This window comes from Dreissena polymorpha, chromosome 7, assembly GCF_020536995.1.
Source record: "Dreissena polymorpha isolate Duluth1 chromosome 7, UMN_Dpol_1.0, whole genome shotgun sequence".
NCBI classification, from domain to species: domain Eukaryota; kingdom Metazoa; phylum Mollusca; class Bivalvia; order Myida; family Dreissenidae; genus Dreissena; species Dreissena polymorpha.
In genome coordinates this window covers 87,517,704-87,589,792 of record NC_068361.1, presented here as the reverse complement: position 1 = coordinate 87,589,792, position 72,089 = coordinate 87,517,704, and the positions used below count along the sequence as shown (strand labels likewise).

General features: G+C 34.3%; 3 protein-coding genes across 4 annotated transcripts in view; 1 reads left to right on the top strand and 2 right to left on the bottom strand.

The window, feature by feature from the left end:
- LOC127838926 (putative helicase MOV-10) overlaps positions 1–13,655 on the bottom strand; it is a 21,140-nt gene extending 7,485 nt beyond the window's left edge. The window contains exons 1-11 of one of the 2 annotated variants that reach the window (XM_052367067.1): positions 13,535–13,655; positions 11,111–11,250; positions 5,909–6,382; positions 5,328–5,599; positions 4,616–4,795; positions 4,009–4,111; positions 2,249–2,374; positions 1,901–2,054; positions 1,020–1,261; positions 675–842; positions 1–103 (exon numbers count right to left, since the gene is read on the bottom strand). The exon at positions 1–103 is cut by the window's left edge and continues 39 nt beyond it. In XM_052367067.1, the coding sequence (XP_052223027.1) occupies positions 1–103; positions 675–842; positions 1,020–1,261; positions 1,901–2,054; positions 2,249–2,374; positions 4,009–4,111; positions 4,616–4,795; positions 5,328–5,599; positions 5,909–6,342 (1,782 nt within the window). In that variant the 5' untranslated portion in view covers positions 6,343–6,382; positions 11,111–11,250; positions 13,535–13,655. Of the gene's footprint in view, positions 104–674; positions 843–1,019; positions 1,262–1,900; positions 2,055–2,248; positions 2,375–4,008; positions 4,112–4,615; positions 4,796–5,327; positions 5,600–5,908; positions 6,383–11,110; positions 11,251–11,359; positions 11,421–13,534 lie in introns of those variants that run through there. The other variant, XM_052367066.1, reaches the window with a different exon arrangement.
- A 28,059-nt stretch (positions 13,656–41,714) lies between these two features.
- LOC127839901 (putative nuclease HARBI1) lies at positions 41,715–43,145 on the top strand. Its single transcript, XM_052368294.1, has 3 exons — positions 41,715–41,847; positions 42,447–42,554; positions 42,986–43,145. The coding sequence occupies exons 1-3, from the start codon at positions 41,723–41,725 to the stop codon at positions 43,143–43,145; spliced, it is 393 nt and encodes a 130-aa protein (XP_052224254.1). The 5' UTR covers positions 41,715–41,722.
- A 477-nt stretch (positions 43,146–43,622) lies between these two features.
- LOC127839900 (uncharacterized) lies at positions 43,623–48,062 on the bottom strand. The gene is made up of 7 exons (XM_052368293.1): positions 47,936–48,062; positions 46,392–46,562; positions 45,491–45,626; positions 44,864–44,914; positions 44,307–44,348; positions 43,966–44,040; positions 43,623–43,728 (listed from the first exon to the last, which is right to left on the bottom strand). The coding sequence occupies exons 1-7, from the start codon at positions 48,060–48,062 to the stop codon at positions 43,623–43,625; spliced, it is 708 nt and encodes a 235-aa protein (XP_052224253.1).
- Positions 48,063–72,089: the final 24,027 nt, after the last annotated feature.

The following is a 72,089-nucleotide window of genomic DNA, read 5'->3' as shown; positions in this document are numbered from 1 at the left end:
TCCCGGCGGACCAAAGATGATGTACGGAGCAGGACGACTGGTTCCTCGTACTATGTTCTCCACTGCCTTTTGTTGTTCGGGATTTAGACCATTAATCGATTCTCTGAAAATGTTTAAAGCAAGTATGGGTATATTAGTTTATTTTCCTATTTAATTTTCATAAAAAAATCTAACAATTATGGCATGACTAGATTATCTTAGAAATACCACACAAAATACTATAATTTTAAGTCTGCTGAACAAGAAATCTTTACCATTCAAATGTGCGTAACGTTTTCTTCAACATAAACCGAGCGAAATAATAAGGTCATGTATTGAATTGTTGTGGTATCAATGACCGGTAATCGTAATCAGTGTTATTTCCCACACCGATGCAGGGAGGTATATTTGGTACATCGTGCATGCCCACCCGTCAGTCGATCTCTCCGTAGACACATACTTATCCAAGACTATTCAACATTAAAACCTTAAAACGTGCAGTCATAGTTTCTTATCATACAAATGTGTGTATTCATTTACAAGTTATTTTAGCCTATTCTTTATTTATCAAGGTTATGCCCCATTTGTATAATAAGATTATTTTGAGCTGCATTATATTATGCAATGCGGCGTCCTGAAGAGCAGTTTTGTGAAAAGAAAAAGTTCAACTTTAATTTGAAAATCCATCACATAACCTTTGAGCAATGGTCGGATGTTCAGTCAGTGGACCCACTGTGTCTGGAAACAAAATATCCATGTATGAGACTGCAAGCTTGACTGCTCGATGTTGGACCGACATGTTATGCGGTGAAAATCGGAATTCCACATCGTATCGTTTTCCTATTGACCATGAACTTCTTAACCTGTTAAAACGAGACAAAATACCAGTAGTATGCAGTTTGAATACAACTTGCCTTTTAAACGTTTGTAAAGACAGATATATGTCCGCATTAACATTTCCTATTACTATCAACGCGATATTTATTACGTATTACCGTGCGTTTATATGTGCATTTTTATTTTCAATTCGTTACACTTGCCTTGGTGAAACACCAAGAAGAACATGTTCTAATTCAACCTTGTGAACCACCCCTTCATAGCGAACGTTACGTCTATCCCGCTGTTCATCCTCCTCGCATTCCATGTTGAGCACAATGTTTCCAATGGCAACATTCAACTGATCCTCAGGGTAACCTGTCCGTTGTGACAGCCTGTCAGAAATGTAGATGTAGAATCGGTCCCCTCGCAAAATCGATGGTCTTTTCTCAACAAGACCTGGGACCTAATATGAAGATATTTTCAAAACTTTACATTTAAGTTAAATTAACAATAAACACACGAACTCTTTGGCGTATATGCTGGTATAGCATGAAACGTTGAATTACATTTAATAATATAACATACAAATTGTTTATTTTGTACTTGTAACTGTTCACTTACATTTTTAAACATTACAAAGATAAGAATCCTTGGTAAATTAATATGTTTATACCACTTAAATTTCTAAATAAACAATACCGTTTTGATATTTCCAATAGAATAGTACATCGGAAGGTTCATACATAGTCCTGTCATGATATGTTTCAAATGTGCAATTTTAATGCACGACTTTACATAAACAAAAACAATTATATTATTGTGCAGAGATTACTGCGTTTAAGGTGATATAATTTGTATAACGTTTGTTAAAATAGAACTTAATGCTAAGAAAATGTGATAAAATTTCAAAGAGAAATCGTGTTCAAAGATGAATATCGTATTGAATCCATAAAATCATTCTTATTTGCACGAGTCGCTAAAAAAGGTGTGGTTATAACATGTAACGTACCGCAAAGGTCAAGCATGTATATGTATATACATTTGAATTCATTACATCTGAAAAATATATAAAATAGCTGAATGCTCATCTAAATGGTCTTACCGCAAGACGCATCTTGTTTTGAAGTCGCTCTAATGTCACGCCTGCCCTGTTATACTGTTGGATATCAATGTGCAATTGTATCTCTTCAATCCATAATAAATGTTGAAACTTCGTTACATAATTTTCTTCTGTTGTGCGACAATCTAGTATGTCTCTAAATGCAAATAAAACTATAAATTATTTGTATATGACTTAAAACAACAAAACAACAATGATTCGATTTTCAGAACAATTTATCTTATTGTTTACATTATGTGATCGGAATAATGAAACAACTAGTTTGAAGACGGTTGAGTTACAGTAAATAAGGCAGCATAATAAGGATACAAATGGGCAGCAGTGTCGTACTTGAGATATCGTGATTTTAATTTCATCCTTTCATTGACGATTGCAAACCCTTTCCTTATCTGATTATACAGATATGGCGGAATAGGGACGCGTTTCAACCTGCCAGCTAAACCGTTCCTCGAGTGCCTATAACAATCGTATTCATTGTATATTATATGGTCTGTTGTTTATTCTGGTTTTCAATATTGTACATCAAATAGCAAATTCAAAAGATCAGTGAGCTATTTAATGTGTTTTCACTTATTTAAGTATATGCTAAAAACGCAATTTTCAATGCTTACAATTTAAGTTGATTCTAATGACTACAAGTCAGTGAGTTTAAGAGTAAGTAGCATATAATAATTAATTAATTATACTATTGAAAATACATTTGATACTGTCTTAAATTCACACATCTGCAAATGAAGGTCGTTATATAGAACATGTTGTCTTATCGCATTATAGGCGGAATACTATAAACGAAATCTTATAAAAATACACACTAATGCTTAAAATTAAAATATTGAACAATCCTGGAGTTACCGTATTGGGATTAATGAAGCGTTAGAATTTAACAAATCGTCTTGGACTGGCCATTGTAAAAGCACATTTGGGGCTCAATGATGGTCTTAACGTCTTCTACTGGCCAGTGTAAAAGCACAACGTCTTCTACTGGCCAGTGTAAAAGCACAAAGTCTTCTACTGGCCAGTGTAAAAGCACAACGTCTTCTACTGGCCAGTGTAAAAGCACAACGTCTTCTACTGGCCAGTGTAAAAGCACAACGTCTTCTACTGGCCAGTGTAAAAGCACATTTGGGGCTCAATGATGGTTTAAAGAGCTCCAAACCTTACACTTTGCCCAAACCGATTGGATTAAGCTGATTTAACATATTTTAATTTTATCGTGCATCTAAGCGTGGCAAAATATAGCTAAAGCAAATAGAGCACCATGAACTAATACAGTTATACAAGGAATTCACACGCATTAACATTCCCTTAAGGTAATAATTAACTATATATGACACTTTTATTAGATTATTGTTGAGTTACTTAAGTGTGCTAAGATATTAATTATGGGTTAATTGTATTTCTCGGCTTGCATTAAAACCGTCTCAGCCCCCAAACAAATCTCGTCCACTGGTTTAAGTGACACAAATCTTTACTATTTTATGTTTTGTGTTTATACATAACTCGCAAATTAAAACGGCAATTACCACTGGTTTTAAACAGCTAGATTATGGGAACACAATAAGTCTCTACCCTGATTATGTTTCCTTAATTTAGTTATTCAGTACAGTAACATGTATTTTATTTATAAAGCTTTGTCAATTATGAATAAACGATAAGAGGCGTATCTTTTTCATTTTAAAGTAAAGGTGAACTAAAGACGAAATGTATTTGTACATACACCCGCATTTACTTTATTTAATTGACATATCCATTTAATGAAATGCGTTTTGGGCTAGTGCATATTTAGAAAGGTATTCAGTTTTTAGCAAATTCAAATTTTGCATTGACCGTTCAAATGAAATGACCCCGGTTTGTTTAATTGTAATGTTAAGTTTAAAGCTTGTGTCATATGGTGTATTGGTAATTGTTCTCTTGAAATAAATACAAAAGAGTCGGATGTCGAGAAGAATTTCTCTCTTAATACTGTTTTTGTAATAGTTCATGACTGTATAGATTATGATGTCGAAAATGAATATACAAAAGATCTTGGTAAACTAATACAATAAGTATTTATAATGGCGACACTACCAGTATCACGTTATTACACCTACTCAGGAAGTGGTTCTCCAGGAACTGTCACTTGATAACTATATTCTTGAACATTATCGCGTCTTTCATATACGGACGTCGGGGCTAATTCATCGTGCAATTCCCCTGTGATATCGAAAGACGAGAGTCATGAATTCATTTTACTGATGCTTGATATGTCCATTTGAAATAGTTAGCTGTTAAATGTCATTGATTAACACAACTACTATAAATAAGAAAATACATGTCCATTCAATGCACATTATTTACTATTACGAATCGTCGAGCACTTCACACCAAACTATAGAAAAATCTATTGTGTGTTTTTGTTATGTTCATTATGAGTTTCAAATGAGTAAAATAGTTAATTGGATATTTTCTTTGTTAATAACTAAACTATCAAAAATAAATCAAAACAACGTGACACAATTCAAATTCTTACAATAGCAATAAAAGTTGTAAGTACATGAATCCACTACTGAATGAGAGCTCGTATGTGTAATGTACTTAGTATTTCTGCAATCGATTTTCTACTTGCTTATTGCATTAACCTCCATTTTTTGTTTTTATTTATTAAATTATTTTTTTTTAATTACAAAAAATAAACAAAATACTTTTATAGCCACATACCAAGTACATGCAGGGACACATATATTAAAAATTTATATTGTGTCGAATCCATTTCTTCCCGACTCATTGCGCCCTGTTGTGTTGTAGATTTCTTAACAAAAAATAATGCCAAAGGAACATAGTGATGGCCAAAGTCTTCTAATGGAGCTTTGCCTTTGATTTCAAAACACCTTGTTTCACCTAAACAAACGAAAACAGAACGTCTTGCAAAATTATAATAATAATGATAATGTATTGTTTTGGAGTGAATATCTTTACTTAGTTTCTTTGAACATTTTAACTAGATATACTAAAACACAAGATATTGTTCGTGTTTTTTAATCAGAAATTGCAATTAAACTTTTTTATTCATATTTAAAGACAAACTAACAATTACAACGTTCATATATTTTTGTCAGTTGTTGCTATTGACATTATAACCAGTCCAAGTATAAAATGTATGCAATATTTGACAAACGTTATAAACAGTCTAGATTGTCTAAATAATCTAAGTATTCATATTACTAAGTGTATTAATACATTAACTACACAATTATGACAATGACAAAATTACACTTTAATTAATTTAAATCTCTAACAGTAGGAAAACTGAGATATTAATCTTAGCAGATTAAATATATCCATGAATCAGTTGCTCAAATATTTCTCGTTCTTTGTATGCTTCGTTATTTCAGTGGAATGTTAATGTAAAAATATATCTTCTAGCACATACCTGGCGTAATATGCAAGTTTGTTCGATTGTAAACACTCCATTGGTTTTGTCCCCCTCGACCAGACCTCATGTACAGCGTGAACATACCCGTGTCCCACAGAAATATGTGTCTTTGCAAGACAACATCAACACCTTGCTCAGTAACGCAATTCTGTATGTTGATGGTCATTGTCTTAATCTCTCCAGGTTTGCATTTCATTTCCATTCTTCCATTTTGAATGGTTGGATTGCACTCGAGGCGCAGACCTTCAGGAACCCGACTCAGCTCAGTCCTGCATGTAAAGACGGTATAAAAGATAATCAATAGCCGATGTTACAAAAATACGTTTTTTTTTCTTTGAATTTAACTTTGAATTTGTTCCAGTTCTAAAGTTTAATATCTAAAATATATACGAAAATTATGAGAAAATGACAGAATTTTAAATGGAATTATTTATCTAGTTAGAGCATCAAAATACCTTTTTTAATAGGAAACGATACAAAGTAAAACAGTAGAATCTGCAGTAGATACCTAAACATGACACGTCAAACTATATACAATTGTGCTCAAATACAACTTGCTATGTTAAACATAATGGTACCTCCTTTGATAAATGTCCACATGCAGTTTGCGAATGCGGTGTCTGCTGCCTAATTGGTGTTCAACAAGCGATCTCTCAGACGTACAAACGATCCCACAAATCTCACAAAACAACGGATTATTCCTAGCAGTTTTTCTCCAATCTTCTAACGTATTCGTAAACTCCGAATTGTTCGCAATTCTTTCAAATAGAACTTGTACTTCGTTACCGAAGATATAATAGTCGCCTAATTCATGTGCTATTCTGGACTGTGTCATCTGTCTCATCATTTGACCGAATGAATATCTATTTCCTGTTGAGCGTTCGTTTTGAAATCGTGTTTTGAATAAAATGCGCACCTTATCTCTCTTGAAGATATTGCCATCAACATTTTCTGCTCGGATGAAATTCAAAAATCGTTCTACTTCTCGAGTTGGCACTGAACCTCGAGCCATTTTGGAGAATGCAGACGATTAATGCTCAAAGGAAAACCTGCTGTAAGAACAATTATAAATAAATAAATAAATATAAATATATTTACGAGCTTCTCTTTTTGTATTTTAAAAGATCATAAAATTGTTATTAAACAATTCGGTTGAATTCGGTACTTTCAGTGTATCGTTAAGCATATATACTTTACATGGAAAAAAACGTGAGCGATATTATGATACGGCTAGCTCTTTTTGAAAATCGATGGACAACAAATCCGATAATAGTGTGGTTAGACACCTGAACCGTTAACATTACTTAGTCGGGGATTTGTTTTGACTGCTATTTAGCCCATACCGTTAATTCAAAAATGGTAATTTTCAGTTACTATCGTAAGCATGAGCCATTAAAATTCGTAAACCTGCTGAAGTACGAAATGTGTGAGGAGAAGAAAACTGCCATCGCCGTGATATGATTGAAATGCTTAACGCCTCAAATAGCCTAGCCCCTCTCGCCCCCAAACACGCACAAACCACGCACACACTCAAAACACATCTGTTAGCAGGATGATGCGAGGTCTGATATATTCGTTACATTTCAAGGAAAATGATGGAGTGTAAAAATAGTTAAAATGCATCCAGCAGTTGATTATGAAACATTCACAAAGGACAATTACCATGCAAATATGGTATAAATAGTTATAGATCGTGCACAATGCACCGCCATCGAATGCAATATAATTACAAATATAATTTCATGTTTATGGCTCTGACCGATTTCGAGCTATGTACAGGACAAAATGAACGTCATTTTGAAAACATTATTGCAGCATAAACCCCTCTTTATTCCAGCATAAACCTCTGTTAAATGACTTGTGCTTGCGTTTATTAATAAGATGATGTTTATCTAGTCAACAACCAATTGTTGTGAACCTAATATGGTTATTTTACTAAATCGTTCACAGATGTTCGTATTAAAAACAGTTATAACATACATTAACTTTTAAAACTGTAATATGTCGAATAGTTAGGAATAATTTTAATAACAAGAAACAATGTATACGATAAAAAAGTGCCACTTTAACACTCATGCTTTTAATTATCTTGTTAGATTGAACCATATATCGAATATATGTAATATAAAAATTATCGCTGATAAGCATAAGAAATGACTGAAGAATAAATTATCAAACTCGTAAAATGTTCATTGTCGCTGTTGCATCGATATGCAAAGGACGAGGTATGAAAAGTAACTAGCTAACGATAAGACCCTAATGCATCAGTTCTATCCTGAAATTTTCGAAATACATGTGTAATGTAACGCATATTTGGAGCTTTATTGAATTAATATATTAATCGAAATTTGTATCAACGCATTAAACCAAATTTCATACACTCTTCTATAGGCAGCCACGCCTAGATCAACATAATTGCCCTCGGGTATGAACTGTCAATAATCTTGTTCACCAGGTTTGCCAAAACATCGGTAAAATCCGTATGTATTCGTGTGTGTCTGTCGTGTGTGTCTGTTGCATACGTGATATTTGACTTGCAGTTGTTAAGCACGTGATTGTTTCATTTTGTTTATATCTGTATTTTGACCAAGGTAACAGGACAGTTTCAGACACACCACTGGGCAGATCGGGCATACAACTTTGTTGTTTTCATGGGGCAATAGACGGTCGCATATATCATGTCGTTTGGAATATTATAATAACATATGAAAGCGTTTATGTCAGAATATAATTAACAAAAATAAATCACTATACACACAGAAATGGACGTGTATGGTGTAACTGTTTCCCACATACTACGTTACACATGCATAGTATGTTCAATAGATAGACAATACATAATGTGACAAGCCAAATGAATTGTTTGTTTGCCTGTAAGGTGCTGAAACAAGACATTATCAACGCGTTCAAAAGGTTGTGGCCTCAGTTAGATCCTGGTTGCGTAATTCGTCGCCAGAATAACTCTGCCGTACACGCCACGCTTCCTGAGTATTGACCATCTTAGATTAAAATGACCCCCCCCCCCCTCCCACACTACCACCACCGAATAGTCCTGGTTGGGCGTTAATAGAGTTCAAAGAGTTTTCCTCGTTGTGAACTTTTTCAATTCGTATACGATCTTATATTTGCAAGCGTCGAGTTCTGTCGCCAATGGACAAAAACTGGTTCATGGTGACATACTTTTTAGCGATATCGGTCAGCAGACACACACACACACACACGTTGGAAGATTTTGATTCATTGCATTCTTTAAAAAATTTGTCAACACAGCGATCACTTAAAAAAAGTTTAATAGCAATACTGCAATATCACTACGGCTAATGCAGAAGAATTATGGCAAAAGCCGACACCGTTTAATATCACGTTGAGGCTAATATTTTAAAAAAAGGAACAACTATTAACGCGGTATCTACTATTTTGTTAACTATGGACATGTGTGAAATTTTACCATCTAGAAACCTCTCATATATGTATTAAAGTGGCCGTCAACTGCGATTGACGAAAAAGACAAGTTCTAAAATACCGTTTTTTTAATTATTAGTTTTATTCATTAAAATATCACGACTGGTATGTTACATTACTTGAAAAAAGTTGTTAAGTTTTCATATTTTTAGTATATTCGGTAATAAATTGTATGGGTACATGTACCAGGTTTTTACCCAGTTAAATATAAATAACGCAAGTAGATTGATCATCATCGGATTGATCATCATCGTCACGTGGTAAACCCAGTAATGTAAATTATGCATGCGCATTGAATTATATATATATTATATATATATATATAACATTATCAATCGTCTTGCGTTATTTGTAGTGCGTAGTTATGTCACCTATTTTCACGATGTATTTTCGATTTCACATCGCGAAATTTTATTACCGATTATACTGAACATATGAACTTTTTCAAGTAAAAATAAAATAATTATTGTAAAAAAATACGGTATTTTATAACTTTTTTTTGTCAATCGCGGTTGACAGTCCCTTTAAAGAAGCAAACATAGTTAATTACAATTATAACTATTTCCTTAACATCATAATTGATCCAAAGAAAATGTTCAACATTTCAATCATATGTAGACTTTTGTCGACTGCATCATATTGATGTTTATGATCGACTGAATATATATAACTATGCAGAGCTGATTCTTAATAGAAAGCTCGACTTTTATATAGAGTTTTATAGATCGCGAGAGAAATTGAATGTTTTATAAAGACTGGACAACCGATCAGGTGATGACCATTTGTTAAATTTAAGTTACATACGTGTAGTTTTTAAACAAGTTGCATAACAAGAAGTATATATTTCGGACGAGGATTTTAAAGGTATTTTTTGTCACATATCGACAATGTTAACAAATAGAAAGCAGGTAATTAATGACCGGAAATTTATTATTTTAATATTCCGTTTAGTTTAGTTTAGTTTAAACCTATTTATTTTAGCTCGATTGCGTCGAAAGCCTTAGGCTTATATAAACGCTCTCGAGTCCGTTTCCTGGGCCTAGAACCAGTACTTGGTATCTTTGGGGGAAATCTATAGAACGCTCCCACGGTGGGGATCGAACCCGTGACCTCCCGGTCGCAAGGCGGACACCATATCCATTACACCACGGCGACCCGTTTAGTTTGTCTCGTATGTAGGATTCAACCTTTAAAACAAATCGATTGCATCACTTCAATCTTAAAACTGATTTCATACCTGGTTAATGGCACAAGTGTTAATGGAAACAAATATAGAAGGATATCCAATAACAAATAGAACATCAAATGAATAAGCGATTCACGCATGAACAGAGAGCTATTCAAAAGTAACATCGAACGTATTATACAAGGCCAGCGATTACATAAACGTTACAAATAGAGAAATCGTGTGAACGGAAGCCAAACAATACATATTAATGCTTACACTAACACAAGTATGTATGTATTTAAATAGTTATGCTATGTTACATTATAATGACGCATTAAATCGACTTCAAAAAAACGTCTATAGTCTCCCAGTTAACGCCGTGAGAGGTTCGAGTACAAATTCTACATTCATCGATAAAAAAATGATAAAAAATTAAATTTAAATAATACAAAGCAAATTGTGTAATTGAAAGGAAAATTATATTTGCTTGTTGTTGTTATTTTCTTCAAAAACAAGCATTTCATACAAACTATTAAAACTAATTTCAACGCACATAAAGTACAACTAAGAAGCGTTGTTGTCAAAGGTGATTTGCGATTATCTTAATTAGTGTCATGCTGAGTATATGTATGTTTAAATTTTAAATATCTTTCACAACATTTGTGTGACTGTAAAATGATATAAATGAGTCGCGTTCTGAGAAAACTGGGCATAATGCTTGTGCGTAAAGTGTCTTCCCAGATTAGCCTGTGCAGTCCGCACAGGCTAATCAAGGGCGACACTTACCGCTTTTATGATTTTTTCTGTTGAAAGAAAGTCTACTCTTAGCAAAAATCTAGTTTAGGCGGAAAGTGTCGGCCCTGATTAGCCTGTGCGGACCGCACAGGCTAATCTGGGATGACACTTTACGCACATGCATTATGCCCAGTTTTCCAAGAACGCGACTCAAATGTACATAAGCCGTGCTCAGGTAAAACCGGGCTAACTGCGTGTTCATAAAACATCGTCAAACCCTAAAATACCGATTTGCAGAAAACAGCCTAACACCTTTAAAACAGACTGCGAGTTATTCAGGTTGTTCTGTTTTTATGCTGTTTCGACATAACCATTTTAACTTTTCTTCTGATAGGGTAAGGTTTAATGGGAGTACCTTCTAAATGAATATCCAATCAAGGAGTAAAGTGTTGCCCCTGCTTAGCATGTGCAGACTTCATATGCTTCTATTGGGCAATCCTTTATGCACATCCATTAAGCCCGTTTTTCCAAGAGCGAGGCTCAAGTGTTCCGCAGCTTTTTAAAGAAAAAAACAAATCTGTTTTATTAATTACACGTCGCACTTTACTGTTTAACTTATACTTTATCAACGCACGTTATAAACGTACAAGCAGTTATATTTAACCTGATCTGTGTAGTCAAATATCTATCTCGGTTGCCCCATGAGTTTAAAGATCCTTTGTATTTGTATTGACACTAGACGTGGTTGAAACTGTTTGAAAGATTAATTTTTAATTTCTTTCACAGGCAGATCGATAATTGCTCTGTAAATTGTACTTGTTTGCGTGAGGCAAACAACTAAAAAATGGAAAATATTCAAGGTAGCAAAATAACACTCCTGAATAAGTAAACGTTTTTTTATATCTGTAAGAGTATGAATAATCGATGGAAATCGATAAAATAATAAATGGTATGCGGCGCTTTTTATCAACGATGAGGAAAACAAATGAGATTACATAGTTTTCCTACATACAACGCAAACAAATCTATTTACGTAATTTATAAAAGGGACAAAAACATTCAATGGCCGTTAAGTTCAATGGTGCCTAGCGCAATTTTCAGAGAAACGAGTGTAAACTAACTGATACAGTTCTTTATGGAAACCATAAGTGCGATCATATTGTTAAACAGTCTTTTATCAGTGGTTTTATTGGCTGGTAACTGGTAATTGCAAAGAGAAACCTTAAAGACATTTATTTGATAATATTATATAAGAAAACGTATTGAGAAAAGAAAAGATTCAACTGCGGGAAAATATTAATTCATATGTCTATAAGTGGGTTCAAATATTAGGACGTAACCAATCGTGGTTGGGACTCAACTTATTTGTAGGCATCGAGTTTCAAGAAAATCAAATCGCTATTAAACTGCGTATATAAAGCGTTTCGTATTCGCATTTAGCTTGGTATTATGTTACCTTATGCACCTGAAGGTACGTGGTTTATGACCGGGGAAATATCATTTTATTTTATTTCATAGTTTTACATGGTTTATGTGTTGTTTACTGATACAAATCTAATGTACATGTTAGGAACTACATTTACCGACATGTTATTTTCCAAAATACGAAAATCTTCGAAGACGTCCTTTAAACTAAAATCTAAACGTTTTGAATTATTTTAACACTAACGCATACTAACGAATTAAGTGCGAAACAAAAAAACACTATAACAACTCTCTTATCGAATGCCGTTAATTTCAGTAGTTCAACAAATACACAATGGCTAACTTATATTGAGTTTTCTTGTTATTAACACACATGTAACTTGATATCCTTTTCAACAACTGAAATATATCTAATGCGGTACACTGTTTACGGTGCGATTGCGCTTCGTTAATCTGTTCGACTGTTTGGTAGTACATGTGCTCGTTTAAAAGTGCAGAATTATGTAAATAAATATACAGCCTTGAAGAAACTGAAACATAAATTATATTCATATCTTCAGTTTACATAACAATATGCCACGTAAGAATTGAAATTGGAAGTAGAAAACAGTTCATGAGTTTTCATCAATTTAATGTTACAACTGCGTGAAACAAATGACTGAAGTGAACACCATGAATTAAATTAACTCTTTCAGTGCTGGAACCGAATTTTGAATGCCTTTGCAAACAGTTTGGATCCAGATGAGACGCCACAGAACGTGGCGTCTCATCAGGATCCAAACTGTTTGCTATTCTGATAGTATTCTTTGAAAAAAAATGAAGAAAATGCTATTTTTTTAAATTCAGCAGACGACATTTTAGCAGACGACAAATTTCCCAGCATGCAAAGGGTTAACTAAATGTTGATGTAAACATGCTGCAGTATAACCGATCATTGTTTACAAATATGCTATAGAAACACAACATTTACAAACACACATATAATATACCTATGTTTACAACGTATATAAATATCATTTAATAGACTAATAATATTGAGAACTTTGTGAACGTGTTAAATAATTAATTTGTGAACCACGATAAGTCCCGTGTACATGGATCGATATAAGCGTTGTTAATTTATAAACTTTAGGTATTTTATCTATTTGAATGAATACATAGGTTAACAAATTATTAAATATAATACACATGGTTACAAATGGCATTATGTTTTGTATGTGTAGGTAATGACAGTTAATATTAAAATTATATATTATCCAATAGCAACTTGTCTGCAATACTACCTTACGCCATTAACCGACATCGTAAACAATTAAAACTCTAAACACGATGATTTTAAAACCTGATACATTATTATTAACTTGACCATACCACATAATACTTATAAAAACGTACAATATTAAAGCTGTCTTACCTGAATATCGGATATTAAGGTTTGCAAATAGTTGTGCATGCTATCAATTGCCAACTGTTATTGATATCGCATATGATTGAGTTAAAATTTCTCGCACTACGTCATACGTCGACCAGAGATGTTTTAATCAATATCGGAAATCGTTGTAGGCCACTGTCTAACATTGATTTGAGCTAACTAAGCATATGATAAGGCACGTTGTCTATGACTGTGATCAAATATTGGGACGCAACAAAATATGCTTGTGTGTCAACATATTTGTAAGCAAGTTGACTTAAGGACAGAGTAAACGTTTTTGGAAAGGAAAACGCTGGTGCACTTCTATTGTAGCGTTTCATATTCGCTATTAACTTTTCCAGCATTAAATGGCGCAGCCGTAGCGTGTAAACGTTTGTTCCTAAAAGTCCCTGGTTCGAACCCCGGAAAAGGCACTTTTATTTTATTTCACGTTTTGATTGTTTAATCTGTTTACTTTTCAAAATATAATGGTTTTGTCAGATGTTATATTTAACGACTTTATTTATTTAAATACGAAATATGTGTCAGAGAGTCTCCTACATGGAAGGCTGGGCATATCCACTGTCTGTAGAGGTATGTGTTAGAGAGTCTCCCACATGGAAGGCCGTGAATATCTACTGTCTGTAGAGGTATGTGTTAGGTAGTCTCCCACATGACAGGCTAGGCATATCCACTGTCTGTAGAGGTATGTGTTACTGAGCCCCCCACATGGAAGGCCATGAATATCCCCTGTCTGTAGAGGAATGTGTTGGAGAGTCTTCCGCATGGCATGTTTGGCATATCCACTGTCTGCAGAGGTATTGTGTTAAAGAGCCAAACGCTCCTTATTTACCAAACGCATCAAAATAGTATTGTGTCATTTGAAAGCATGGAAAGAAATAAGTAAATAAGAAATACTAATGTACAAACTATTTCAATCGGTAAGAACCAAGTAACATAAAATACATGTGCATTCATGTGCAGCGTTGCCTTCAACACACAACCGTAGATATACTTCTATTACACGCTCGTGAATGCGTCTCCGTATCTCCCGCCATATGATATCCGAGCCATCTGTGCTCATTTCTGCATTGCATCCTTCTGTTCAATAATTCCAGCATCAGCATCTCCATCTCCATCCTTCTTTTGCTGCGTCACAGCAGCGGCTCTGGGTGAAAGATAACAGCCTGTCGAATCTTCGGCAATCGCAGTATTACTCTCGGACCGTCCTCTATCATGGCCGTGATATCTACTACCCATTTACGATGCTGTTTATCCTGCAGCCCACACGCTGCCATCAGATGTCGCTCTGGAATCATATAATATCCAGCTGCACAGATGATATTGCAGTTCTGAGTGTTCCAAATGCTCCAATTAACCAGTGGACCAACTCCTTTCTTGAAACAGTGAGGGTAAATTGCTTTCAGCTTGCCAAAATATTACATTTTTTATTACATAAGATGTTATTTCTTTATTCTTTGATTTCAGTACCTCTTTAACGATCATTTTTAGAATAACATACAATTTTGCCTGAGTGACATTAAGATAGTTTACGAGTTCCGTTTCACCAACTTTAAAACAAAGCCTCCACGCTAAATATTTGTATTCACTCCCTTTGAATCCCACCGGAGTAACAAATGATCCCAATGATTCAACTTTCTGCGCGACATCCGGTGGCGGCCAATGTCGAGAGCGTTGAGCCCATCTCTGCAGGATGCCGGGGCATTGACATCGTAATGCTAACACAGTATCGATATGCATTCCGAATCCTCTGAACACCTGTAGTGAGGGTCCCGCGCGTTCAAATTGTTGTCCTCTTTTAATTTGTATATTTGACAATATATCAAGAACTAAACCGCTGCTTAGGATAGCGTTCCCTTTTCCGTCATCACATAGACCATTAATTAATACAGTTGTATATTTGGAAGTCGATCTCTCCAGTAACATCTTGCAATGTCATGGGTATGCACTTGTGACCATCTTGTACACTTCTATGTCGTCTGGAATGGTTTGCAGATCAACTCCAGCTTCTACACAGAGGACAATTTTTGGAACGAATATTCGATCGCGGTCGCTTTCTACTTAGCAAGTCAGCCCCTCGGCCTTGCTGCCAGCTGAGAGGGAAATTGCATTAAGGTTTAGTTCGTTATACAGCATATCAAATTCTATGTTACTCTCAACACGTCTTCGTCTGATCTCTTCCCCATAACACAGCCGGGTCATTATATTGCAGACTTCAACGGATACACTTTCAACATAATTCTGAAAACAAACAGGGCCCATGTATTGCATTTTCTTTCAACGTCATGTTATTTACCAGTGTTATTGTCCTGTATTGTTCAATTCGCTTTCATAAAATGACAAAGATTTTTGGTATCCACTGAAATGTTAAACTTTCCATAATGCACATATGAAATTGTATTTCCATAACATTGCAAAGAAAACTTACATTCAATGTACCTTACAACACCTTTTAAATTCATAACATTAAATTATATTACATTGTAATTTAATTTTTTATATTTATTGAGCATACTTTACAAACAGTTTAAGGTTTCTTGCCTTAGAACGCTATCAGTCCCTGACTTACTTAAAAGTGACCACTGTACATAATGTTGTGCCTAGGAATGCTTTAAGTCTCTGACTTATCCAGAAGTGACGTATGTACATCCTGCCGTGTCTGGGAAAGCTAGATTGCGTCGAAAGACTAACGCTTATAAAACGCTCACGGGTCCGTTACCTGGGTAAAAACAGTTCTTGGTGTCTTTCGGTCCTTTGCTTAGCCACTAGTGAAGACTATACGGACTGCTGTATCTGGGAAAGATTTCAGTCTCAGATTTATATATGATTGACGACTGTACATACTGCTGTATCTGAAAATGCTTTCAGTATCTTAATTATCCATGATTGACGACTGTACAGACTGCTGTATCTGGGAACACTTTCAGTCTGTTACTTACCCATGATTGACGACAGTACAGACTGTTTAATCTGGGAAGACTTTCAGTATCTGACTTATCCATGATTGACGACTGTACATATTTCTGCATCCGGGAACACTTGCAGTCTCTGACTTACCCATGCGTTACGACTGGCTTTTTCGTGGAACGCCTTTCAGTCCCTGACCTACCTGTGAGTGACAACTATACAGGGCGCTCTGACAGGGAACGCCTTTCAGTCCCTGCCCTATCTGTGAGTGACAACTGACTATCCTTGGTGTGTCGACTGTACAGGCCGCTCGAACTGGGAACGCCCTTCAGTCCCTGGCCTACCTGTGAGTGAAAACTGAACGCCTTTCAGCCCCTAACCTACCTGTGAGTGACAACTATACAGGGAGCTCTGACTGGGAACGCCTTTCAGTCCCTGACCTACCTGTGAGTGACAACTGTACAGGGCGCTCTGACTGGGAACACCTTTCAGTCCCTGACCTACCTGTGAGTGACAACTATACAGGGCGCTCTGACTGGGAACGCCTTTCAGTCCCTGATTAGCCTGTGAGTGACAACTATACAAGGCACTCTAACTGGGAACGCCTTCAGTCCCTGCCCTGTCTGTGAGTGACAACTGACCATCCTTGGTGTGACGACTGTACAGGCCGCTCGAACTGGGAACGCTCATCAGTCCCTGACCTACCTGTGTGTGACAACTGAACAAGTTGCTGTGTTTGGGGAACGCTTACAAATCCATAACTTACCCGAGAGTTATTGCTGCACAGGCTGCTGTGTGTTGGTATCCTGTCTGTTTCTGACAATCTTCCGTCTGTTATTTTTATTCCGCTGCAAATTCACATTTAGTAGATAATTTGAAAGAAAATAAATGAAAAGATGTCTATAAATCTGAAGCAAACATATAAAAAAGGATTCACATGCTTTAAAGATTAATCTTACACAGTGTTTGGGAGAATGGGCCCGGTCCCTCTGAATTGGGACATATCTTGTCGTTTTAGTAAAATTGTGAAATAAGTGTATTTTTATTTTACTAAAATATACTTTTAAATTGAGATTACAAGTCATTTCAATATTGTATTTACTATTAAATGTTCAATTTCTAGAAATATTAAAACTTATTTAGTTTAAATCTTGTTGAAACCTTCATATGGATGTGATCAAAAGCTAGATTCACATATTTAACATGTATGGCAAAACACACGCTTATTTGAGTAGAACATAATAAAGTCGTACTTAAATTTACAGAATTTTGAAATAATTTCCACTTTCGATTTGAAACTCATCTCACTAGTAATATAAAAGAACTTGGTAAAGAGTTTTGTTTTGCTTTGTTGTACATTGTGTATTGTGTCATAGAACACAAACTTCATGAAGATCTAATAAAGTCACAATAAAACAATAAAACAATACTGCAAACGATACCTTATAACAAATAAACTAACCTCCGGTTTTATCAGTACAGTGGATCAACATCGAGCAACAGTTATGAATACAATACGTAATATATGCAGACTTAACAATTAATCTAGTGTGTACTACGTCATCAGCAATCGGTCATTGCTCGCAGGTCTATTCTCCGGTAGAGTGTTTAATTTTTTTGCGATGTTTTTTTTTTTAATAAACTCTTTATTCGACTGTAAAATCTTCACATGTTCTTATATTATTTAAATTTCGATGAAAAGCTCAAGAAAACTAATTAATTTCATCCTTTTAACTCTCCCATATGCGTATGCAATTTTTATTGGATTAACTACGTAATGAAACTCTTATCATCTGCGTCTACACACGTTTGTCAGACTCTAATAAAGGATTGATTGCTATGGAGAATTAATGCATCCCGACATTCTTCAAATTGCATTTTAAGGTTCTTATATAGATTTACTTGCGACGAAGAACTAATGAGGCCCTATATATCTGCGTGCGTTCCAAGAAAATGTTCAGGACACGTAAAAATCTTATTTGATATATTATGAGACCATATTAATCTGCGCTCAGTTATCATTAACATGTGCTTCTGCGGTCTTGATTACATTATAGAAGAAATGTACCCCTATCATTTTTCGTCGAGTATACACATAGTGGTTAATTGCGTAATGTATACCTTATCATCTGCGTGAAAACACTATTATCAGGTCCTCATAAGGAGTTGACCGCGACTGATAAACTATTTTCAATAGTCATGCAAGCCGACAACCTTCACAATGCATTCTCAGGTTCTTATTTGGTTTAATACGTGAGGGATCCTTAATAATCTGCGTTAAGCTTACACAAAGATTTATAAATACACAAAGATTAGAAGCATTAATTCGGACAAAAAAAATGTATCGGAAATTCTCGCCGCGAATACGTGATCTTCATCACGTGACGTCAATCGGGCAGTCGCTGATCTCCCTCTGTTATCTGGCGATATCATTCACTATGGAAGCGTGTCCGTCCGCTTGATTCCAAGAAACAAAACTTCATGACATCGCACAAGAGATCCGAAAACATGTGAAACAAGTTCATATATTTATAGTAGCGTTGATATATTAAAAGTTATTTAGCAATACAATATAAAATATTTGAAAACATATGTATATCTGAACCAGTACTAAGCAACAACACATTATAATAAAGTACACCTTTAAATTCCCCATTCCCTTAAACGTAATTATTTCATCTTGGAAATAATGAATAAAGTGTAAGTATATATAGCTGATATCAAAATCTATAGTAATAACTTCGTGCTTTTAACTTCAATACTTTCGCAGGTATTAAATAACACAACTTTGAGAGATTTCAGGCCGAGTTAGATTATTTAAAAGTATAAGCTTAACGTATCATTTTAAAGGTTATATAAAAATGTACACGGCTACGAAAACGTTTGATATCAACTTGAATAGATTCTGATATATTCATGGGCGAATCTTTGTTACATTTCAGACCGATGAAGATTTTCTAATTGGAAAGTACATATCCGCCTTTGCCTAAAACTGTTTAGTTTCTTTATAAATACGTCTGATTTTGATATCATTTTAAAGGTAATATGAACATGTACACGGCTACGAAAACGTTTTTATTTTAACGTTAATCGTCTCGCATAATTCTCATATGCGAATCATTTTAACATATAAGGCTGATGCATAGTTTGTAATTGAACAATATATATCTGCCTTTGCCCACAACTTTACTATTTCTTAAATAAGATTTTATGTTTGAATATTTAGAGGAAATATCAAATGCTATAGTCGAAAATAATTATAGCGACTTTTACTGAAGTAGTTAAGAATATATTCAATGGAGACACTTTGAAAGATGTCAGGCCGTTGCATACTTTTAATTGAACAATTCATATCTGCCTTTGCCTTAAATTGTAATTTTATTTTAGGTTTCTTAATCAAGTATCATTTAAAAATTAATATATAATACTAACGGCTTAAATTAAATGGATGAATTTATATCAAACTGTTCTCTATATTTCCTAAACTGATATTTATTTATTAAAATTTCCCAATAAAGTGTAAATTTTATATAAAACTATAAAAAGGAAACAGAAATATAGATTTTGAATTCACTTATTGATTATAAATAATACATGCCAGACAATAAACATGTTGAATACACATCTGCGATAGATTCGCAAACGCATTCTCTGCAAGGGAGACCATGTTTCCATTTGTGGATTAAGAGCGTTTACTGGTATGCCTGTGACACCACAAGCCTGCGCATGTGTATGGAGCGGTATTCACGTCAAAATTGTAATGCGCATTATTGCAAACGTGTTATGTTTGTTTATTATCTTTTATGAACAATGTTTTTCAAACACTGTTGAAATGTGTGTAAATGTACTTGTCTTTCGGTAATTTCCATTCCGCTTTTCAAGTGTTTTGTAATGATATTGTCTGCTTTAGATCGGCAATTTGCAATAGTGTAACCGCAAATCGTATAATGCTTTACTGTAAACCACAATACGTTAAACCGCAATACGCTAAACTGAATTCGATAACGAAACTAAACTTGTTGTCAGCTCTACTTAATGACGTAATCAAACGATAAATTTGCGTTCCGCAAGCTTTTTAATGTTTCACACAGTTTCTTAAAAAAAGGTTGCGGTTGTTAATTTTCGAATATAGATCAATGCTTAATAGAAATGAAATGATTGCAATTCGAATACATGGATTCAAATATTAAATGACGTGTGCAAAACATGGTGGTCGACAGTTTTCTTAGGAACAGATAGTCACAAAGTTTGTATAAATTCTAAGTACTTGGAGGACGAAAAAGTGTTCAAAATGTGGTGCAATTTAATACTTATCAATCAAGACTGTGAGAGAGTATCAGTGTGGGTGCTATATGGTGAGTGAATGAAGTTACTAATACTGCATGTTTTCATGTGAGATGTTAACATTTTAGCTATAGAGTTTCACTGGTTTTATACACTAGTATAGTGTCATTCGTTCATAAAGTCTCGTAAGAGAAAGATGTGTTTTTAATTTGTTATTCATAATTGTGTTTGTTAATTTCAGGCCATCATTTAAACCATTATCAACATATTTATAATAAATAATATGTACAACCAACCACTTATGTTATGAATACACAACCAGGCTACAAATGGCGCCCAACGTGATTGTGTGATGGTCAGGACCTAAGAAGCCCAGGGACGTATCGACTGCCTCTAAGAGGATAGATCCCCACTGTCCACAAGTCTACATCAGACGATAACCACCGCTGTCCAGTACATCCTGGATTTCAATACCAACGGCGGATTCCTAACCGCAGAGATATCCAGGTATCCAGATTGCCAGGAAACAGCTTTAAAAAAATATAATTCCAGCAGTATTCTGTTATATCGATAATTGCCTAAATTTAGAGATATTGTGCTTAATTTCAACTCCCGTTATCAAGCATATGGATTTGAATCAATTAAGATTATTTAAATGTGATATAATTTGAAAAATGTGTGCTATAAAATCTCAATTTTGGAGTATTCCGATATATTTTGTAGGTTGGAATTAAAATATTGTATTGTCCTTTGACGGTACTAATGTTTATGTAGTCCCCATTGTTGTTGGTAAAGCTACAAAGGTAGTCAAATTTGAGAGTAAATTTTTTATCAGTTTATAGCAAATATCTTTTAAGAATAGTGTTTGTGAAAGTGTTACCTTGTACATAGTCTGCATAACTGTAATAATATTTCTTTTGCATGATTTGAGATATAACTGTTGTTGTCTATATAATAAGATTATTCACCAGTAGACAATACTTTTCTTTGTTTGTAATTTCATTTCATTTCTTTTTGAAGTTAATTGCGGTTATATTTCAGTATATTTTATTTTGTGTAATATGTTTATGTCTTACATTATGGTAATTGACAATTTGTATAATGTAACGATGTGTCGTTATTGCAATAAAATTAGTCGCATGTAACATTTGTGTTTTTACATTAAGAACTTCCGGAAAACCAGAAACATATTCATACATCTATATTTTTTAACACGTAAGAGATTTCCTGTCTGTATTTAACGTCATTTTTAGCTCGGCTGTTTTCGGAGAAAACCCGAGGTATTGTCATAGGCAGCTCGTCGTGTCCGCCGTCGTGTCCGCCGTCGTGTCCGACTTCGTGTCCGTCGTCGTCCGTAACATTAACATGTTGTTAAGGTTCTGAACATTGTTTCTAAAATAAAAGTGCTTCCACCTACAACATTGAAACTTCATATGTAGCTGCACGACGATGAGTTGTACACACCACACCCAATTTTTGGGTCACTAGGTCAAAGGTCAATGCCACTGTGACCTCTATAAAAAAATGCTAAAACCTTAAAATTTTGTTAAAGTTTTGAACATTGATTTTAAAATAAAAGTGCTTCCACCTACAACATTGAAACTTCATATATAGCTGCACCTCGACGAGTTCTACACACCACACCCACTTTTAGGTCACTAGGTCAAAGGTCAAGGTCACTGTGACCTCTAAAAAAATCTGACAAGCTTTCATTTATTAGCTCGGCTATTTTCGGAGAAAACCCGAGGTATTGTCATAGCCAGCTCGTCGTGTCCGCCGTTGTGTCCGTCGTCGTCCGCTAAAACCTTAACATTTTGTTAAGGTTTTGAAAATTGCTTCTAAAACAAAAGTGCTTCCACCTACAACATTGAAACTTCATATGTAGCTGCACCTTGATGAGTACTACACACCACACCCACTTGAGGGTCACTAGGTCAAAGGTCAAGGTCACTTTGACCTCTAAAATAAATTCTGACAAGCTTTCGCAGCCGAGCGTGGTATCCGTTATGCGGTGCTCTTGTGGTCTTATATTGTTATTAATATCGAAAATAAATAAGTTACCCTTAAGGAATAATATAATCGTCTGTATTGATAAAATTCTTCATGTAAGGAAGAGGCTGACACCCCCGAAAGGCTACTGTTTTTATAGATAACAGTTTAACCCGGATTAGTCAATGTTGTTGTAGCGTCACGTGACTTTCTAGCGTATATAAACGGTTTCTTGAAGAGTGGAGTTTAGTTTGGATCCTGTTACCGTAAGAAGCGTGTTGAGAGGAAAAGGGCAACTGATTGTAAATACAAAATAGAGTATATTAGGTAGTTTTGGCTTCACAGTAGTCTCCTATCTGTGTTAGGGTTGTTGAGTCAAAACATTCCATATATCTAAACCCTGTTTGAAGAAGAAAGCATAAGCAGACCGGTGCCCGGGTTTTCCTGGTGTATTGTAGCTTCTGCGTCACGGTGCTATTGCAGGAATAGGTTCCATGCTCGAGGTTTGGAGTGCATGGCGGGTTTTCCTGTTGAAGATCTAGTAGCGTGTGCGTGATGGTGCAATTGCAGGACTAGGCTCCATGCTCGAGGTTTGGAGTGCATGGCGGGTTTTCCTGGTGTAGATCTAGTAGCTTCTGTGTGACGGTGCTATTGCAGGAATAGGATCCATGCTCGAGGTTTGGAGTGTATGGTGACTCCAGTTTTGAAACGCCCAGATAGAATTGTATTGTCCACTGTGTGCATGATTTATGTGTGGATTGTTTTATGGCATAGGTATTCTAGCCGGCGTAGTGAAAGCACGGTGACTGTATTTAATTATCGCCCAGGCAGGCGTTTTTTTAGGTATCTCAATTATTGTTGTAATGTTTGATGGAAGTTAATTAATTCATGTTTATATGTTCCAATCATTTGTTTAGAATATCTAATCATAAGCCAGGTAGGCTGAAGGGAAATTATTCGTATATCTAAACAGTGTGATCACAGCCCCGTACACGTCACAATAAGTGTATTTATATTTACAACTAATATAAGTAGAGCATCATCACAGTAAGAGTATTTATCACATACCCTGTTGATTTTAACTATATTGATTAAATTTATTGATTTTCGAAACAATGTTTGACATTTAAAAGGTAGAGCGTGCTCAAAATACCAATGCCATAGCTGTTGAAATGTCTGAAAAAGACATTATTGAAAAATTGTTGGCTTCAGGTTACAACATTTCTAAACCCGAGTCTGATAAGCCTTCAAATACATTGAACTTTTTGGACAAACCCGAAATTATTCTGCATTCAACTCCTTTTCCATTGAATCCTGAACATATGTTGCCTTCTGGAGGTGCAATTCCCAAAACTTTATTTCAGAAGTTATCTACTGCACATGCAAATTATAATGTTAGTTTGTAGGAGAATCCATCTTTAAATGCTAATATTCAGTCGTCCGAACCAATATTGCCAATGTTTCCAGGAGATGAGCTTTGTCAAAAAGGAGAAGTGTCATATAACTAATGGCGTTTCTAAGTAAAATGTTTGATATCTGATAAGGTTTCACAATGAACTCTTTTGCAGGCAATAAGAAGGTCTATTAGAGGCCCAGCAATGAGATGTGATTTCTTTGGGAGACAATGCAACTGTTGAGCAGATTTTATTTAAAATGGACTCATTGTTTATCATTTCTTCTGGTAACAGTATTGTTATGCAAGAATTTTTCAATTCCTTTCCGCGGCCTGATGAGCCTGTCACTGCATTTGCCTGTAGACTTTAGTACATTTTGACTAGCTCAAATGAAACTCTTAAATTTAGTCCTGAATACAGAAATAAAATGTTGCGTTGCAAATTTTGGACATCCCTTTGTTCTGAGAAGTTAAAATCTCAAACTGGACACAAGTTTGATGCAATTGTGTCATTTGAGCAATGAATTAGAGAAATAAGGGCAGTATAACATGAAATTTCCCTAGGCCCTCTTGTTTCATGGCAGTAAAATTGAAAGGGGTTCGGCAAAGTGTCGTTTCTGATGATTCCTTAGATTTTAACTAGATAAAATCTCTGGAATTGCAAGTGGAAAACTAGCATACATATGTGAATAAAAAGCTTTATAATTTATAAGCAAATAGCTCAAATAAGGGACAATCAAGATTTCAGAACGAAGGTAGTAATTATTTACCTCAAAGGTCTGGAGGTCAAAATAGAAGTTTTAATGGCCATGGCAGAGGTCAGGGTTTTAAAAACCGTGGTCAAGGCCAGAGTTTTAGAGACCGTGGCAGAGGTTCATACAATGATACATCTGCTAGGCAAATTAGCCTGAACTTTTACCCAAAAAGAGTACCCGCTTCTGTTGCAGGCCAAACAGAGGCTGGTAAACAAATTGGCCAACACAAACTGTATTCCACATTAGTGGGTGAACCAAATAATAGCATAATAAGTATCAATTGGTGTCGGTTCACAGCATTGATTGATTTTGGTTCCATGGTTACCACTATTTCTGAGACTGCTTTAAACTCTATGAGTGAAAAACCTGAAATTTTACCTTTAGATACTCTAGGTTCGAAACTTAGTACCGCAGATGGTTCTTTGTTGAAGTACTGCGGGTATATAGAAAGTACACTGTGGGTTCCTTCTATGTCATATATTGCTTTTGATGTGCCAATTTTAGTTATAAAAGATAACACTTTTAACAGAGATTGTCCTGTAATTGTTGGCACTAATGTTATTAGACTCATGCGTGATATAGTGTCCCAGAATGACAGTGATGTCATTTCTGAGGAATGGAACATTGCCATTGCTTCCTTGAATGTGACATCATTTGCAGCCAAACTATCTAGCAAAAGACAAGTTGAGATAGGTCCGTTTGAAGCAGTTTTTTTAATTGTGTTGCTAGAGGGGCGAATCATGCTATAGCCAATGTAGTTACTGAAAATCATGACTCCTCAGCTAATTACTCTGTATGTCCAAGAGTAATCAAAATGCAACAGTATGGCTATTGTTGCAAAATGTCTGTGACAGTTTACAACAAGACTGGCAAGGCCATTATTTTTAAACCAAAGTCATATGTTTGTCAGATTTCTATAGTTGAGGTCATATATAATTTGTCCTGGAGTTTTCAGAATGACTCTCAACAGAAAACACCAGTATATGAGTGTACCAATGACCTTGGATTTAAGATTGATACTGGAACTCCGACACCCCAACAAGGACAATGTTTAAGACGATTTGTACATCCTATATCAGTAGAATCTTTGGAAAACGTATGTGACCAATTTCATAACACTTGTTGAACCACAAGATTGTGTTAAAAGGACCCAAACCCTTTTAAGCAGTCATGCAGACGCATACCCCCAGGGTTGTATGAAGACGTAAGGCAGCATATTAAAGAAATGTTGGATGCCAATGTCATTCGTGAATCAGAGTCACCCTTCAGTTCCAATGTAGTGTTGTTGAGGAAGCGTGACGGTTCACTTCGATTCTGTATTGATTGCAGACAACTCAATACACGAACCAGAAAAGATGCTTACAACTTACCCAGAATTGATGACATTGTAGACAGTCTTTCTGGTGCCAAATACCTTTCCAAACTTGACTTGAGGTCAGGTTATTGGAATGTGCAATTGAAAGAAGAAGACAAGCACAAAACAGCCTTCAGTGTAGGAAACCTATGTTTGTATGAATGGAGCCGAATTGGTTTTGGACTTTGTAATGCCCCTAGTACTTTCCAACGGCTTAAAGAACGTTGTATGGGCGCCCTACACTTTATGAAATGTCTTATTTTTCTTGATGACATTCTGGTTTATTCCAGAACATTTGACGAACATATTGAAAGGCTTCAAACTGTATTTTCACGCCTTGCTGAAAATGGTTTGAAGCTCAAATCCTCCAAATGTGAGCTCTTTATGTCATCTGTTGGGTACCTTGGTCATGTGATCAGTGAAGATGGCATCTCCACTGACTATGAAAAGACCAGTGCTGTCTCTTAATGACCAGCACCCAAAAACATTAAGGAGACAGTTTCTTGGCTTTGCTGGTTTTTACAGAAGGTATGTAGAGCTCTATGCTCTGATTGTTGAACCACTCAACGAACTTCTGAAAGGCCATGACACCACAGGCAGAGCCAGCAAGCGAAAGAAACGGTCCAAAAAGACCAATAAACCAGCTGTTTTGTCTTGGGCTGACACTCAAGATCCTTTATTCTGTACACAGGCGCATCAGGTCATGGCCTTGGTGCTGTCTTTTACCAAAATAAGGATGGAACAGAAAAGGTCATTGCATATGCCAGTCGTGGCCATCAGAGAAAGTCGACCCAGCACTAAAGCTAGAATTCTTAGCGTTCAAGTGGGCAGTTACAGACAAGTTTCATGATTATCTTTTAGGTCACCAATATGTGGTCTTTACCGATAACAATCCACTAACATATGTAACCACTACAGCTAAGCTTGATGCCACTGGCCTAAGATAGCTGGCAGCATTGGCTGCATACAATTTTAGCATTAAGTACAAACCGGCTAAGCTTTGAGCCAGATACTAGAAGTTTCTTCAGATATGGTCAAAGCCATAACACAGGCATCTGAAGTGCAAATGCTCCTAGCAGAATGTATTGCCTTGATTTCTGTCCTATTGCTGCAGAAGAAGCCAGATCTCAATTTCAACCTGCACAAAGGACTGGCTGGTGTACAGCTCAGGCTCAAGATCAGTACCTGGCTAAAGTACTTTACCTCTTTAGAAGCGGTTCCTGCCCCTGAGAGGACGCACTCCGTAAGGAATCACACGATGTAGGTACAGCTGTTACTCAGAGAATAGAAACGACTCACTATTGAGGATAAACAGCTGTACTGAACCACTTCTTTAGATGGTCAAGTCGTTAAGCAACTAGTTTTACTCAGTGAATTCAGGGAACAGGCCCTTAAAGGTGTCCATAATTATGTTGGACACCCAGGCAAGAATGTCCCTGTGGTTGGCCTGGCAGAGATTTTTCTGGCCCCATCTAGATCGAGATCTAGAACTGAAAATTCAGGGTTGTACCAAATGTATTTTGAGTAAACGTCCTCAACAGACAGCTGCCTGGTCTGGTAAATATCAAGACCACAAAACCCATGGAACTGGAATTTTCTGTCCCTAGAATCAAAGGAAGGCCATGAAAACATCCTGGTAATAACAGACCATTTTACCAGGTATGCACAAGCTGTCCCCTTCAAAAACCAAACTGCTATTACTACTACAAAAGCCCTGTATGGCAACTTTATAAGGTACTACTTATTTTCTGAACGCCTCCACAGCGATCAGGGCAGACATTTTGACAGCAATGTAATTCAGGAGCTTTGCAAAGTAGCTGGAATTGAAAAGTCCCGCACAACCCCATACCATCCAATGGGTAACCATGCGGAACTATTCAACCAAACACACATAAAGATGTTAGGACACTAGATCCAGGCCAAAAACAAGATTGGAAATCCTTTGTAGGTCCCTTGGTGTAAGCCTATAACGCCACTAAAAGTAACGCTACAGGATATTCACCCCACTATCTCATGTTTGGTCGGCATCCCAGACTTGCGATAGATATTGTCATGGGTACCGAGTCCGGGAACGAAGGATCTCCAAGCCTATCTGCTCACATACACAAATTGTAAAATCGATTGCAGCAAAACCATAAGTTAGCTGCTGAGGCCTCTGCGAAGCAAGATGTAAGGAATCAAGCATTTTACAACCGCAAGGTTAATGTCACCAGTATTGAGGTCCATGATAGAGTTTTCGGACTTAAATGTTATTCTTGATCTTTTACTCAAGCCTTTTGTATCCAATGTTTACATTTATCAATATAACGCATTTAATGACAAACTTCAAAACATGCCAAAATCTGTGAAAAAGCTCCTTTAACAGGTTTATTTATTTGTAATCTAATAATTTATATTGTAATTAGTGTGTGTACTTAGATTCAGCCTTCTAATTGAATAATTGTGCATATTTTCCCTGTATATATATATATATATATATATATATATATATATATATATATATATATATATATGTGGGTGTGTGTGTATCGCGTCATTTGAAAACCTGACTTAATGACATATACAACGTCATCAATAAAATTGCGAAATGACGTTGTGTGTTTTGTTGACATTTGCACATGTTTTGCGCGCAAAATTATTTGTATTTTGTTTTATTGAAAATGGGTTTTCGGTGATATGGACCAAGAGCTAGATGTAAGTATATTTGCCATTTTGCAGCTAAATCAATTGCTTATTATGACACTGTCTTTATTTATCGCCTGCCTTACTATAATTTACATAACATATTAAAACCCTTTGCTTTGTCTGAGACAGCATCGATCTTGTCGAATATGTTCAATTTTAATTTTCCAAAAAAATTACTAGTTTGGTGTTGTATTATAAAAAAACTGTTACCAATAAAAGCATGCATTATGTTTAAAAGTGATACGACTTATTTCATTGATGATGGTTTAGTTAACTTGCTCTTATGTTATGTTTTCTCTTTCACGCCTGTGTATGCCAGGGGCGTAGCGATACGAACAAATACAAACAAACTGTACGGCTTTAAAACACACATTGCTTAAACAAATTGCATGTTGTTATCAATATATGTTGTTTGTACTCTTTAGCAATATTTCATGTGTGTATATTTTAACAGAAAAGCTAATTCCATATGCAATTTACAACAACGATTTAACTCGACGTTATGAAAAAACGATTAGCTACGCTACCGAAACCCATACTGTATTGCGTCATCCAGGTCACGGCTTCTTAGAAATTGTGTCATCCAGGTCACGGCTTCTTAGAAATTGTCCTTACTTTGTTTTTGTTACGTCAGTGTTTATAAGTGTGGCAAAAATAAAGCGTATTTTTATATTCAAAGTAAGGTAGAAGATAATCAGGAATATTTTAAGATGGAATTATCAACCATGTGAATGATGTGATGTTATTTGTGAAAATTTATAAAAACACGCGACCAATTAATAGAAATTGGAAGCTTTAATAATCCAGTCAACAGCATAAATCAATAAGAAATAGTTTCATTTCCTTTTGTTTAATCGATCTAGATTTTCGTACGTTATTTATACGATAATAAATGTGTTTTCCATAAACACTTGATTTTGACAAATTGAAGTCTCTAACTCTATTCGTGTAAACCTATCAAATTAAGAATTCTGGTAACAATTAATGCACTTAAATTCTCGCCGATGTTTAAACAAATGTGTTATACGTTTTTGGATATTGTTAAGGAACTAGAGAGTCTCTTCTCTGAGCATTTTGGTAGAACGCCGGTTTCCACCCCTTACGCGTCACAGACTCTTAGTGATTCTGACCATGAAAGAGACGAGTCGTGCTCTGAGAGCACGGAGTCCTTTGTTTCCCGTGCTCGATCAGCTCTGGTACAAGTCAGCCGAGAAGATGAAAGCAGTGACAGTGATCCCGAGCAAGTATTACACGAGTGTGACGAACTTGCCTCTCTTCACAAGTTCATGCAAGGATGTGGATGCAAAAAGCACTGTGCAAAAAACTTTTCTCTTGGCAAAATTCAAGAGCATGTTTGTACTATGCGAGAACTTAGTAAAGAAGAAAAGGAGCGTTTTCTTATGGGTGTGTTAACTGACGCTAAATGTGAAACAACAAAACGAGGAATGAAGAGTCAACGGGACAGAACGCACTTTTATGTCAAAGGGAAAACCGTTTGCAAAACGACGTTCATGACTTACTACGACATATAGAAGACTGCTTTGTCAAATTTAATTTATCACATGTCATAACATGGACCGACGCCTCGAGTGCATGGGAACAAGGGTCGACGTCCAAAACATTTCCTTAACCTGGAAGATGTTTAGCGCGTCGTGCACTTCCTTCTGAACATGTTTAAATCAATAGGGATTTTCTATCCAGCAGCCCCTAGAGGCAATGACAACGTCCCTGTTGTGTGTTTGCCATCACATTTCACAAAACTAGGCATATACAAAGAATATGAACAGCTGTGCATCTCAACACACGCAAGGTGTATGAAGCTGTCTGCCTTCATAATAATTTGGGCCAGCTGTACGCCTCACATCAAAATTGCACATCCAAGGGATGATGCGTGTGCCAAATGCGAGTCCTTGCGAAAAGACGTCGCTTCGTCCGTTTCAGAGGAGGAGAAAATGCTTTCCACAACCGCTTTACAGAATCACATCGTCGACGCAAGAAAGGTGCGTTGTAATCCAATTAAAATCACAATCTTATGAAATATTTGTAATATTTAAATTTTCACTTTAACTTATTTAATAATTTTAATTAATCATAATTAATAAAGTTTTAATTAATTTCAATTAACAAAATTTTAAAATAACTATTGCATATTGTTTAAAATAACTAGTGCATATTGTTTAAAATAACTATTGCATATTGTTTAGAATAACTATTGTACATTGTTAGAAATACTTAAGGAATTGTGCAGTTCATATCACGCATTAAGCCCAGTTTTCACAAAACCACACCGGAATACTTTTTTGTGCCAGGCGAGCTACAAACTCTATCATATTGATGTACGATAAGAAAACAGCTTACTAAGCTAACAAAGAATAGCACATTCCAATCTAAATTGTTTACCAAATCAAGAACGCAAACGTAAGCAGTAGAAACTTCTAGAAAGTTCCATGACCAAGGGTTAACAACTTTGACCCGAACAAATATAAAAAAGTAGGTGAATCAGCGTACCACGTGAGACCACATAGGATCACGTGATAAACGTATTAGGAAAAGTCTGATCAGGTTTCAGAAAGTTGCATCTGAAAGGATATTTAAGAAAACACTGTGGGCGACTCACCACAGTGTTTTTCTGGATATTACAGGTGAGCTGTTGCTACTTATTCATTTTCAAACCTAAATTATTGTTTGCTGCAAATAAATATATTCATACTTAAATTATTGTTTACTACTTTAATTTGTTTCAGCTACATTCAATGTAGAGTATTTAGGAAAGTTGTTTGACTGCACAATATCCAAATAAATATATATTGTGTATGTATGATAATTGCTATTTTATAAGTATCATATTAGTAAAACAAATAGCACTGTCTTCTCATAAATAAATAATTTCTTTATTTTATGATTTAACAAAATAATTTCTTTATTTTATGATTTAACTAAATAATGTTAATGCCTGAAAACTGTTAGTGAAATTGAACAATATTCTGTGTGATTTATTAATATATATTAAGAATCAATATCGTTGCATATGTACGTATATATCATAAATGATATTTATGCATGCAAATATTTATCTTGTTTAATAAATTAACACAGTGTTTTTTTGGATATTACAGAGAATAAAATGGGCTGTTTACACTGTCGACTTCTTTGATTATTTACATCTATTATGGATCATAGAATATTAGCGCTTAACGCTAATTTGCATAAATTGAAGAATGGTAACATGTAATGCTAATTGAAAATGAAACACTACAAATACAACATTCACTAAGACCGTAATGGACAGAATAAATAATTATTAAGAACTAAATAATGTATCGTACGTAAATGAAGATCCCGTTACCAATTACATTAAATGGAAATAATGAAAACTTCAAGAAACATTGAAATAACAAGTAAAAGCACGTACGATATCTGGTGGAGAATAGGTTCTAAAGTTTAATTCCTTTACAATAACATTTTCCACAACAAAAATCGTCAGAAATGTTTCAAGATGTCTCACTACAATTTACGTTCTCGCCTATCAGCCACTCTACCGCCACAATTGACGCCGCCAACATCCCCACCTGACGATACGAGAGTTCCGGAGCAACCATTTCAACCATCAACTACCATATCAAAACAAGAAACTCCAAAATTATCAAGTGAGTCAAAACCTTATTTACAAGCTCCCGAAGATTTTGTTGCAAGTAAAAAACGTCGTAAAAAACAATTACGTTCAGATTTTCATAAACAATTAAATTCTATCAAAACAATCAGAAGAGTAACAATACATGACAGCCCATTTCAAAGTCACCCATTACAATCCGATGCATCAGACACCGAAGAAACCCAAGAAACAACACTCCAGCCATTAACGCAGGACCCGCCGAAGGAATCGCTGCTCGAGCCATTATCCAATTTCCGGTACGACCCAGTACCACCGCCATATGGTAATTTTCAGTGCCTTCCCGACGAACGACTACAGGATCCAATTTCCAGTGTTATTTCGCAGAGACCTAACTTTTTCTTAAATACCCCATCGCCTAGTGTTAATAGTGCTAATTTTCCATCGCAAAGTGCTAATAGTGACAATATTAACTTACGTAGGCAGACGCCTTCCGCACCTGGCCACTCTCCAGCAGACGGGGAACGACCGGCGAGAAACTTCCATACCGCACAGACTTCGGACCCAAGAGGTACAATGTTTAAGCCAAACATAATTAAGTTAGCATGCTTTACAGGCAGAGACTATGATAGTTTACCAGCGTTTCTGGCAAAATTTCAGAAATTGTGTAGCATGAATAACATTGATAGGGGTGAATACGCTAATGTTCTTCCATTTTACCTGTCCGACAATGCAGAGAATTTTTACAATAATCTGACCGAAGATATTAAATCTAATTATCAAGAACTCACCAAAGCGCTTGCTAAACGATTTCAGACTAAAGAATAAGATTATCATCTAATTGCTATTAAACAAAGAGAAAATGAATCATGTGATGATTATATCTCGAGAGCATTAAAAATTTCTACTGATGTACAAGGCTTAGAAGAAAAAGTTCTCGTAAGCTTGCTTGTCAATGCATTAAGAGACAGTATTAAGAAAGATGTTATTTTAAGACAGCCAGAATCTCTGTCAGAACTGGCCAAATACTGTAAACTCTGTGACATGACCACGTCATTTTCAGTCAATGCTATTGACACAAAATTTCAAACGTTATTGGAAGAGATTAAAACCTTAAAAGCGGACATCAAAATTAAGGAAATTAATGCTTTACAGTCAACCCCAATACCAAATATACCGGTAGAAAATTCTTACGCTCAACAACATATGTTTCCAAATCAAATCCAATCTGTTCCTTACAGCCGTTATCAACAATTTCAACCACGACAAAACCAAAATTATAGGATGTCAGTACCGTTAGACTATCAAAGACCGCGAATAGTCGATAGATCCGTATCTAACCCACGTTTACAAGTAAACAGACAAAATACACAAAACCAAATTTGCCCCAAATGCGGATACGATTCTTGTAGGGGGGGTAGAAACTGTTTTGCATTCCATAAACGATGCAACAATTGCCAACAATTCAATCACTTTCAATCAATGTGTTTTCGAACTAAAAAATGATGGAAAAGACAGAGCAGTAGGTACCATTTTAATAACGCAAATTATTCAAAATTCCAAGTAAAACATGAACAAATTAATAAAAAGGGTTTAATTAACAAAAGTACGCATACAACTCAAAATAAACAAAAACAAAGTATTAAATCTAAACGTAAAATATTAGCTTTAAAGGTAGTATCCGCATTTTCTCATAATTCTTAACCAGGAACAATTGCAGATGTCCCAACAAACATTCTTTTGGATTCGGGCAGTAGTATGTCTGTAATCAGCAAATCATTCTTCGCCTCCACAAACATTTCGCTAAGCGAATGCCTACCATCTAATCTCCATGTCAAGACCGCCATTTCTGATAATTCGTACAATGTAGAAGGGGTCATTAACCTCCCAATACTAATTGGCAACACGCGCTTTAAGCACCGGTTTTACATAGTACAAGGCTTAACGAATAATGCAATACTAGGAGTAGACTTCTTTTCGCAATACGAGGAAAAATTAAATTTTGAGACTAATACTCTTGAAATAAATAAAGATAATATTACATGCAAAACCAATTTTATAACAAATGAAATTCACTATATTCAAGCTAATAAAAAGATAAGACTTAAAGCTCATTCATTTCAGAAAATACCTGTCCAATTAAAAGAATGTTTTTTGAATAAAGATTTACATATTATGGATGAAACAAATATCATGGAACTTGATTTATGTATTACAGACAACAAAAATAAAACTATACAATTTCCAATTTACAATAACTCGGATACAGAAAAAATGATAAATAAATAGGATATTTTAGCTTCAATACATATTTTAAATGAAAACGAAATATATGACATTAAGAATTTAGATAAATGTAACAAAAGTGGAAACGTTAAGACGACAACCGAAAAAGAACAAATATTACATAATAAAATAGGAAAAGAATTTGCGAATAATCAGCAACTGTTCGATCTCTTAAAGCAATATCAAGATATTTTAGCGATTCAGAAACAGATGTCGGCGCTGTTGAAAATTTGAATGTTCCATTGAATTGATACCGAACGCTATACCTATACGTTCAAGACCATATCCGGTAAACCCCAAAACGAGACAAATCATTGAAGATAAATTACAGAAAATGCTAGATAAAAATATAATTTCACCATCAACTTCAATTTGGAGTAGTCCTATTGTATAAGTTAAAAAACATACACATTCAGATGATATTTCACCAGAAGACCAACAAGAAAATAAACAATTATATAGGTTATGCATTGATTACCGACTGTTTAATAAAATTTCGAAGAAAATGTATTATCAAATGCCTACAATTGTAGATGTTCAAAATATGATCGCAGAGAAAAAGCCAACTATCTTTACTAAAATAGACATAAAACAAGCATTTCTTAATCTACCCATGGCCGAAAATTCTAAAAAGTATACTGCATTTAATTCACCAACAGGACGATGTTTTCAATTTAACGTCCTTCCTTATGGCTTATGTAATTCTCCTTTTTATTGGTCATTATATCTTACAAAAATATTAGGAGAATTCAATTTCAAAAACCTTCTATTTTTTTCTGGATGACTGTATACTTATGAGTGACAATATTGAAACCCACATCGAAGAACTTTCTCAATTTTTACATAAACTAAAAGAAGCTGGTTTAGTAATAAATCTTAAAAAGAGTCATTTTGCACAAAAACGAATTACATTTCTAGGCACAGTATTTGAAGGAAACACTATTCAAATGGACCCTGACAAATTGAAAATAATTGACGAATTCCAAATTCCTAATAATCAAAAGGGATTAAAGAGTTTTTTAGGCATGACCAATTTCTTAAAACGGTTTATAAAAGACTACTCACACATTGTCGCCCCGTTAAATAGATTACTTAAGAAAGATACCATATTCAAATGGACCGAGGAACATGACAAAAGTTTTAATTATTTAAAACGGGCATTAATGGCAAAACCAATTTTACGATTACCAGATTTTAATCAAGAATTCACTATTTATACAGATGCTAGTACCTCCGCAGTAGGATTCATTTTATGTCAGGAAGATTCTCCAAAACGTCATCATGTTATTTTATATGGGGGTCGTGCTTTAAAAGATAACGAAAAACGTTACAGTAGTTGTGAACTGGAATTATTAGCAATCATTTACGCTTTGAAAGAATGTAGAGTCTATATATCAAATATACATGTCAAAATTATAACAGACAATAAAGCTTTAACATTTTTGCATACAGCAAAACACTCAAATGACAGACTATACAGATGGGCTTTAGAACTAGAAAATTATGATCATGAAATCATTTATAAAACTGGCAAGACAAATCCGAGCGCTTACCTTAGTAGAATTAACTATTCCAAATCAGACATTCACGTTAAATCCCAGGAAAACATACATACACTTTCCAATGATAACGCACCTTTAACACCTCCACAAACCTTGGCACCAATACAAGTAACGCAAAATAATCATTGTTCCCAGGTTAACATTCTCACAAGAAAAATGCGAAAACAAACAATCAACACAACACCCACCAATCACCAACCAATTATCTCTGCTGACAATCAACTTAGCACCATTCCACCTGACAACAGTGTTATCTCAGATAATGATCACATACCTGGTTCACAACTCCAGACAGTCAATGACCGCAAACAACAACACGCACACTTAACAACTAATCAACTAGACATTATAAACTTACAAGCTACATCAAAAGACTTCGGCGACATTTATGCATTTTTAAAGAACGGTCATTTACCTGATGATAAAGATTTAGCAAAACGAATTCCATATATAAGCACCCAATACGAAATAGTTGACAATGTTCTGTTTCATTTTTACGAACCAAGATCTAAGAAACATCAAACTGAAAAAACTTTAATTAAACAATTAGCTTTACCTGAGTCATTAAGAAGTGAAATACTTTACAGTTTTCATGATTTAAATGGTCACTGTGGTGTTGATAGAATGTTTGCAACCCTCAAAACTTTGTATTACTTTCCAAAAATGTATCAAGCAGTTAAAGATTGTGTTCAATCTTGTAAAAACTGTCAAATATTTAAAAGAGATCACAATTATAAACCATATCCATTACAAGAACCTTTTATTGCAAGCGCACCATTTGACATGTTACACATCGACATTGTTACGGTAGCAAAACAGAGCAAAGAATATAAATATGTTTTAAGCGTTATATGCGCATTTTCAAAATTTGCACTATTTATACCATTAAAAACGCAAAACACTATTGAAATCGCAGAACAACTTTATCATAAAGTATTTGCAATATTTGGACCGCCCAAACGTATCACATCTGACCGAGGCCAAAACTTCTTAAGTGGTATAATGGATGTTCTTTATAAATTCTTTCAAATAAAGAGGCATCGAACTTCATCTTATCACCCAATGAGTAACGGAATGGTAGAACGGGTACACTCTACATTACTCTCAATACTACGTACATCGTTAAAAGACGAAAGCGATTGGCCTGATAAGCTTTCCAGTGTCCAATTAGCCTATAATTCAACAGTATGTCCGAAAACGACACAATACTCTCCGTACTACATTCTTTTTGGCCGACATATGAATAAACCCATCACTTCCGAATTATTTCCACCAATTAATACCAACCCTTCAATAAACACTTATGTTGAGGAATTGAAACAAAGATTTAAACTTATATGGAATATCACACAAGAAAACATAAATAATTCACGTGACGTTATGCGTAAGCTTTACAATCGCAAAACTGCAATACGTCCATTTAAATTAGGAGATCTTGTTTTTATTAAACAAGAAAAAGTACCTTTAAATAAATCCAGAAAATTGTTTCGAAAATTTTTAGAGCAACCCTATTACATAACCAAAATATTACAAAATGGCACATATATTTTGAGAGAACGATATTCAAACAAAGAATTAAAAGTTCCGGTTAATATCAACAGATTAAGAAGATACCATGATGAGAAGGATTTACGTGATTTATCTCAAACATTCAAATTCCATGAAAAAGAAACTAATGATAATACAGAAAATCAAAACAATCCGCAAACCGTTACCGACAATACACAGCCAAATATAACGGCAACTGACAAACAAAATACAATAAATCAACATGATATTCCACCAGAAAATTCAAAAAAGAAATGGTACAAAGCTGACAAAATTTTAAAAACCAGAATTAAAGATAATCAAAGACAATATTTGATAAAATGGACAAACAAAAAGTATAAGAACAGTTGGGCAAATGACGAAGATACATCAGAAGCACTTATTAAACAATTTTATATAAACAAATCTCTAACGAAAAATCACAAAAGAAAACGGTAAAATGATAAACAAATTAACTCTTTTTTTTTCTTTTAGGCAAGATGTTGGTCACACGATTCATTATACTTTTTCTGTCACTTGTGGGAGCACACGGCAAACAATTGCTGATGAACCATGGCGTTAAGTTCTCAGATCCAAAAACAATTAACTTCGTGAATAATGAATGGACGCATACTTTTCGATTTGATATGCTGGACTATCATTTCAATAGTGACATCGGTAGAAATTATTCATTGTGTAGAGACACTTATTTCTACGAAAAAGGATTACCATTAGCGTCGAATTCAACACTCTAAGGATTTTAATGGAACATGATATACAATCTTTGTTACACAAATTTCGTAGCATGACTCCTACAATCTCAGATAAACGGAAGACACGTGAGTCACAACCCTTACTTCCCTTTATAGGACAATTAGGTTCAACTCTTTTTGGCATTGCAACAACGTCACAACTTAATCGATTACGCGATCATGCAAATAAATTGGCACAAAGAGTTAAACTCTTAACAAACACATTTACGCACGAATTCGGCGAAATGTCATCATTTGCAACTAATGTTCATGAGCATATGAAATTATTCGATGAATTCGTTGCGAATGCTTCAGCAGTCAGGCATAAAATTGTGGACGAAATGGAATCTATGTCAAATAAACATACAACTGATGAAAAGTTAATACTAGATGTAAATGATAAAATGATCAAAATAAGGTCACAGTTTGATAGGCTAGCCATAGGAATTGAATCACTGAGCAATCGTAAATTGTCGATTCATATAATAAACCCCGAACTAATGTCCCAAACGTTAACAGAAATAGCTTCGTCGTTAAAAATCAACTATCCGACTCATAAATTGGTCAGCACTGAATTGGCATTCTACTACAATCATGCTGAATTTATTTATGGACGCAACAATAATTCGATATACATAATGGTATTGTTTCCACTGACAAACAGTTTGGATAACGAAATTTATGAACTAAATTTCTTTCCAATTCCTCTTGACAATGATATAAAAAACAAAGATGCTAATGAATTCACATCAAAACCGCGGTATTTAATTTATAATGGAAAAAACCTATTATTCACATTTCTTAATGAATCATTCTTGAGAGACTGTTTGACAGCAGGTTCAGCAATTTTATGTAAACATAATGTTATATTTGAAATCGATTTCAATACGAATTGTTTCGTAGAACTCTTGAAACACGGGGACAATGCAAAAACGAAAGATATATGTGAATATAAGATAGTAAGAAACGTCTTGAAACCAGAGCTGAGAATTTTAAATAGTTCTAAGGTACTTGCATACATGCAATCAAATTTAAAATTGGAACGTGTAAATCGTTCTAAAACAATAGATGATTGTAAGTACTGCATTATCGATGTACCATGTGCATGTAAACTAGGCCCGTATTCACCAACCACCTAAGGGAAAAAAATTACCTAAGGTTGTCATTTTGCCTTAGGTTTTTGCTGTTTTTCCCTTAAATTTAAGGAAATGCCTTAAGTCATATTCACAAACTTCCTAACCTTAGAAATACGCCTAAGGTTGACCGTTTTTTCCCTCAAAGTTAAGGGACGTGTACACCTCCCTTAAGTCCAAAGAAATCACCTTAAAAATGGCGCCGTAGCAGACTAATTTCCGTTGTTTTCGCCTTTTTTTGAGCAAACTCCATCCCAAAGGTATGTATTCTTTGAAATGTATCACCGTTCTAAACACAGACCGATATGTATTCCAATTACTTTCAGAGTCCGGCTTTTAAACAGTATAACGGAAGTAACATTGTTGTTAACTTACGCGAATTTTGTGATTACCATAATAATTGCATTTTTGTATCATTTAACGTCATTTTCAGTTCATGCATCATATGTTTGAAGAAATGGAAGGGATATGAGTTTAAAGTGGCAATATGAACTTGAACCTGGGATGTGTTTACATATCTGTCATTGTGGTTATACTGTATCGCATGTCAGATTGTGTTTACCTTTCCCTTTTGCAATGTACGAATGTGTGTTACTGTATCATCTCGGAATTATTAAGTAAGTACACACTTTTTTCTATTAATTTGCTTAAATGATTGACTTTCTTTTTCAGAATGGCAAGACGTTTCATTAATAGAGTTGATTTACTCGACAGTCTTCAAAATTCTGAGTTGATTGAACGCTATCGTTTGGATAGGCAAGGGATTTTATTTTTAAATGACAAACTGACTCCTTTTATTGGACCAACAAGCTTCAGGAACAATAGTTTAAATAGTATTGAAAAGATTTTGATTGCTTTAAGATATTTTGCTACATCTAGCATTCAACTTAATGATGGAGATATCCATGAGGTTTCGCAGCCTACAGTTTCAAGGGTCATATCCCAAGTTACTCAAGCTTTGACTGAGCCTGAAATTGTACGACAATTCATCAGTGTTCCAACTGCTCCCGGAGAAATCCGACAAATAAATGAAGACTTTTTCAATATTGCAAGGTTTCCAAATGTAATTGGCGTTATCGATGGGACGCATGTCCAGATTCAAGCCCCAGTTGTTGATGAACCGGCGTATGTGAATCGGATGGGTTACCATTCCATAAACACACAGGTAATCCTTTTTTTTATATTATATTTTTAATTATTGTAAAAATTGCTATATAATTTATTATATTCTTCGGGTTTGTTAATTGGTGTTCAATGTTTTTTATTATTATGTATGAAGATTTAATCATTTATATAAATCAAGAAAAAACATTTTCAATGTATGCATTTAATTTCATGATTTATACTGATACCATTTGTTATTTGCATGATAAATATGGATATTTGATTTAAAATTCCTAAAACAATCAAATAATAAATTTGGGGCCAATTTAACAGTCTTCTTTCTTATATTTTTTATTATACTGAAATGCATGGATTGTGACATTTTTATACAACTTCTTATTTCTTGTTCATAAGTTCTCCAATATGGTATAGTGTTTTCACTATACTACAAATAAAACAGTGGAAACAAGATGCTTTTGTGAAACACTATGTCCCCCCATATCTTTGACCTTGAGGGATGACCTTGACCTTTCACCACTCAAAATGTGCAGCTCCATGAGATACACATGCATGCCAAATATCAAGTTGCTATCTTCAATATTGCAAAAGTTATGGCCAATGTTAAAGTTTGACGCAAACAAACAAACAGACACGGCAAAAACAATATGTCCCCCAGTATAGACTATTAATACTATGAATGTATCTCTATATCATGTTTTTTTTACAGATCATGTTTGATGCCAATTGTCTGATTAGAGACATTGTACCGCTGTGGCCTGGGGCTGTCCATGATGCCAGAATCTTAAGGTAAAGTGGCCTATTTCAAATCATGGAGCAGAATGTTGTCGATGACCAACATCAATATCTACTTGGGGATTCGGGATATCCGTGCAAGAGATGGCTCCTCACTCCATTTATGAATCCAGCTGATGAGCACCAGCTGATTTACAACCGGTTAGATAAATTGCATTTGTAAATTCTACAACATTGGTACAGATATTCCCTAATAAACACCATAACCAATATAAAAGCACCCCTCATGCTAAATATAAATATTTCACTGAAATGTTTGAATAATTAATGAGCTACACAGTCAAGTCTCTACGATTTGCTTATAAGGTTAATGTGAATAAGTGGGTGTTTATTTGTAAATACTGTATTTTGATATTGTGTTTAACTTCCATTAAATGTGTTTATGCCCCCAAAGGTGGGCATATAGTGATTGCAATGTCCGTCTATAAGAAATTCTGTCACACTTTGCGTTTAGGTTTCAAAAAATGTTGAAAAACACTTTGCGTTTAGGTTTATAAAAATGTGAAAAAAGGGGGCATATGTCATTCTATGGTGACAAGCCTTGTTAATGTAATACATTTCATAAAAAAAACTATTAAGTTATACAATAATGATGTGCAATTCTAAGTACTTAATACATATTAATGACTGGTGCTTTTATTGCAGGTGAATTACCCACTTGATCATGAACGTGATATAATGCTTTTGCTACAAAAGAGAAAATTAAAGATCATACTTTAACCATAACTTTTGTATTAAAGGGCACACAAACGTACGAGATCTGTGGTTGAGCGCTCCATAGGGATTTTGAAAAGGAGATGGGCGATTCTGCACAATGAAATTAGATTGCATCCATTAAAGTCATGCAAGTGAGTTCATTATAAGAACCTGTAATCATTTTACTTTGATACAAAGTGAACAGTCACTACGACAAATTTAATAGTTTAACAGAATATGTTAGTCACTGAGAGATATAGTTTTGTTCTCTACATGAAGATTAAATTTTATGTTAACACAGCTTCAAAAAATGTATTTCTGAAATAAATATGCTTGTATGACTCTACAGCTAACTTAAAATTTTAATGTAATTTCATTTTAAGTAACATTAATGATTAATATCTTGCCCCTGTCTTGAAAAAAACAACACTCTAAACAGCACCTGAATTAATGTGACTAACATGAACAAAAAATGCATATGTTTCAAGTATTATTTATGTTATAATTACATGTTATACATATTTTAGGTTTTTATGACATTTTTATGCAACTTGTCTAACTTAATTAATATTTTTATTAACAGGGTGATTTTGTCATGTGCTGTATTGCACAACATATGCAACATGCGAAATCTGCCAATGGATCCTTTGGACATAGATGCCTTACCAGATCATCCTGAAAATTACCATGGAAATGAAGATGGCCTTCGTTACAGGAATGTAGTAGCAAATACATTTTTTTAGATCATAGGTGTCGTGATCTGAGAAAACTAGGCATAATGCATGTGCGTAAAGTGTCATCCCAGATTAGCCCAGATATTGCAGGCCACACAGAATAATCAGGGACTACACTTTACGCCTAAATTGGATTTTTGCTAAGAAGAGACTTCATTTAAACGAAAAATGTAAAAGCGAGTGTGTGGACTGCACAGGCTTATCTGGGACGTCACTTGACCCACATGCATTATGCCCAGTTTTCTCAGAACGCAACTCATATTCACATTGAATAAGTCATGTTTTCAGACCTGTTAATTCAAATGACTTGCATTTTTAATTGAAACAACTATTTAAGCTTTTAGAACATTTTAAACTTACTTAAGTTACTGTATACAATTTTTCCAAAAATCACAAGAAATACACAATGAAGATGAATTTCATGTAACTCTTTAATATAACTAAACTATATCTTCATAACAAAATAATAACAAATAACATAATAATCTATTCCTCATCAAATCGTGCCAACTGGGCCTCAAACAATTGTATTTGAAGCTCCAGCTTCCTCTTCTTCAAGGCATTAAGTTCATGTAGACTGCAATGACTGCAACTAAATGGATATTAAAAACATGGTATAATTATTTAATTTTTATTTAATTTTCAAAAACAGTAAATATTTTAATGGCTTCTTTTTTGTATAATGAAAAATGGTAAATAATGATGACACTTAAGGTTCAGTCAAATGATAACACTTTAGGTTCAGTCATCCATATTATGCACATGTTTCTGTTATCTAGATGCTTGTATAGAATAATTTATTATATTTTAAAATACATAACATACATACCATGATGGTGAAGGTTTGTCTGGAGGAGAAATAGTTGCGCTTCTATAGCCATTCTCAGCCATCGATGGTGTATATCTGGAATAAGTGCATCATGTCTAAAGTCAGATGTATTTACCATTACAATTTTTGATATTCAAGATATGTTGGTATTATATTAACATGTAAATAATGCCTTCGTCTGATGGCCAGTGTTTTTTTTGCAAATGATATGCATGTGCATGTATATATATATATATATATATATATATATATATATATATATATATATATATAAAATTTCTGTTTATGAAATTGCATGTAAGTTAATTGCAATAATAATGTTTTCATAATTAATGCCTCACCTTCTTTTCGGATTAAAGGAAACTGATTTTGACATCGCAGCACTAAAATTAAATAATATTAAATATCAATTATAGACCTATTCAAAATGTAATTTCACTTTGAAACATGTACAAAAATCATTGGTGCATTATTTCATTTTGTATGGCCCCGGATCGATAGATCGGGGATACAATGTATATTGTTTTTGTCCTGTCTGTCTGTCATTCTGTCCCAAAACTTTAACCTTGGGTAAAATTTGATAACTTTTGCAATATTGAACATAGCAGCTTGATATTTATCATGCATGTGTATCTCATGGAGCTGCGCATTTTGAGTGGTGATCCTTGCAAGGACCATATTAATTTGTCAGAATCATTCAGCAATGTTCAAAGTAATATAATTCAACATAAACTTGTTTAATTATTTGAATATTGACTTTTCACCATTCAAAATGAGCAGCTCCATGAGATACACATGCATGGTAAATCATGGGGGCATTGTGTTTCTGACAAACACATATCTTGATTAATTGTGTTATAAGTTCAAGCTATCATCAATTGTGTATTTTAATGATTACCTTGAAGTACACATGGTCATGTTGATTTCAGCATCTTGCTGGTCATCATCACTGTAAGCATATTGACAATATGTTTTTTTTTTAAATCAACATCATTTGTTTCAATAATTCAAATTTGTTGTTACATTTTAATTGTTTATTTATGCAATTGTTACTTGTATATGAATTGTCAAAATATTGTGTTTAACATGCACGTTCATTACTTTACCTGTTGACATGTTTAGATAAGAGATACTCTTATTTATAAATTGAAGTGTATTGGTTGCCTTAATAGTTCCATTTATTAAGTAATTACATCATTTGTGGTTATGCATATATGTTGAAAGAGTCGCTGTCATGATTTATTTATTTTAAATAAATGAATTTAAAAACAAAACAAATAAATTGTTCAAACACAAGACAACATTACTAATTTTGTTATTAACACTTGTATTTATATTAAGCAAATATCAGTTATATACTTTATTTACACAAAATTATTATAGCATTATTTTAAGGCTAACATCAAAGCAATTCAATTATGGTATGCTACATTTACAATATGTCAATACGTCACTGAAAGAACTTATTGTAAGAGTAAATGTTCTAATTTTTGTATGCATTTTAATGTTACTTTAAACAAATTACCGCATATCAGTCAATTGCAAAATAGAGGTGTCTAGGCTGCTGGGTCCAATACCCATTATGTCAACTCCCTCTTTTCCAATTACGTTCATCACAGCCTCAGTGAGGATTGTGCATTTTGAATTAAACGGAGGACTGCCTGTAATATTTTGAGTATTATACAATAATATGCACTCAACAAAACATAATAAAAAGCAAAACATAAACAGTACTAAGTGATACTTTGACAGGTGCACCATCAGGAGAGAACGTTTAATATAGCCTGTGATCCAATAACAAAAATAAACAGCAAAATAAGTTGATTGTTATTATAATTAAAATTTAACAGTTCTAGTAAGCTTTTTTTTCAATTATGGTCACAAAGAAATGACTATATAATATTATTTATTGCCATTTTACAAAAAAATATTGTTTTGACAAACTGCATTAATAAGTTATGTTTATAGAAGTTAATATTCAAATAATTAAACAAGTTTATGTTGAATAATATTACTTTGAACATTGCTGAATGATTCTGACAAATTAACCCGTTTACGCCTAGTGGAGTCTCCCATCCTTCTAAATTGGATCAATTTATTTCCAAAATTAGGGATGTCTAGTATATTTATTTCTATATTTAAAATATTTCTTACATAAATTCATTTAAGCAAACAGCCCAGACCCTGATGAGACGCCACATCATGCGGTGTCTCATCTGGGTCTACGCTGTTTGCCAAGGCCTTTTTTCTAGACGCTAGGCATAAATGGGTTAATATGGTCCTTGCAAATTGTATAGTTTCCATGTTATGCTTGTAATGTTGTTTTATATAAATTATTTAACAAATACATCAACTTCCACAACAATAAATAAAGTTGTTCCTTTTATACTTGGTAAAAGAAAACAGCCCTAGTTAAAGTTTCATACCAGTCAATGTCAGCATACGCTGATGATCCTGGTAGATGCCTCTTTGTGTAGATGTGAGGTTCTCCCATTTTTTCTCGAGGTCACTCCCTTTTCTGTGGGGCCCTGTACTATTGGCGTTAAATGTAGTCTCCACATTTGACCACATTTCCTTTTTTACAGAGCTAGAAATTTCTGAATAAAAGACAACACAGAACTTAAAATATATACTTTGTAGTGGGCTTTCTCTGATTTCAATGTCATGTTAACCCTTTCAGTGCGGGAACCGAATTTTGAAGGCCCGTGCAACCAGTTTGGATCCAGATGAGACGCCACAGAACGTGGCGTCTCATCAGGATCCAAACTGTTTGCTTTTCTGATAGTATTCTTTGAAAAAAATCGAAGAAAATGCTAATTTTTGAAATTTAGCAGACGACAAATTTCCCAGCATGCAAAGGGTTAATGTTCACTTTATACTGTGTTTTTTATGTTTAATTTGAGGATATATTTCATTCTTTTTTCCAGTATTATATCCACTTTGATAAGATGCTTATCCTAATCAATAATATCATCAAAAAATTATTTAAATTTAATTTAAGTATTGCCTTTAATAAGGGATACATAACAACATATTGTGTCAACACAATAAAAAACAATTGCTGTTGTTGTGAAACACAATGCCACCTACTGCGCCACTTAAAGCCATAAATGTGACCTTAGACATTATGTGATCACATTGACCTTTCACTACTCAAAATGTACAGCTTCTCGAGATATACATGCATGCCAAAATATCAAGTTGCTATTGTCAATATCGCAAAAGTTATGACCAAGGTTAAAGTTGTGGGACAGAATGACAGATAGACAGGCAAACATTTTGAAAAAACAATATACCCCCGATAATTCAATCCGGGGGTATAAAAATCAAATTAGATACAGGGTAATATACTTTATTTTGTGAAACGCATTGCAAGCAAACATTCTAATTGTTAGTTATTGTGCACTCAATGATATTAAAACAATTGTATCAAATGCAATTAGACATTGATAATATTAATGAACTTTCATAAATTGAATAACAACAATGGCTTAATAGTTAATACATAAACGTCAATACAGCCATTTGTCTTCCCCAATTAGGAAAAGTACCTTACCCATTTGGAGAAATTAGTGCGAAAAATCCTGAAATTGGGAAATTTCGCTTCATGAAATCTTCCAATTGGGAATGATAGGGTTTTTTAATTGCTCAATGGTATCAAAAGCAAAGTAATAATTTTATTTGTTAACTTGCAGATAATGCTCTTTTATGGAACAAAATTGATGGCATTTGCCTTCCGTTTGGGAAATTTTCAGACAGCAATTGTAGTTTTTCTTCATTTGGGAAAGTACCTTTTACGGGTACATTATAAAGCAGGGGAATAATCGCTGCCATAAAATACTTAATTATGTTCATACTTTAAAAGGCAGTCATAAAAAATATCTGCAATTAAAGTGTTTGGATGTTAAGGAATAAACTTATCGAAAGTAATTAATATACCGGTACGATAAAAAATTATAATAACACTTACGGCTGGTAAACCTATGTCTGTCCAGTTTATGCCTGGACATACCGAAGTTCATGTACTCTTCACCCATCAAATGAGCGAGGAGGGTGTTTTCTTGTAATGTAACGTTGGGCGCTCGTTGTTTCGCCATTTTTTTCCAACTATCGTCTGCATTCACTTCCGTGTTTTTTCCAAATTTGTGTACATGTTTGTTGTTGATTAAGAGATTGACGACAACAGCATAAAATCGATACAGATATTTTGTGACAGCTGTTTCGACAGATGCCGGAAGCGTAAACCTCTTACATTATGCACTTTTTATATTATTTATTCATCATCTACACGTAATATTAAGATTTTTCTTATCAACACATTTGTGCGCTAATAACATTCCGCCATTTTGCGAGCACTTTTTAACGTCATGTTCTAAATATAGTAATATTTTTGGCTTGACGATTCCAGTTATAGAATTATTTTTAAACGAAAACGCATTTATTTTTCCTAAGTATTTAAGGACAAATCTTACTTTAGGTTCTACCTAAGGGACTTACTTAGTAAGAAAGTTAAGGAAATTTTTGCCTTAGGTAAATTCTTAGATAATTAAGGAAATTTTAGCCTTAATACTTAGGTGGTTGGTGAATACGGGCCCAGGTCTCAAAAAGTCAACGTATTGATGAGCAATTCACAAAATGTTTGACAAACGATACTACTGTCGACCAAATATATCCAATTAACTTACCGTTACTCCAACAATTTTTTAATAATACGGTTTTGGATAAATTGATGAAAAACATTTCGTACAATGATCCAATAAATGTATTATTACCGGTTTTTAAAACTTTCGATCAAAACACACAGGATATATTAACTCGGTCGCACAAATTAGAAATTGACATGCAAACCTTTGTGAAAAGAGCAAAGAAAAACCAAATTGTGTACCATAGCCTAACTGAAGCAATGCTTAACGGTGAAATCTCAATTGAATCAGGTTTATGCACTTTTGATATAATTTCAATCATAGGTATATTACTCACAATCGGAAACACGCTCATGTTGATATTTCTTTCACGAAAAATTCGCATTCTATTAACTGCAATTACACTAATAAAACCAACAGCGGCACAACATCTTAAATACGACAATCCCACCACACTATCACCACTTCAGGAATTTACCAACAGTCTTAATGAGTCTCTGAAATATGAACATTTTCTTGTCTTTCTGGCCATGATTCACGTTCTCTTGCTAATAACAATCATTCGCAAATTGCAAATATTCAAACGACAACGTGGCACTCTTTTGATTTTACATATATCAAATGGTTTAAATTGTATTGATATCAACATCGCCAGTTCGGTTTCTTGTCGATCAGAATGGATCATTGACTTACCTGTCACCCTGAACATAAACAGCATACGCTTTGGATTGTTTCCAAAACTGCTCATTAACACTACGGAAATTTCGTTTCGGAACACTACAGGGGATATAATAATGGAAATACCATCTGCTCTGTCAATTAGCATTTATCAGTACATCAAACTTCGACAAATGCTCAACACAAACTATCACAGTGAACTATTCTTGGTCCATAACGGAATTAAGGAACGTACTTAAACGAACTTCAACTTAAAAAAAAAATAAAAAAAAATAAAAAAAAATGGAATAGCATTACTGGAATAGCATTAGTTATCACTTTGTCATCATCATATTTGAATATGTTATAACTTTGATGTCAAATTTTGCATGGATTTCAACTCTGACGTCAATTATTCAATGTTAGATTTCATTTTTTTTCCATTTAACCATTATAAATACTTTGAAGATTATTGAAATGAATTAATTTAATCTTCATTATTAAATACTACATTTTACATGTTTTCTCATATTAGATGTCAATCGTTACATACTTTGATTTTATTCATTACATACATGCTTCATATAAAAAAAAGAAAAATTAATACTTTCGCTGTTCTCATTTCATGCGCACGCGACAATACATCATTCATATAAATATAGTGTGTATTTCATAATTGTGTTCTTAAATTTGTATTTTCATTGATACTCTATTGTATATATAATATCATTTTATCGTTACATTTTTGGTTCCCTATTGTCAATTTTACATTTCATTATTTTTATAAAATGGATATTGTTATTAACATTTCATTTTTTATATTGTTCTCTAATTATTTCAAGTTATTATTTAAATACAATGGCAACTCTTCTAGTAATTTATACATTTCCCTCCCTTTAGATCACCATCAACTGCATCACATAAAATACTTTTTAAATACTTTTCTCAAACTAAGAAAAATCCATAGACGTACTAAAAAGTTACTATTTACCCACATGTTAAATAATTCTAACATTTCATTTTCAAGCTTAATGTTTGCTATAAACTACTTCGACATAAATATACTCTATTTTCAAATGCTCGACCATCTACTTTATGAAATCCACCCCCTTAATTTTCAAATCTGCCAAGCAATTATTTTAAGGTTCGGATCAAAATCCCAAAGATCCATAATAGCCCACAAAAGATTTCTTCAATCAAAATTTCTATCTCCCTCGTTATACGATTTTTCCATTACAGACATCTTAAATGCAGATCTTAAACAAATCAATAAATTAATGACTCAACATTTTCGCTTTTACAAACAATCCCTTAAATGCCAATCGATCCCTATCGATTTTGACGACACATATTGTCGAGTTTGTCATGCTTCGCTGAAAAATTGTCGACCAAAATTCAAAAAACTTGATACTCTTGCTCATTTATTATTAAGTCGAACCCCTTGTTGCCATACACCCTATCATATCTTCTGCTCCTATGACACTATACAAAACGGATTCAAAATTTGTAAATTATGTCTCCATGCTGTAAAATGTATCAACTGGGAATTATTTCATAATAAACCTTGATCCATGTACATGTATATGTATCTGTAAATAACACAGTATATGTTGGAACCCAAATGAACATACTAAAAAAAAAACAAAAAAAAACATAAAAATGTATAACTAAATGTGACTATTAAAGTCACCTATGCTAAACATTAACTTACAAACTTTTCAATTGTATAAATAACACTTGATAATTCTTTTGTTTTCCAACAAATACTAACATGTATATAGACTGCTTTGTCATTCTTGTGCATTTCAATTACGTTGTACTTGATCTTTGTCTTATTGATGTTTCAAATAATGATTTTAGTATTGATTCTCTAATATAGTTTATTTGAAACCCTGTTTATATTTGTTGTTTTGTTATAGACACTTCAGGCGGAGTGTACATTTAGAGTTGTTGTATTTTCATTTACGATTAATGCATGGTGTGTTTACGAATTCTTTTTCTATTATCTATATATTACATCTATTTCGATTGTTGTTAAATTTGTTAGATTCATGTATGCATATTATACAGTTAAATGTTCTGGGATTGTTTTAAACAGCAGTTAAATTTAAACAGCCCATATATTAGAATAGGAATTCTAATTAAAAAGAAGGAGGGGAAGATGTTATCCAATTAAAATCACAATCTTATGAAATATTTGTAATATTTTAATTTTCACTTTAACTTATTTAATAATTTTAATTAATCATAATTAATAAAGTTTTAATTAATTTCAATTAACAAAATTTTAAAATAACTATTGCATATTGTTTAAAATAACTAGTGCATATTGTTTAAAATAACTATTGCATATTGTTTAGAATAACTATTGTACATTGTTAGAAATACTTAAGGAATTGTGCAGATCATATCACGCATTAAGCCCAGTTTTCACAAAACCACACCGGAATACTTTTTTGTGCCAGGCGAGCTACAAACTCTATCATATTGATGTACTATAAGAAAACAGCTTACTAAGCCAACAAAGAATAGCACATTCCAATCTAAATTGTTTACCAAATCAAGAACGCAAACGTAAGCAGTAGAAACTTCTAGAAAGTTCCATGACCAAGGGTTAACAACTTTGACCCAAACAAAATAAAAAAGTAGGTGAATCAGCGTACCACGTGAGACCACATAGGATCACGTGAGAAACGTATTAGGAAAAGTCTGATCAGGTTTCAGAAAGTTGCATCTGAAAGGATATTTAAGAAAACACTGTGGGCGACTCACCACAGTGTTTTTCTGGATATTACAGGTGAGCTGTTGCTACTTATTTATTTTCAAACCTAAATTATTGTTTGCTGCAAATAAATATATTCATACTTTAATTATTGTTTACTACTTTAATTTGTTTCAGCTACATTCAATGTAGAGTATTTAGGAAAGTTGTTTGACTGCACAATATCCAAATAAATATATATTGTGTATTTATGATAATTGCTATTTTATAAGTATCATATTAGTTAAACAAATAGCACTGTCTTCTCATAAATAAATAATTTCTTTATTTTATGATTTAACAAAATAATGTTAATGCCTGAAAACTGTTAGTGAAATTGAACAATATTCTGTGTGATTTATTAATATATATTAAGAATCAATATCGTTGCATATGTACGTATATATCATAAATGATATTTATGCATGCAAATATTTATCTTGTTTAATAAATTAACACAGTGTTTTTCTGGATATTACAGAGAATAAAATGGGCTGTTTACACTGTCGACTTCTTTGATTATTTACATCTATTATGGATCATAGAATATTAGCGCTTAACGCTAATTTGCATAAATTGAAGAATGGTAACATTTAATGCTAATTGAAAATGAAACACTACAAATACAACATTCACTAAGACCGTAATGGACAGAATAATTAATTATTAAGAACTAAATAATGTATCGTACGTAAATGAAGATCCCGTTACCAATTACATTAAATGGAAATAATGAAAACTTCAAGAAACATTGAAATAACATTAAAAGCACGTACGATAGCGTTCTCAGTGTATTCTATATCATACGTCAAATAAATAATACGTTGACAAAAATAATTAAAAAAGTTATAGAGAATTTTAAAACGTACGTCATGTTTTTATAACATTCAGATGGTTGCAAATCAGTTTAGGTAAAACCATATGATTGAATATGAACAAAATTTAGCTTTTTTTCGTTTAAGACTAAGTGACGAATTTTTGCATGTGAAATGTTAAACATGTAAAATAATTTCAGATATGTCTTACAGACCTTACATAGCTTTATAATCGTGACCTGTTAAATCGCCTTTGTTATTTAGTTGATGTTGACGTTTGTTTGAAAAAGCGCGATATTTATCTCGAATGCGTGAAACAAGCGACAAATGAACAATTCTCATTTCACCTTTGACTTTTTTAGTCAATGTGTGAGTATTCCGCACATGAGCAGACAGATGGACCCGCTTTACTTCCTGTTCCTGATGAAAGTGAATAATTTTGGTTTCCGTGTAAGCGGTTTTGATGAAGCACAGACGATCGGAGAAGACGGCAAACTCTCTCAGGGCCCTAACGCTGTTTTGTCCATGCTTGACTGGGCGTTTCGGCACCACAGTGCTCCAGGTTCAGCATTCTCCATCCACGCCGATAACTGCCTAGGTAGGTTGATTGAATGCCTTATATTGCTGTCTCGTATTTGATCCATCTTCAGGTATCCCCATACACCAATAAATGAAAAGAATAACAGTTTTATATTTAGCGATGTTATAAACTGTTTAATTTTAAATTTCAGGACAAAATAAGAATCGTTTTGTCATAGGCTACTTTTTGTGGCGAGTGATGACGGGTCAGAACGCGACGATACAGTACCTTATGCAAATACCAGGTACGTATAACAATATGTAGATACTTGAGATTATTGGTTTTATTAGTGTTTTGTTTTATGATAAACAGCACAGTGCTCACTTAGGGTTCTACATGTATTTCGATCCTTGAATAATTATTGTGCAGTTAATTTGTGATGTACGGAAATTGGGATTGAGGAAGGATTTACAACTTTAAATTCGCCTGAAACTATACGCATACTTGTTAATGTTGGGAAAAAAAACGCAGCCAGTTCTTTATTTTACAGGGCACGCTCGCAGCCACGTGGACAGTGGCTTTGCCGCCATTAAAAAACGGTTTAGACGTTGCGATGTCAGTACGGTTGCACACCTGTCGGACGTCGTGAATGATTCATCCAACTCCAACGCCTCCGTACAATACCCCCAGTGGCAGTGGGAGGATTGGCGCGCTTTCCTGCAGCCAAAGTTCAGAGCGTTGCCGGGCATTCGGTATTGATTGTTTACACTAAATACGTGCTGTATAGAGTCTTATATTCCGTATACTGATAAAAGCGACTCAAATAAAGTATCAGTATATTATATTGACTTTTAACATAATTATAATTGAATTGCAGGAAATATCAGTACTTCCGATATGAGCAGCGGTGTCCCGGGTATGTTTTCGCAAGGGAACGACATGGATCAGAAGAGACGACGATTCTTTTGACATCAGAATCCGGTTTCGTCGCAACGGAGAGACCACGCTCACAGCTGCAGGGTTGTCGGAGCAGCGTCGGGCTTACCTGACAAAGATGGTCTCCCCCTACGTATCCGCTGTGCATGGTGAAGTGTTAGTGCATCAGGAAGATTGTGATGTTTGATTAGCACACACTTCAACATACTCAACTTTCAGTATTGAGAAATAAATGTCCCAAACAATAATCATGGAAGTGGATATTGTTGCGTTTCACCACCTCACGGATTCATTTACTTTTATTAACTTTTTGTATTTAAATGGTATAGGTATATATCTTAATGTTACCGATAGTTACTTATGAGCAGTTGAAATGCTGTATTAAACAGAAAACACGAAAATATTAACTTGCGAAACAATGTTATGAACGCCGAAAATACATGATGTCAACGACGTCGTTTTAAAGAAATTCGTTCGTTAGTGTGTTTTTAAAGATTTAAATTCCGCATATTGTTTGATCCTTCACCGTCAAAAGAGTTGCAGATTTGAAACCAGGAGAAAAAAATCTATAAGAAAATGATAAAAAGTAAAAATCAAAAATTTTGTCATTAAGCCAGGTTTTCACATGACGCGATACATATATATATATATATATATATATATATATATATATATATATATATATATATATATATATCTGTTTACATTTTACAGACATGTGTATGTCAACTGCTCTTATAGTGAATAGTCTACTTTGGTAGGGATAAGTTATTGAAATTTTTGTGTTCTATAATTAAAATGTCAGGAGCCACTTTTTCCAACAGAGGGAGTATGTAAAAGGGTATTCACTCACTAATTCTTTAATAATACTAATCCAATCAAGACTGAGAGAGTATCAGTGTGGGTGCTCATTGATGAGTGAATGAAGTTACAAACACTGCATGTATACTTTTAATACAATGAACATATCAGGAACAGAAGCATTCTTAGCATAAAAGTGGTACATACACTTTGATACACATTACATTTCCCTATCAAAAGCATACAGATGTTATGTGAGATGTTTTGAGCTATAGAGTTTCAATGGTTTTATACAATAGTATAGTGGCATTCGTTCACAAAGTCTCTTAAGAGTAAGATGTGATTTCAAATTGGCATTTTACATTTGCCAGTACCTATTTATTCTAAGACTTAGTCTTCTGGTCGCTGGTGAGTGTACTTTTATTGTTCATATAAATACAGTGTATATATATTGTTTATTGTAATACAAATGTATTTGCCTGATTATTGTGTATTTCAATGCAATATGTAATTTAATATTGTAATTTGAATGTGTTATTCATAATTGTTTTTTTTTTAATTCCAGGCCATCATTGTAATCATTGTCAACATATTTATAATAAATAATATGTACAACCAATCCACTTTTGTTATGAATAAATGTATACGTAATAACTGCGCAGAGACCGTTTTCATCGGATGTTGGAGATAGTCGATGGACTTTATCACTGGCTGACAGTGACGCCTATTTTCGCGATCATCATTTGCACTAAACCAGTTCCGACATCGATCGGTTAACTCGTGGACCGATGTGAGTACATGTACATGTATGTGATTATTATTTTAATTAGTAGAGGGAAAATTAGGCTTCTGGGACAGAACCGTTTCCCAACCGTTTCCCAACCGTTTTCCATCCGTTTCCCATCCGTTTCCCATCCGTGTCCCAGGCAATTCTATATATAAATGTATAATATCTTTTTCAAGATATTATATATCCCCCAGGAAATTCTCTATATATATAAATGTATAATATCTTTTTCAAGATATTACATATTTCCGAAAAGTCAAGCTCGGGGCGGCATCCCATTCGCAAACGCGGCGGCTCGAGGACTTTTGACCACTACCATTATTCGTGATTTTTACAAAAAAAAAAAAAAAAAAATGAAAATGACTTAAGTATTTTTTTTACTATATAAAATGGATGACAAAACGGTACAAGAATTGATTCAACGGCGTATTCAGCAAATTGAAAATCCACCCCCACCAAATGAGCATTTAAATAAAGTTTTACAAAATTTCAACATGATCAAAAAAGAATGAATACTCGAAAAGCTATACGTTTAAAATCTAAGAAAAACAGTTGTCTCTATAAAAATCATCCTGTACTTGATTTTAAAAAGGATTAAGGTCCATTTCCAAACCCTCACTTGGGTATGAAAATGACTATTACAAGTCTATTAGGTTTTTATTGTCAACCCATGAATTAAACGATTCGGGATATCCAAGCCACTTGACTAACGACTTGTCCCCGCGTTTTCTAATAACTTTTTCTATTCTATATACTTCTTGACTTGTTTTTTGAAGTTCTTGTTCATAAAACGTACCCTGTATTTCCTCATCATTGTAATCAGTGATTTTATACGTTGGCGGATCTGTATATTGAACTTGTGACACTGTAAACACCTCCTCAGTCCATCTCGGTGTATATCCTTTTTCAAATATTCCCTTTTTCTTAGTTATTCTTACCTTATCGCCGACTTCAAATATTGGCTTACCGTACTTTTGTGGGTGTTTGGAGTACAAATTTACCCAAACAACACTTTCATTTTTTTTATCACTAGCATTATCAGGTGTCATTTTGATTGATGAATGCTTTGTGTTGTTATAGTCATTGACCATTTCATCTAAGACATCAACATATTTTTTGGTAGAGTTGGCTGAAAAGTATTTGAACATTTTTTCCTTCATTGTTCTGTTCCATCGCTCTACCACGGAACTTTTCTCTTCGTTTTCTGTGGAATACAACTCGACTCCCAACGCCATAACGTTTTTATTGTAGAACTCCTTTCCTTTATCGACCCACAACTTTTGAGGTTGTCTGTTTTTAAATATTTTGTTAAATGCTTCAGCAACCTCAACTCCGGTTTTACTCTTTAATGGAGCAATCCATCCATATTTTGAAAATACATCAATAACTGTTAGCAAGTATTTTACACCATTATTAAACTTAGCAAAAGCTTGCATGTCAACTAAATCCGCAGCCCAAATGTTATCAATGCCATGGGCAACGACTATTCTTTTTCTAAAACGTTTTACAACGGGTCTATGCAGTTCGACTGCGAGCTGATCAGACCATTTTATTTCTTTAGCCACGACTTTTTTTTCCCATTATAACCCAACCCAAACTTTGCCTTGGTAGATATTATCGGCTTTATTATACTACGCTCAATTCTTTCGCTGAGTGTTGGGTCTTTAATAGCATCCATTTGTTCAAGCATAATTTGATCAGCTACGTTTCTACCTGCTGTATCTGGAAAGTGTTGGTAAGCTAAATCATGAAGGTATGCGGCATTATCAACTCGATCAACTGGTTTACTCCAGTCTTTATATGCGCCAGTTGAAGTTAATCTTTCGTTTAAATTAGTTCCAGGTCCTGCAAAGTTCATTCCTGGAATATGCATTTCACCGGGAAATTTAGCCCACGGAAGCTTGACTTTACTCGTCACCTTATTCAACGTCGAAACCAAGTCTCCGCCAGTTTTAGTATGCATTTTTACAAACTGTGTTTTAACACAACCGCAAACGGAGCACTTTCCGCGAAGCATTGGTTTATTGTTCTTACTGACAACATTTTTTACATCAACCGTTTCAGTTTTGCTTTTGCACTTTACACAATACATTTTTTTTTATGAAAAAATAATTTATATTTAAAAATGGAAGTTACAGATCTTTCGTGGAATGACGTAAATACAAAAAGATGCAACAGTAGACTTTTACCGAGATCAATACGAGGTCTTATTATTGGTAAAAGCGGATGTGGAAAAACTATACTATTGTTAAACCTTTTACTTCAACCAGGCTGGTTAGACTACAACAACTTGCAAGTTTTTGGCAAGTCGCTATTTCAGCCGGAGTACAGAATTATTAAGAAAGCGTTTGAAGAAAAGCTGCCTAAAGAAGAGATTCTGAAATTGTTTGCCGAACAAGACTATATAATAGAGAATGACGTTTCACCAGCTCTTTTAGTTGAAGAAATGGCTAAAATTTTAGATAAGCCAGCTGATATTGAATGTAATTTTTTTGAAACGTCTGATGATGTACCTGATCCTAGAGACTTGACTAGCTCTAAAAAGAATTTAATGATTTTTGACGACCTTCAGTTGGAAAAACAAAACAAATGTGAAACTTATTACATAAGAGGACGCCACAGCAATGTAGACTGCTTTTATCTCGCACAAAACTACTTTAAACTTCCAAGACAAACAATACGTGAAAATGCAAACTTTATGTGTTTGTTTCCACAGGACATGAAAAATATTAATCACATCTACTACGATCACGTTTCAACTGATATGTCAAAAGAAGAATTTAGAAATTTTTGTAAAGTAGCCTGGGACCGTCCTCATGGATTTGCTGTTATAGATCTTACTAGTAAAAAAAATAATGGTAAGTATAGATCAGGATTTGACTATTTTTACATACCTCAATAATAAAAAAATATATATATAAAATGGAACGAGTACTAGAACAAATGTTGGCGGAAATAAAACAAATTAGAATTAATACCAGTCCGAAAAATTCTTTTTATATTATATTGCAGGGTAATAGCTCAAGAATTTGTACTTCTTTAGGACCACCAATTCAACTAGATGTAGACAAAACATATGAAATGGCCCTAGTTAGTTTGGAGACCTACTATTCATTTCCAAATATAGACTCTTCAAACAATAACTTTCGCTATAGCTATGACGACGGAAAAAATTATGTTGATATAAATATTCCCGAAGGTTCATACGAATTGGATGATATAGGCGATTACATTCAACGAATAATGAAGGAGAATAATCATTACAAATCTGACACGGACGAGTACAATATAACCCTAGAGCCGAACGACAACACACTCAGAACAGTACTAAATATAGCACCAAAGTATAAAATAGACTTTACACCTGCAAACTCTATAAGATCGTTATTGGGTTTTAATGCTAAAATATACTCATCAGGATATAATGAGGCTGAAAATATTGTCGAAATATTAAGTATTAGTAGCTTGAAAGTAACTAGTGATATAATTAGCTCATCATATGTTAACAATTCGACTGAAAACGTAATATACAGCTTTTTCCCTTCGGTTGGACCCGGGTATAAAATTATGGAAACACCAGCTAATTTGGTTTATTTACCAGTTAATTTGTCGACAATTTCGTCAATTGAGACAAAACTCACCGACCAGAACGGAAAACTTATAAATATGCGTGGTGAAAATATTTTTATTAAATTTCATATAAAAGAAAAGTAAAAAAAAACTTTTTTTATATCATATATAAAATGAGTCGTTTCGTAAATGTATCAGTAAATATAAGCGAAGGTCAGAAAGAAAAAATCAAAAAAGCTATTCAATTAGGAGCTCCCGTGTCTATTCGCCTATCACACGAGGATTTATCTGGAGAACACATGCTAGCCCTCACTCAAGCACAGATTAACAAAATGACAAAAGCTTACCAAAGTGGTAAAGGAGTGACGATTAAAATGTCAAAAACACAAATAGAACACAACAAAACAGTTGAAGGGGGATTTATTGGAGCTATTTTACCGATGTTGGCTACCGCGGGTAAGTTTCTTATGTCAAGCGTTTTACCAGGACTTGCAACCGGTTTGCTAACCGGCGTTGGAGCCGCAGCCGGTAGTAAAGTTGTCGACAAAATTAGTGGATCGGGTGTTTTGTATTTAAAGAAAAACGGAAGCGGTTGTAAAGTAATACAAGCAGGTAAAGGATTGTATTTAGCTCCGTGGAAGAAAGGTAGTTCGTTAGGACAGGGGCTGTATCTTAAATCTGGAAAAGGAATGTACATGAGAGCAGGATCAGGATTGCTACTAGGACCTAATTCACCATTTAGCAGTATTCCAATACTAGGGATGCTTTTATAAAAAATATTTACATATATAAAAATGCAAAGATATATGCCACCAATTCACAAATTTATTCACAAGCATAAACGACCAACACCAGCGGCAGTTAAATGGCTGCCACACGAGAATCTTGCACATCCTGCAAAACAACTGAATGGTAAATGGATTATTTCGATGCAGCAATCGCTCACTATTCAACCGAAAGAAGCACTTCCTATTAAATTAAAAATAGGTTTACGGCTAGTTCAAGGTGTTTGTTCGGTATCGCTCAAACAAAGTTTAAAGGAAAAGAAATGTAGTTTACTAGATGGAATTATTGCTGAATCTGTTGACGACATAATTGTTACAATTCAAAACAACTCAAAGGATGCAGTTAATATTGTTGAAGGTGAATCTTTATGCTTTGTTACACATCAGTTGCTTTAAAAAATATTTTTTCAAATATAAAAATGGAGTACAAAGAGTCAAAATGTATTGCTAAATTATATCCATCTTTACCACCAGTTGCCGTTCCGTCGGCTCCTCCAGAACCGACTAGCGATGAAGGAACTGCTCAGTCATACAGGCTTCAAAAGATAAACGAAATTCAAAAAGAAATTGCCGCAGAAAGAGACAAGCGTGCAAACTTGTCTAAAAAGTATCACAGAGGAGTGAGAGTTATAGCAGGAGTGGACAACGCTCTTGTTGTTTCTTCAATGGTGCTAGGTGCGGCGGGGATAGGAGTATTGAGCACAATCATTGCGGCACCAGTTGCAATAGCAATGGAGGGAGCTGCAATAGGTATAGGACTATTGTCTATCATTGGAGGTCAAACCAATAAAAAGCTATTAATGAAAGCTGAAAAACACGAAAAAATTAAAACACTTGCAGAAGCAAAATTGAACACAATAAGTGATCTTATATCAAAGGCATTGGCAGACGATCAAATTTCCGATAAAGAATACTCACTGATTCTAAGTGAACTAGACAAATTCAATCAGATGAAAGAAGAAATAAGATCTAAAATAAGAGTAGGTATAGACGAGGAAACAAAACAGTCCCTTATTGCGAAAGGACGTGAAGATGCAATTTTGTCGTTTCAAAACATGTTTAGTAAATCGAGAGAAAAACAGACGAACACCTCTCAATCAACGTAATTTTTAACGTATAAAATCACGTTAAAAATCACGTTAAAAATAACGTTAAAAATCACGTCAAAAATTACGTCTCAAATTACGTCTAAAAACATTATTATTTCTATTTAAAAATGTCGTTTTTAAAGATAACAGATCCGGAAAAAAGGGACACCATGGTGCATGAGTATCTTATGTTAAGAAATAAAATTCGTCAAGACTCTTTATCTGAAAAGCTAGGAGACATTGATCAACATAAATGGTACGAATTTAAATTCACCGGGTACCATAAATATCGATATCGGGATGTATGATGTATTTGCTCATCCTGCGGAATCGTACCTACTCATTGAAGGTAGACTAACTAAAGCTGATGGGAATGCATACGCAAACGGTGACATGGTATCGTTAACAAACAATGGGCTTATGCATTTGTTTTCCAATATTACGTATAAGCTATCCGATCAACAAATCTTCGTCTGGCTTAAAAAAAATTATTCTTTCTTATAAAAAAAGTAAGAATGTCGAGCGAAATATTAAATTTTACAGAAGATGAGTTTAAGGCGTATGAGTCTGTAAATGGTACGAATTTAAATTCACCGGGTACCATAAATATCGATATCGGGATGTATGATGTATTTGCTCATCCTGCGGAATCGTACCTACTCATTGAAGGTAGACTAACTAAAGCTGATGGGAATGCATACGCAAACGGTGACATGGTATCGTTAACAAACAATGGGCTTATGCATTTGTTTTCCAATATTACGTATAAGCTATCCGATCAACAAATAGAATCGGTGAATCATCCAGGACAGGCTACGACCATGATTGGATTGCTAAAGTATCCGGATGGTTTTTCAAAAGCGCAAGGACTCAATCAGCTTTGGACTAAAGATACGGCGACAACAGCTGCAGAAAACGCAGGCTTTGCAATCAGGCAGGCATACCTTATTCAGAAGCCTGACCCCAAGGGAACATTTTCGTTCGTTGTTCCGCTGAAACACATTTTCGGCTTTTGTGATGACTATGACAAGATTGTGTATGGATTTAAACATACGCTCGCACTTGTTAGAAAAACTGACGACGATGCCATATTTAAAGCAACTCTACCAGAGGATCAAGCAGAGATTGCGGCGGGTAAAGTAAGCATTGATAAATTGGCATGGTTTATGCCTATGATTTTACCTGCAGATAGTGAAAAATTTCAACTGTACAAATCAATTGAATCAAAGGTAACAGTACCCGTTCCTTTTAGGTCTAGACATTGCGAAAGTATTACAATGCCACAGTCTACATCGTTCAACTGGAGACTAAGTGTAAGAACTCCAACCGAAAAACCGCGATACATTTTGGTTGGATTCCAAACTGCGCGCAGAAATAATCAATTAAAAAATACATCGCTATTCGATCATTGCAAACTAAATAACATGTATGTGACTGTTAACAATCAACGATACCCTGAGGCTGATTACAACTTATCTTTTCCAAACCAAAAATTCTCACGAGCTTACTATGAAGCGGCTAGATTTAGCGAAAAATTTTATGGAATGGATCCGCTGGTAACACAGAGTAACATTACACCGGCGGATTTCAAAGACCTGTTTCCTATTATGGTGTTTGATGTCAGCAAACAAAGTGAGCGGTTAAAATATGCATCGGTAGAAATGCAAATCCAGGCAACATTCACCGAGGCTGTGCCGGCGAATACAGAAGCGTACGCAGTTGTTATTTCCGACCAAATGATAAAATTTACCTCTGACGGATCTAAAATGTATATAGTGATGAAATAATAAATTAGCTTAAGTTTTTTTTTTTATTATTAAAAAAATGAAGTACACAAAGAAAGTATTAATTAAAATGCTCGAAAGTATTAACGTTCCTGCTACGACTAATCAAAGTATAATGGAGTTAATGTTAATTGCAAAGGAAAACGGACTAGATTGGAAACGAGAAGATGTTGTTATACCAGAACCTAATGAAAAAAGACGGCGGGGCAGACCTATACAGTTTTCGCCTAAAGTAATTGTTAAGTTAACGAATGTTGAAACTGGAGAGGAAACAACCTATAACTCAAAATACCAAGCAATAAAAGCGCTTGGTTGTAATATAAAAAAGAGAAACAACGGACAAGTGGTAAATGGAATGAGGTATGAGGTCATGTTTTTATAAGCAAAACACATGCTTATAAAAAAATTGAAATGATCTATATATTTTTTTTTATATATATAAAATGAATAACAAAACTGTAAAAGAGTTGAAGAAAGCCGCAAAAGATCAGGGTCTGGGCGGATATGCGAAGCTCACAAAAGCTGAGTTGATAGCGAGGCTGAGCGGACACAACGATGAGGATTCGGGTGATGATGTATGGGAAAATGCAAGGGAGGATGCATGGGATAATGATGTATGGGAAAATGCGAGGGAGGATACAAGGGCTGAACCAGCTAAAAAACCTACTATGATAAATAGGTTATTTAATTGGGCTGTTAAACCTGTAAAGACTGCTGTAAAAAATAGCTATGATTGGGCTGTTAAACCTGTAAAGACAGCTGCAAAAAATAGCTATGATTGGATTATTACACATACACCAGAGCCTTTAAGAAAAGCAATAAGCGAAAAGGCTAATGCGTTTAAAGCAGAAGTCGAATCTATTTATAATAATTACTATAAGAAGCAGCAAAGAAGTGAAAGTGCCATTAAAATTAGTGAAAGTGCCATAGTAATTAAAGAAAGTAAAACTGCACTTAAACGTTTTGCAAGGCAATATGTTATTGATGGGGTTGAAAAAACTGATGCTCCAACATTTTTAGATATTGTTAAACCCGAAGTTGTAAAGTTTATGAGCAAACATCGTCAAATAAAAATGAATCTAGTGCTAGTGTGTGAGATGGAGCGGCATTCTATGGAACATGAAACTGGTGTAATCGAAAAAATACCCTTTGTTTCAAGAACTGAAATAGTATTGGAGGGAACTGATGTTGCTGAATTATTTACCCAAATGGTAGATAGAATTTTGGAATCGTTTGCAAATTTCCAAATGAAGGGAAGCAATTGGAGGCTAAAGTCCGTCATTAGACTGGAAATTAACACCGGTACGTATAAGCCGTTAAAAGGTAAATCATACATTCCATTGCCGAAAGAGTTGGCTGCTAAAAAGGCAATTATTAACATAAAGAATGAAGATGACGAATGTTTCAAGTGGTGCGTCACGAGAGCATTAAATCCTATTGTAAAACATTCCGAAAGAATAACCGAAGAATTAAAGAAACACGCAAAGTCGTTAAATTGGGATGGTATTAAATTTCCTGTTGCAGTGGATGAAAATGTAATAAGTAAATTTGAAAGAAACAACAACTTGAACATCAATATATTCGGTTATGATTCTAAAAAAATGAATATTTTCCCACTAATAATAAGTAAAAACAAAAGTGAAAAGGCTATTGATTTATTGCTGATTTCAAATGGAAAAACAAAACATTATTGCTTAATTAAAAATTTTAACAAATTAGCTTCAGGGCGAACTGAAACCAGTCACAATAAAATGAATTATTGTAAAAGGTGCTTAACAGGTTATCGAACAGTTGAGGGTCTTCAAAAACACAATGAATATTGTTCATTACACGGCGCACAAAAAATAGTGATGCCGGCAGAGGGAGCCAAAGAGTATTTCAAGCATTACTGTAGATCAATGAGGGTTCCGTTTGTAATATATGCAGACTTCGAATCGTTTATCGAGCCTATTAGTTCTTGTAATCCGAATCCTGCGACGTCGTTTACACACAAGTTCCAAAAGCATACGCCTAGCGCGTTTTGCTATCACGTGGTATGCTCTGATGGTTCATTGTATAGTCGAGAGCCAGTTGTGTATTCAGCTAAGAATCAAACAGATGATGTCGCGCAATTATTTGTTAACTCGGTTGAACAAACCACTAAGGATATTTACAACAAATTTAAATTTTCCGCGGAAAAAATATTCACAAAAGATGATCAAGTTAAATACGATGCTGCAACCACATGTTGTATATGCGAAGGTGACAAAGGCAAGTTTAGGTTAGAAAACAACACTGATAGCTATACAAAGGTTCGCAATCATTGTCACTTGACTGGAAAGTTTAGAGGAGCGGCACATTCAAAGTGTAATTTAGGGTATAAAATCCCTAAATTTTTTCCAGTATTACTACACAATCTTTCTGGATATGACTGTCATCTATTTATTAAAAAGTTAAGTATTGGAGGAAAAATTAGCTGCATTCCAAATAACGAGGAAAAGTATATTTCGTTCAGTAAAAAGGTTGTTTTTGACACGTATACAAACAAAAAAGGACGGAAAAAGCCTATTTATCGTGATATTAGGTTTATCGATACCTATAGGTTTATGCGATCGAGTTTGGATGATTTATCAGGAAATCTTACCGATGATCAGTTTCATGAATTGGCTAAGGTCTATAGCGGTAATGAGTTTACACTCTTGAAACAAAAGGGCATCTTTCCATATGATTATGTGAGCTCTGTTGAAAAACTCGCAGAAACGTCATTGCCCCCAAAGGAAGCATTCTACTCAAAGCTCTCGGGTGAGGCTATTAGTAATGATGATTATGAATTTGTAAACAAAGTATGGAAGGCTTTTGGCTGTAAATCAATAAGAGACTACCTTGAACTCTACATAAAGAGTGATGTCTTGCTGCTAGCCGACGTTTTCGAAAACTTCAGAGATGCTAGCAATAAATACTATAAACTAGATCCGGCATGGTATTATACAGCGCCAGGACTATCTATGGATGCGTGTCTTAAGTTGACAAAGGTAAAACTTGAGCTTATAAACGATTATGACGTGTTGCTAATGTTAAAGCAAGGTATTCGAGGTGGGGTTAGTACAATTTCAACGCGTCTTGGTATTGGAAACAATAAGTATATGGGCAATGATTATGATGAAAGCAAAGACTCATCGTTTATCATTTATCTGGATGCTAACAATCTCTACGGGTGCGCGATGAGTAAGCCACTTCCAACCGGGGGGTTTAAGTGGATGAATGAAAATGAGCTTAACGATTGGAAAAACATTTCATGCACAGAAGGACAGGGGTGTATTTTAGAAGTTGACTTGGAATATCCTGATGAATTACATAATCTTCATAATGACTATCCATTAGCCCCTGAAAACATTATACCTAAGGGATCAAAAGTTAAAAAGCTTATTCCAAACTTGAACAACAAAACCAAGTATGTAGTACATTATGAAAACTTGCAGCAGTATGAAAAGCTAGGGCTCAGAGTTACCAAAATTCACAAAGGAATTAGGTTTAATGAAAGCCCATGGTTAAAAACATATATCGACTTGAACACTAAATTGCGAACAGCTGCAGCTAACAACTTTGAAAAAGACTTCTTCAAGTTGATGAACAACAGTGTGTTTGGAAAAACAATGGAGAACATCGAAAATCGTGTTGATATCCGATTGGTTAATAATAATACTCAGGCGGAAAAGCTCGTTGCAATGGTTAATTTTGACCGCATGACTATATTTGATGAAAATTTAATAGCAGTACATATGAGAAAAACCAAGTTATGTTATAACAAACCCATTTATCTCGGAATGTCTATTCTAGACTTGAGCAAGACAATCATGTATGAGTTTCACTATAATTACATCAAGGCTAAATATGGGCAAATGGCCAAGCTATTGTTTACCGACACAGACAGTCTTGTCTACGAAATTAAAACTAAAGATTTTTATGCAGACATTTCAAACGATGTTGAAAGACTGTTTGATACAAGCGATTATCCAAAAGATCACCCCTCAGGAATTAAAACGGGTGTGAACAAAAAGGTTATCGGAATGTTTAAAGATGAGGCAGCTGGAAAACAAATAGAGGAATTTGTAGGACTCCGAGCTAAACTGTATTCTTGTAAAATGTATGAAGGAAAGGAAAACAAAAAGTGTAAGGGGGTAAAAAAGAGCGTTATCGAAAACACCATTACGCACAACGATTATAAAAACACGCTGTTTTCTCGTCAAGAAGTGCTAAGACCAATGAACGTTTTCAGATCATACGCGCATGAAATATATACTGAAACGGTCAATAAGGTAGCTCTTAGCGCAAATGATGATAAGCGTGTTATACTAAAAGACGGTATTCATACAATGGCTTATGGACATAACCTCCTAAGAAAAAAACAAAATGAGCAATAATCTCACAGACAATCAAAAAATAATAATAAAAAAGTTTAAGAGCGTGGGTGGGCGTGTTGCCCCCAACATCCCCATATACAGCACGTTCTCAAGCACATCACAACTTATTGATGTCGCAAAGCAACTAAAAAGCTTAAACGTTAGAGTAAGGTATGTGCGCGACAATTATCCCAATATGCCGGGAACACACTGGACGGCATGAATCAAAAACAAAACATTAATAGCACTATATAAAAATGAGTTTTAATACTGAAAAGTATATTAATGTTGAAGGAGTTGTCTTACCAAACGAACCTCTTTCCAATTTCCAGTTAATAGATGCCGCTAAAAAGTTAAAAATTAAACACTTTAGGGGTGTCTATGTTCGCGATGAACTTCCGAAAAGCCCTAAAAAGGAAGAGTGTGGAATTCTAAATCTATGCGACTCGCGAGGAAATGGTACACACTGGACTGCATGGATCAAAAAAGGTCATGAAAAACTGTACTTTGACAGTTATGGGTTAGCACCGCCTGTTGAACTCGTCAGCTATATAAGGAATCCTGTGTATTATAATAGCGAAAGAGTACAAACGGATGGTGAGGTATTTTGTGGTCACCTATGTCTTTACATTCTTAAACAATGTGAAAGCGTAAGCTTACAACATGTGATAAACTCATTGTATTAAAAAAAATGTGTATATAAAAATGTCTGTAAACAAATTTGGTCAAACAAACGTCGGATCATCGCAAAGAGTGATTTCAGGAGGGGTTACATTATCACAGGCCATTAATACGTTCTTAAGGCGAGATGGTAGAAATGCCGCTGACGCAAATATTAATATGGATTATCACAAAATAATCAATGTATCGGATCCTATGAATGCTCAGGATGCTGCAACAAAAAATTATGTTGATACTCGCGCTGTTTCAAAGACTGGAGATACTATGACTGGTACTTTAGACATGAATGGTCGCGCTATAACTAATTTATTGGATCCTTCTGCAGCTCAAGGCGCTGCAACTAAAAGTTATGTTGATAAGCAAGATAGTGCTCAAATCATAACTTTAAATTCTTATGTTGATACTCATGCTGTTTCAAAGTCTGGAGATACTATGACTGGTGATTTAAATATGGGTGGTAGGATGGTTAAAGGATTACCTGTTCATTATCCTCCAACCACGTACTTAGGATCTGAAGCATCTAGTTGGTCTCAAGTTACTCAGTTAGTAAATGCTGAAGTTCAAAATGCTATTAAAATAACAAAGGAACTCATTACAAAGGAACTCATTACAAATACACCTAAAAAAAGTTATTCGGGTTATGTTCCAATTTTAGAGGAGAATATTAGTAGAACTGGATTTGTGGCCACTGCAAGTGCAGCGACTCCTGGTGACTTTCAAGCATACGGCGCATTTAATAGTCTTAATGCCGAAAAATCTAATGGAAGCTGGGCCACACCTGCAAAAAAGGGATGGCTGCAAATTAAATGTCCTGAAGCCGTTACCATTTGGAGAGTGGCGCTCAAAGCTCGAGCTATTGATGGTAAAAATATAACTGAATGGAATTTTTCTGGAAGCAATGATGGAAAAACATTTGAACCACTGTTGACATCTACGACTAAGTTGCTTGGCTCTGCTAATGCTCCTTTGTTTTTCGATATTTCAACTACTACAGCATACCAGTATTATAGACTCGCTATACAAGCAAGTACTGGAGTCGGAGATCTTGGAGTTCAAGTTATGCAGTTGTATGTTTTATCAACGTGATTTATAAGTATCAAACTCTAATATAAAACATGAGATTTTATCCGTTTTTTCTAGAATGTAGTAAGCGTGAAACTGATAAGGAAAATAAGAGGTATTTGGAGCTTCTAGGGTTCGGAAAATGTGGTATGATTATTGACAAAGACGATGGAACGTCTACCTTATTAAAATTCAATAAAACGTTTAAAATACCAAAAACATACAGCGTCCAACTGCATGATGAACTTAATCAAATGCTCTGGACTAAAAACGATGAGTTTGAAAAGATGGAAGCAACCATTAAAGAGTCAATGAAACAGTGGGTGAACGTTAAAAAACGGAATCAACTTAGGTTGATTGACAAATACGTGTTAAACTTAGAGTGTGATATAAAGGAGAAAAAATATCGCAAAGGTGCTATTACCACGGCATTCTTACTCGGAATGATCAAACCAAACGACATTGTTTACCAAGACTTTGAAATTAAACATATAAACGAAATATTTTTCAAAGGCCTTCACGAATAATGGTAGTGGTCAAAAGTCCTCGAGCCGCCGCGTTTGCGAATGGGATGCCGCCCCGAGCTTGACTTTTCGGAAATATGTAATATCTTGAAAAAGATATTATACATTTATATATATAGAGAATTTCCTGGGGGATATATAATATCTTGAAAAAGATATTATACATTTATATATAGAATTGCCTGGGACACGGATGGGAAACGGATGGGAAACGGATGGAAAACGGTTGGGAAACGGTTGGGAAACGGTTCTGTCCCAGAAGCCTAATTTTCCCTCTACTTTAATTTGATCATTATATTCTAAGAGAAATTTTTGAAAGTCGCCACATAAAAGTTGTGTTATTGTAAAATCAGTATATGTGTTTGTTGTTTTATATAAAATGTACAGAAACATGCATTTATATTACTTTTTATAGGTGTTTGAAAGTGCTGATCAGTCCTGATGATTTTAAGTCCACAGAGTTAGAGTAATTCCTGGGATTAGATTGAATCATTTCATGGGTAATGATATATATATATATATGTTTTGTCTCCAAAAATGTCTGGCTATTTATTCTTAAGGGTTTGGCATTTTTGTATTTATTAATGATAAACATAATTTTAACTTAACATTAACATGCCTTAAGTTCAAAGAATTTTAAGATTAACCACCACTTTTTGAATATGGAAGTGAATTGTTTTTGTAAGAAAAAAACATAACATACTTTCGTTGGAAGGACTTGGAAATTAACATTAACTTAACTTGATAACCATTCAAATGAAACATTAAGATTTATGTATTGTTAACTTTGAGATGTTGTTTCAAGGGGTGATTTTAACTCGCGAATAGGTCAAAAGTCGGACCTGTTAGATAATATAAATCTCGACCGATATGTTAATATGCCTGAACAAGATTTACCTATTGATATTATACCGTTACGATTTTCGGCGTATCAGCAGACAAATGCGTTCGGTAATAAACTGCTTACACTTTGTTAAGAAAATAGTGTTTTTATTGCGAAATGGCGCCTAGAATCAGGGTTTAACACATGTTACAATTTTTGTCGTAACATTTTAGGGTCAAGCACTGTTGATTGCGTGATCGTTAATTATAATATATAGCGCTAGTCAATTGTTCCAAGAGTTTACAGACTGATACAAAATCTAAAGCAATTGACTAGCGTAATATTCCTTTTATTATATACAACAACTAACGAAAACAATTAACACTTGTAGTTTTTTGCTTTAACAAAACTGACAAAATAATGACTAAAACGGTACGACATAGTTTATTTAAGACGCGTATGAATACAGTTTATGTAAATTAACTTGTAAACATTTGAACCGGGAAAACACAGGTTTCCGACACGCATACCTTAATGACATGGTTATTCAAATGTTTTTTACAATAAAGTTGACAACTTTAATCCAATATTGATAACAAAACGTTGAAACGGTATGCACTTCCACTTCTATTCTTCCATGTCGTTATCGAAACTTAGTTTAAACCACACTATTTAATTGTATTACTATTTAAATTTACATTTATGCATGATAAACACACACTCCGAAATACGTTTTGCATTCGTTCAATGTTTTAAACAAATAGTTTACTGTTAAAAAACACCGCGTCCGACATGTCCTTAAATTCCAGAGAGTTTAAATAAAACTAGTGTCAGAAATGACGTCAAACGATGTACTACGTTATATATTTCGTAATATACATTAGGGGTTTCCCTATTTTCGGTGAGCGTAATGTGACGTCATTAAATAGGTCGAAGAAAGTAATCCGGCTAGTATGGTAATAAGGAATCGGAAAACAGCGAGTAACATAATACGGCATTTATTTCAACGATTGATACAACCTCTATTTTGTTAAAAGCATTAAACAGGTATATAATACATACGCGTATAGGCTCTATGAACGTACTAGATTTGACCTAATTTTCTGATCATCGCCCGATTGAATTTACGTCGCTTTGAAATAAGTTTTTTTTATCACAAAAGGGACTCAGCTTAAAAAAAATAAGTTTGAAAACAAAATAATGTAGATCTGTTAAATAATACTTTAGAAGGGAAAAGGTACTGGTTTGATGAAATAACAAATACATTGTTATTGGACTGTGACAATCTGGATAACTGTATCGATGCCTTATCGAATACTATTTTTGACATCTCGTTTCAGAATAACGGTTAAACTATTCACACAGGCAATAATAAAAGTAAAAATAAACGTGATAAGAAATCAATATGGTTCAACGAGGCATATAGACTAAACAAAAAGGAGTGTCATGATTGTAAACGAATCTTTAAAAGTAAACCCTGTGACGCGAACCGGATTAGATTTTTGGCA

Excerpts from the sequence above, each read along its gene's own strand:
- LOC127839901 (XM_052368294.1), top strand. The coding sequence starts at position 41,723 with ATGGAGCAGAATGTTGTCGATGACCAACATCAATATCTACTTGGGGAT. Across the intron at positions 41,848-42,446 it reads CACCAGCTGATTTACAACCG|GGCACACAAACGTACGAGAT; the intron begins GTTAGATAAATT and ends TTTGTATTAAAG. Across the intron at positions 42,555-42,985 it reads CATCCATTAAAGTCATGCAA|GGTGATTTTGTCATGTGCTG; the intron begins GTGAGTTCATTA and ends TTTTATTAACAG.
- LOC127839900 (XM_052368293.1), bottom strand. The coding sequence starts at position 48,062 with ATGGCGAAACAACGAGCGCCCAACGTTACATTACAAGAAAACACCCTC. Across the intron at positions 46,563-47,935 it reads CAGACATAGGTTTACCAGCC|AAATTTCTAGCTCTGTAAAA; the intron begins GTAAGTGTTATT and ends TCTTTTATTCAG. Across the intron at positions 44,349-44,863 it reads ATGACCATGTGTACTTCAAG|TGCTGCGATGTCAAAATCAG; the intron begins GTAATCATTAAA and ends ATTTAATTTTAG.